The sequence below is a fragment of the Amborella trichopoda genome, chromosome 12, assembly GCF_054954075.1.
Source record: "Amborella trichopoda isolate Santa Cruz 75 chromosome 12, AtrichopodaSantaCruz75HAP2 v2.0, whole genome shotgun sequence".
NCBI classification, from domain to species: Eukaryota; Viridiplantae; Streptophyta; class Magnoliopsida; order Amborellales; family Amborellaceae; genus Amborella; species Amborella trichopoda.
In genome coordinates this window covers 14,572,680-14,644,768 of record NC_142347.1, presented here as the reverse complement: position 1 = coordinate 14,644,768, position 72,089 = coordinate 14,572,680, and positions in this window count along the sequence as shown.

Genomic DNA, 72,089 nt, shown 5'->3' with positions numbered 1-72,089 from the left:
CATGAAAAGAACTCCTTATTGATTGGCAAAAGTAAAAATTTTAGTGACTAGAGGTCATCATGGTTACAGAATATGTATCTGGCAGACGATAAATATGAGTCTTGTCTGCTGAAGGGTATATATAAGGGGTCAATCATTTCCAAATAAGTTGAAACTTCAGGGAGAAGGTTATCATGCCTCACATACGAGGTCCCAATAGTTTTCGATCAACCCAAATATCATAATGGGACAGGTCGTCAAGGAATATCTTGGTGGCCGACAGCTTAGATGATGTCTAATTTATAAAATCCTTGAACCAAAGGCATATGGGGCCACATTGACTATATCTCCAAAGTGTTGTCGTTTACCCTTTTCTTGGAAAGGGGCAGTAATGGCGAGAATTCAGATGCCTATCGGGAAGGTGCTTTAGTCCTTTCCACGGGGAGCCGCTGACCCTTGCCAGTGCACGGTTGCATTTTTTTTTTTTAGGAGGTAGTTTTAGAGTCACATGCCCGTGACTGTAGTAAGGCTTTCTTAAAGTCCCGCCCTTGGGACCGACAGTAGCGTATGCCTTAGGACCTTGCGCCCGAGTAGGGAGAACCCTGAGGGGTTCTGGTGATGGTGGGCTGAGCTCCCTCGGCAAAAAGGACTTGCCTTGGGATGATGTCGTGTACGGTAGGTCATCATTTTTTATATGATTTGATGAGATTCCAGAAGGTCCAACCGTCAAACTCCGCTTTGGCACAGGTTGAATCTAAAGACATATGAACCGCATCCCAACACCTCTAATATCGTGTCATGAAGCTTATAGGGGCCATTGGAAACAGAAGTCCCAAAGTTTGGTCTCAAATAGAGATGGTTTTGATTGTCTTTATGATGGGTTGGTTGTCAAGATGTATAGAGTGATTGGCTATCAGGGCTTTCAATGTATATTATGGCCTTACATGATGAGCTCAGGCCTCAATACACCCTTCTATCATACTTAAGTGTATCCTACAAATTTATTCCAAAATCATGTTGATTTTTCATGCATCATAACCCATCATCTACCAAGCATATATAGGGTTGACGTCCGATCAAGCCTTATCTTCTAAGATTATTCTTTGATTTCTTCTGTAAATATCTCAAATGTGTTTGCCCTTGTATCATGGCTCAAAACTACACACCACATATGCAACAATATAGTAAAATAAAGAAATGTACCAATACAATTAAATTGGATTGAAATATAGTTCCCTAAGCATTGTGCCGAGATGCATCCTATTTTTCCCTCTATTTAAGATGCATAAAGATTCAATTGAGCTACATTTAAATGGCAAGCAACTCTCATATCCATTAGTTTTCATGAATTTTGAATATCCATTGAAATAAATAGTGGAGCCTAGTATCCTTGTAACAATTAGATGGTTAAGATGCATTTTGGTCCATCACATACAAAAATTTCATTGCATAGTGTCATACTCCATAAACATGCCAAGAAAGAAAAGAAATTAGTTATTTTCACCTCTAATTACTCTTTTTGTTATCATGATTAGAATACCACATTAAAACACAAGGGTTGAATTTCTTGCTCTAGTAAAGTACTTCAAAATGTGCTATTTAACAACTCTTTCAAACATTTAACTTAGTTCAATTCGAATTTGGAAGTTATAAAGTATTCTCAAAATCAAATTGCCCAACAAAATAGTGCGAGGTCTAATGTAGTCAAAACCACCTTGACATCGACCAAACTAGTAGAAGCGGATTTTAAAATATGTACAAAACAAAGGCGACAAATGATTCGAGGCTGGGAAAATCTTCCGAGCAATTTTCAAAACCTATTAGAAAGGAGGTACTATATATTAAAAACTTTCCCTGTTCGAATTGGTTTGGCTTATCCATGCCAAGTTTGGCACGATTACGGCACTGGACCTTAATGGCCGTACTTGGTTGGTCCAAGAAAAATGGAACCTTGCCCATACCGAACTGGCTCTCGAGTAGATAGTCTGGCCCAACCCTATTAATTATGCAAGGCAGTTGAAGGTTCATAAAAATTAAATTTAAAAAAAATAAAAAAAAAGGCCTGGCACAACTGAGCCATAGCCCCTAGCCTAGGCACAACACTGCCTAGCCACTAGGTGAGATTTCATTCCCAGCCTTGAAGGGTTCCTCTAGGTTGATATGCTTGACCCATTGTCACCCTTTCAACTATAGTATGGTAACCCCTTCATGCATTATTAATAAATTATGTTTGTACAGGTGCTTGTCAAGTATATAGTACCACAAACGAGCCTTCTATCTTTATTTGATGGTGGAGATTGGCTCATTATATTTTTTCTGTTCTAGTTGGTTAATAAAATAATGGTATTTTTTATTATGACATTTCTATAATACATATTGCGATATTACATAGTTTCTTTTAGACACTTTCTTCTTTTGTTTGGACATATTGGGTGTGGAATTAACATACCAACAATGCATACAAAACTTTTCCGAACAATAACTAGAATTCGTAATGAAATTATGATGTTATGCTTTGAAATAAGGCAGCCAAAATATGTTGATAAGATTTTACTACCTGGATTTTAAGGCATACGGGTACCATATTGAGTAATCTTGCATACGAGCCAACTAACCTACACCAATAAACAAGAATCATAATGAAACAATAACAAAACCAAACAAAAATAGAATAGCCAATAATTGCAAGATATGATTATTTGTCATTCTAAAATGTGATGAAATCCAATAAAATAACATAGGTACCAATTTACCTATTTACACATGCCAACATATATCTCCAAAAGAGGGAACACATAATTCTACCTGAAAATAACCTATATACTTTTTTCACCAAAAATGGAATGTATTGATCCTATTGAAAATAATAATAATAATAGATACAGGGGAAGTAGCAAAGACACATGACAAAAGAAAGACCGGGATCAAATAGATATTTAAAATGAAAACTTTAGAGATTTCTCTTGATTTGATAGTCATCACTTTCATGATTTGTAGAAAACAACATGCAATCTAGAAAAAGATTAGCAAAAAAACAACATGTAATCGTTGTGATGCATGGGGTCAAAAAAGCAAGGACAGTGATAGGAGAGACATAGATCAATTTAAGTTTAAGAGAAAAATATAAAGGCTAAAGAAAAAAAATGGTGATCGTCCAACTAAATTGAAGAGAAATAGATCTCAAATGAAACCAATTGTTTATATATAATAAAAATTCATGATAATTACACTTATGTATATGATGTTAACTTTGATAAACATAAATTCAATATCAAAAAATTTGAGCTGAATTCCTAGTTGGATTTTATACAATTAGGAAAACAATACTCAGAGTGTTCTAAATTGAATGATAATAAAAGACAAATATATGAATAAATATCAAAGTACAAGAAAATATAAAACATAAAAAAACAACAGTGTAATTGAAATACAAAAAAAAGACTGCAAGCTGAGGTTTCAAACTTTCTAAAATTATGTTTTTGAGAGGGAGTCACCTGCAACTTTATGCTTCTTAAGGAGTGTGCTCACGGAAAGAAGAAGGCAAATCGTAAAATTTTTCATACTCAGAAACAAAAACATGGGATACTTTAGTTCGAAGCTTGTATATAAGAAAGAAGACGATGTAGGAGCAGATATACTTGAGAATGCAATTTATAGAAAAATAAGAAAGAGACGGTTACAATGTCTATGTTAAGAGCATGCAATATTTAAATATGTAATATTTAGGTAAAATTAATTGTTAGGGAAGGGCACGTGTTTGACAAGCACATTTAAAATATATTAGATAGATTTTGAAAAAAAAACAAAAAAAATGAAGAAAAAATGTGTTAAAGTAATTGAAGGTGATTCCAAAACAAATTAGGACTTAGCTCAAGTTACTTATCAAGCCACTTAAGTAATTAATAAATAAATTTATATGTGTTCCTGCTTAGCTCATAAATATTCTTCCTAGATTGTACATATCTAACGAAACACCAACCAATAATGCGTTTATAGGTGATGATCTCTTAAGGACCATACCCATAAAAATAAGATGGTCAATCATGAAGTTCTTTACAATTTGGATGAGGATGGAAACAAATTATGGGTGTATTTTATTTGGAAGCTTGGTTGTAAGGAAGTTGGAGGTGATGTCAGTAGAGAGTCTTGCACAATATAATTATAGAAACCATCATAAAATGATGATTGCCATTTGTTTCCAGAAAGAAGCATTATTTAGGCAAAATTAATTTGTTGGGAAAAAATAACCAAATACGTATTATTCATATATAAGTAATATTTAGAGGGAATATATTTTATAAGAGTATCTATCAATACATCATTAGAAGAATGAAGTAAAAACTAATCCCAACCATGAAATGCCAACTTTGTTATGGAGTTTGAAAATAAATTTCAATGAACTTCGAGTCTAACCAATCACATACTCTAAGCCTACTGATTTCAATCCTAATCTCATTATAAAAAAGATAAATGGTTTTATTGTCTATATATCCATAACTAAATGATTTTGGCATGATTGGGCAATTGAAAAACAACAATGTATATTTGTTAACTTAAGTGTTAGTGCAAAAACTTGAATTAGGGTTCAACACAAGTTAATCCACACTAATTTATTCATAAATATGTTTTTTTATTGCATTAATTCCTAACTTTATCGTTACGTATAATTGTATGTGTTTAGGGAATAACTACCAAATATTTCACTATTAGAGATATTTTGTAGGATGTGTGCCCCTATGATGAAGAAGATATTTAACTTTCTATAATTTAGGTGAGGACATAACCAATCATAGGTGTACTGTATTGGAAACATGATTCTTTAGAGAACCTAGCATCATGCAAATTTTCAAAACATAAGAAAGAGATGTTTAATATGTTTAGATTTTTAGAAAACAATAATTAGGCAAAACTAATTACTCTAGAGCAAATAATATGGTGTTAGCTATCATCATCATCATTAGAGCCTTTTCTCAACTATTTGCTCGATTAAGAGCTATACCCTATATGAGGCCAAGTGTCCGTATCTTTTATCATTACATCCAATTATATCCTTTTGGGCTTACCCCTTGTAGTTTCTAAGTTTTCTACTTGAACCAATTTGTACCTCCCAATATTCAAATAATGTTAACAAGTTATGTAGATTATTATCTAATATATTAAGCAAGAATATGACCCACTTTGTTTTTACATCATGTGTCCATTTCCCTGGTCTCTCTCTCTCTCTCTCTCTCTCTCTCTCTCTCTCTCTCTCTCTCTCTCTCTCTCTCTCTCTCTCTCTATATATATATATATATATATATATATATATATATATATATATATATATATATATATATATACGTAAAAAAAGTTTTTCAACAGTTGTCTCTCTTTTCAAATAGTTTAAAAATCAGAGGTTCCCACCTCTTTAAATCTCTCCAACAATCTCTCTTTAAATTTAATCTTTTTGGTTTCCTTTTTCCTCTTTCATTTCTTTCTCCCCCCTCACTCTTCCCATGTGAATACATTGATAAGGAAAAATGAATTTTTTGAATAACATAAAGAGTGTTTCAACACTTTTGAAAAAAGTTTTTCAACAATTGTCTCTCTTTTCAAATAGTTTAAAAATCAGAGTTTCCCACCTCTTTAAATCTCTCCAACAATCTCTCTTTAAATTTAATCTTTTTGGTTTCCTTTTTCCTCTTTCATTTCTTTCTCCCCCCTCACTCTTCCCATGTGAATACATTGATAAGGAAAAATGAATTTTTTGAATAACATAAAGAGAAAAATAAATTAAAAGAGAGAAATTATCTAAAGAGGAATACATGACATAATGATAGTAAGAGAGGCGAGAGATAGAGGGAGAGACAGAGAGAGAGAGAATATTGTGGGTCTGTGTTGCCATTTAAGGCCTTACAAGTGCTTGTAATTGAACTTTTGATATAAATGAACATAGATTCAATGGGAGTGTGGTCCTGTATATACCAAACTGAACAAATGATGTTTACTGATACCAGACTGAGCTTTACGAGCAAGGCCAGTCTGGTTCCAAAAAACCAATGTTACCAAGACATAGAGCATAAACCGATAAGGGTTATAATGGGTCATTCCTTTATTATGTCGGAGTACGCTTGAAAGAGTGAGCTGAGTGATTGTGTGGCCTTTGTGTGTGATAAAGTCCTTCAGAGATGGAGCCAAAGCCTCATCCGCATACCATCACACGGAATGCACATAAGATAAGCATTTTCGAGAAAGCGAACCACCTTTCCTAAAGTCATATTTGATTAATTAAAAATATTAAAAATAAGTTTGTATAGAAGCTCTTGGCTTGAGGGAAATGAACAATGAATTTTGGAAAGCGTGTGCTTTGAGGAAGCTTTGAACCAAATTTTTTTGGCAAGTGTGAGAAGGCTTGTGCATAAAATAAGAAAACACAATATTATCATATGTTATTTTTTATTTAAATTAATTTGTAGGAAAATGGTTTAGGCAATGGGAGATAATGGTTTTAGCACCTTTCATATAATCTTGATGTCTTATCTATGGAATGGAGGGCTCATATCTCTCACCCAACAAGTCACCCAAGATCAATGGTACATATTCAATCTCACATGAAGAGGAAAGCCATAGAAAACCCTAAGAATCCCATAAAACCCTTCATGCACTATAAGTAGGGGTCTACCCTACCCAATATTCTCTACATCAAAAGTTTTTTTCTCTCTCTCTCATACCCAAGAGAGGGGCACGCCCCACTCTTAGAAACTCTCTTTCTCTCTCTCTCTCTATTTGAAACTATCTCTCTCCCTATGGTAAACCATGGGGCACGCCCCTCTCATTGCTCCTTGAGATCTCTCATCTTTCATCTTATTGTGATATGGCCTAAAGGGTTTAGGGTGTAGTAAAAGAGATTTATCTCTCTCAACTAGGTTATGGAGATTGAAGGTTGACCATTAATCCAACATTATCGGAAGGAGGTGACTCGATATGGGGTGTAATCCGACACTTTCTTTGTGTTTCTTTTCATATTTACTTATTGTGTCTTTCATTATTCCCGAGTATAAGTTGTGTCTTTTCATTATTATTAAAGAAAGGTTTTGATTAGCTTCAAGTTCTTGATATCCTAGTTGTGTACTTTTTTTTATTTTATTTGAAGTTGATTTATTGTAAAAGGACTATTTGTGAGTAATCTAAGCCGTGAAGAAAAAGAAAAAGAAATATATATATATACCCTTTAGCTAGATAAAACGAGGCCTTCTTTCAGAGATATAGTGAGAGGAAGAGAGAAAATTACGGAAAGAAAAATGTGAGAGAGATTTTAGGAAAGAAATAGGGAAGTAAATTACAAAGAGAGATAAGTTATAGAGCAACATGTGTGAGAAATAAAGAATTAAGGGAAAAAAAAGAGATATTTAAATTAATTTTTCATAAATTAGATAGCAAAATAAATAGAAAATAAATTAGAAGAGAGATAAATTATTTAGAGAGTAACATATGAGATAAAGATAGAGAGAGAGAGATAATATGGAAGATGAATCCATGAGAGGCGAGAGGAAGAACAAAATTTAAGAAAAGAAAAATGCGAAAAAAATTATAAGAAAGAAATATGGTGGTAAATTAGAAAGAGGCAGATAAGCTACAGAGGAACATGTGTGAGAGAGATGGGCTGAAGGAAAAATAAAGAGAGAGATTTTAAGAGAAAGGAAGACATGAGATAAGAGAATTAAGGAAATAATCTTTAAAATATTTGTTAGATAGCTAAAAAAAATTGTAACTAAACTAGAAAGAAATAATATTTACTAATTGCATCCTTTGAAATAGTGTGTGCCCTTAAAATATAACTGCCTCTTTCTAAAAGGTATGACCTTAAAAAAACACCCTTACTAGGGATAAAAAGGTGAGTTTACATTAAGAAGGGTTTTGATCCTTAATACCAGCCACTTAAAAACTTAAGAGAAATGATACTATGTGCTCTCGTATTATCTTGAAACAGGTAAAATTTTGTTAACCTTTTAAAATTTCGCTGCCTCTCTTGATTCATTCACAAGATCTCAGTCTTTGATTTTTTAATTTTCATGTTTTTGGTACTCTCACACCAACCTGATCTCTCTCTCTCTCCTCCATAGTTATCGCTCTCTCTCCGCCAATAACGGAAGCCCACCAACGAACTCACATACAAAGAATTGAAAGAAATTTATCTTCTCAATTGATAGCTCTCTATTGGTAAGTCTTCAACGTTCTACATTACTCTCTCTTCCCTACCCCCACGCCCCCCCCGAAACCCATCAACATACTTATACAAAAAGATTTGAAAGACCCATCCCCGCCCCCCTAAAAACCATAACATACTTATACAAAAAGGTTTGAAAGAAGTATTTCAATCCATAAAAGAAAGCATTAAAATCACTATAATATAAAGCATAACGCACTTATAGTAAAAACATTTACAAAATAATTTAGGTATATAGTGGCTGCACTCCTTTGAAAATTGAACTGATACTCAACCAAAAAAAAATGAAACTGATATTTCACTATTAAGGGCCCTTTTGTTCTTTTGAGTCATAGGGCATGCTTTCACTTCAAATGAAATGGACTTGCATTTCTACTTTTGGAAGATAATAGTAATTGTGAATCGTATATGTTTATCATGCGGAATCTTAGTCCATGAAAAACAACAATTAATCAATTGATTATACAATAAATGGATTCATAATAAGTCTCCCATGTGATTGTTGAAAGAAGGACACGTCTGATCTAGCCAGAGTATATAATAATTTATTTTCTTCTTCTACAATTCTTTTCTTTTCTTCACCACCTAGATCACTCATAAATAGTTCTTTTATAATAATTGCAAATAAAATTAAATAATAAAACAGGATCACAAGAACTTGAAGTCATTCAAAACCACACTTTTTATTAAAAAGAAAAGATATAACCTATGCTTGGGAATGAAGAAAACAATAAAACAAATAAGCAAGAAACAAAAGAGGGTGCCAGAGACTACCTCATCCGGACTTTTTACAGTCTACATCGAGTTACTACCTTCCGATGGCACGGGATCTAATGGTCAACCTTTAATCTCAACCGAAAAAGCAAGTTTGGACAAGCCACACCAATCGAACATGAACCCCTTAATCACAAATCTCAAACCCTTAGGTGAACCCCATTAATAACCTAATTTGAGAGATATGTTTCTCTTCCACTACAACCCTAAAGACTTAACCCTAAAATGAGATTAGAGAAGATGCCATGAGAGAGGACCTATGAGATGAGAGAGAGTGGGATGTGTCTTTCAAGAGAGAAAGAGAAACTTTCTTAAGAGAGAGAGATTTTCTTAATATATGGTGTGCCCCCCTGGATGATCAAGCGAGAGAGATAAAAATTCTAAGTTATAGAGAATTGGGTAGGGTTCAACCCCTTTTTATAATGTTTGAACAAGATTAGGGTTTCTTAGGGTTTTTCTTGGCTTGCCACTCATGTAAAATTGAATTTGCACCATTGATCTTGGGTGACTTATGAGATAAGAGATATGAGCTCTCCATTTTATAAATTCGCATCAACATCCTATGGAAGGTGCAAGAACCAATATCCTCCACTTTCTAAATTATTTTCCCATCAATTAATTCAAATAAGAAATTAATACATGATTATATTATCTTTTCTTATTTTATGCTTAAGTTGCCTCATACATACCAAAATATTATTCAAATTTTCCTCAAAGCTTAAGCTTTCTAAAATCAATACTTTCTTATTTCTCAAGCTTCAAAGCTTGACTACATAAAAATAGAAGGTTCCCTAGGTGGGGTGTGCAACTCATTATGGCACAAAATGCGCCCCACCCAATTTGCAATGGTAGGCCCAAAAGATCTATTGGGCCTCCCATGCAATTATATTATTTTTAATATTTTGAAAATATACAACATCATTAATTAAATATTTAAATCATTATAAAATCAATATCTTTGTTTATAAATCCAAATTTGATAAATAAAATATCCAAAAATTTAAAAAAATTCAAATAACAATTCTAAAAATCATATATTATTAAAATAAATAAAATTACATACTTTGATGGGAAAAAGATCCATATGGTCTAGGAATCAATATGCACCGAGGCACCCCATGTCTAACTACAAACTATGAAAGCACACATGCTTTCTCAAACTGACTCAGTGTTGCCCATGACCCACAGTCCATGTAGGGGATTATTAGGAGGTCACCAAAGTCTAACTAATGAGTAAGGGGTTGTAGTCCAAATATATGGATTTCAGGCCCCCCTGGAGACGAAACCAAGGTCATCCTGACCTGATGCAATCCAATGCTCGATTGTACATAGGGGGTACCTCTCGTACATGCACATTTTTCACCCTAAAAGATGCTTTGTCTTCCTGAAAGTGGTTATTGATGCGCATGTCGTGTGATGGTGCAAATGATGTGGCTTTGGACACATCTCTGTCAGCTTCCATCATATACAAGGGTCATACAATCCCACGGCTCACTCTTCCGGGCATATTCCGACCTCATCAAGGGCTTACGCATCTAACTCTCACTGGTTTGTTTCTTTATGTCCAAGTAACATGGGTCCCTAACCAAACTGACCTAGCACGTTAAGCACAATCCAATATCAACAAACAACATTTGCTTAGTACGGTCACATAGGACCACACTCCTACTGAGCTCATGTTCCATTATATATTCATTTTACAAGCACTCATAAGGCCTTTGATGGCCACACACACCCAACAAATGTATCTAATGGTATTAGATCGATTCCTAGATTGAGGAAGAACAAACAAAAAGTATATCCGAGCAAAAACACGACCAGAGTGTTATTCATTATTCACTAATGTAAAAATTATATGCATGCCTTTTTTTTTTTCTAACCAAAATCACAGCCCAGTCCAAATTTGTAGGAATTCGTTAAGAGTCATCACCGAGTCTCGCACACGCAGGTGGGTCCGGGCCGGTACGAGCAGCGAAAGTTGTGCAAAAATATCCAATGAGTTTGATCCTAGGGCCAACTTGAAAATAGTGGAAGTATTTGGGTATTTGTTTTGGAGTTTAGTATGGTTTAGAGTAGGTATTAGAGATCGGCAATTTGGTTTAGAGTCTTCTTTTCATGAGAGCTAATAGGAAAGTAGATTTTTTTTATATAGTTACATTATATGGGAAGTAATGAGTTAGGATTTTGACTTGGTTAAAGTGAGTTGGATTTCTATTAAGGATTGGGTTAAATCTTTAAGTTATATATGTAAAGGGAAAGAAATACAATTACTATTGGGTTCTTTTGCAAGCATCATAAAAGGAAATTGCCATTGGTCATTTACAGATATTTAAGGGGCATTAGTAGAGGGCATCACATTGGGTTTAGTGTAAGTCTGTAGGGTGTTGTAGAGTGGTAGAGAGAGAGAGACATTGTTCATATGTCAAAGCCTTTGCTTCTTCCGTTGTGGCTACTCTACCTTAATTTACCATTGAAGTACATTCATGGGAATTTTTCAGCCTAGTTAATGTTGGGGAAAATTTTTGAAGTTTCTATTTTTAGATAAATTCTTGGAAAAATACAAAAAATTAAAATATTAAAAATTAGAAATTTATGGAAAATCATAAAAAAAAAATGGAAACAATGTATAATTGACATTGGGTGAAGATGTGTTCCATTTAAAAGAAAAACAAAAAGCAAATTATATGGGGCTTTAAATAAAACTTGGGCTGAGAAAGGCCAAAATATTGGGTCTAATACAATTCATCAAATAATTATGTGACCCTACAACCTGTGCATAAGAACAATCATGTATGATTTCCTTCTCTTTAATAATCGTAGGACACATTACTTTTATTAATTTATAGAGTTTGTCAATTGGGGTAGCTATGGGTTTAGAATTCTCCATTCTAAATTTCTTAAGTACTTTAAGTTTATATTTCTCTTAATAAAGAAATAACAATCTTTTATTTCTATTTCTAGAAACTTTAATTCGTAGAATATAATCAACATGTCCCATATCTTTCATCTAAAATTTAGAGGACAACCAAATCGTACCAGAGCTCAAGTCAAACTCGTTAAAGACCCCTAGCCTTCAGCATCTGGTCAAATAGGTCTGCAATGAGAGGTAGTAGGTAAGATACTTTAATGTGTGATAGTCCATATATGTTCCAAGAGACCAACCTTGTTTCTTTTTAAAGAAGTTTGGGGCACCAAAGGGGGACTTGGATGACTGGATCATTCTAGCATCTAGCAGATCATCCAACTGCTTGTGAAACTCGGCCTCAAGCCCTACTGATGTTCCACCTCTCTCCACCTAGGAAGGAACCTAGCGAGTTGACGAGGCATCACATTTGTGTACTCCTTCAAGAGCCTCTCAATAGTTGCGGGCACCATCAAGCCTTCCTTGGCTTCTTTGAGTTGGATGGTGGTTAGATATGTAGCTTGTCTCTATCGCAGCCCTGCCTTTAATTGCAGTGTTGATAACAATTACCTTCTCTCCTTGTGCTCTATGCAAGGAAACTGTCATGGAGGAATGACACCACATCTAGATGTGGCACCATTGAAGCTCTTGCTGACATCAGGAAGTCTTGCCCGACAATGACCTCGAAGTCATCCAGAGGTACCAATTTGAGTGCAATATGTCCACTTCATGCTCCCAACTTACCAAGATGTCACGGGCTCTTCCCAAAATTTTCTCTGGTCTTGTCAAACTTTTGATTGGTCCTAAGCGAAAAAAGTTGTGACATGTTTAAAAAATCATATGTGATGCCAAAATCTCTTGCACCTTCGACCATTTGTTTTTCATGAGTGTCAATCAACTCAACCTCCAAAGTAAGCTGTAATGTGTGATTAATGCTTGGATTGTAGGTTGATTCTTGATCTTCTACCTCTTCATGTTTTTCTTCCTCCAATTACAGTCTAAAAAGTAGATCTTGTAGACGCTTTATAGACATGGATCTTGTCTGCAAATTTTCTCTTAACGTTCTGGATCAGAAGCCCAAGTTTGTCGAGGAATTCGATGCGTCAAATCCACGTGGTTGCAAGAGCCCTCTTCTCGATGAATGGTGTCCTCCAACTGTTGCAACCTCTAATTCAACCGTTGCAAACCCTGATTAGTTTCACTTATGGCTCGAAGGATACCTTCCAAAGTTGTGTTCATACTCTTCAAGGTTTTGTTCATGGCCTCTAGAATTTGGTGACACACATACTCCATGATTTGCAGCAATATATCACCGAGTGTAAGAGCAGGTTTTGACAACACAGTGACAGATGGATTTTACTTACATTGATACTAGCTGATATAGGAAAGATGAGGGAGGAAATAATTAAAACAAAAATAATAATAAAGGGTAAGAAAATATACCCTCTCTCAGAGTCTACAAGATAATCCACCCCAAAAGATCTTTTTACAAGACCTAAATTTTTTCTCTTTTGTTTACAATGAAGGGATATCTCCCCTTTAAATACACTTAGAAGAATGAAAAAATACATACATAAAAAAGCCCACAAGAAAATAGACTCTCTCTCACTCTAAAACTCATGTACATCTCTACCCCTACATTTTCTCTCACGGCTTCTATATCTCTTCTTTAGGTCTCTATTTTTTCTCATGTGAATCTCTATTCTTTTCCAAATCCTTCCTAAAAGATTATTTCCTAATCTATTCCACAAGAGCCTCCTAAGAGAACAACTCATACCGAACTTAAGATATTTATTTTTTAAAAACTAACCAACTCAATTGCTACCCTTTTCCCAAAACAACTCACACATCAAACTCCTTCCTCCTCCTAACTTAACTTTATCCTAGAGAAATTGCTATTCATGAGAAAAATAACACTAAAATTTGGAAGTTTCCTAATCTCTTTCTACATCATTCTCCCTGGGCCTAGGTCCCCAAGAAGTCATAGGCTGCCTCGCTTAGGCCTGGGTGGGCCTTCTTGGGGTAGAATTTTTCCATAGAAATTCTTACATTATAACTAATTCATGAAGCCCTTTAATTAAATCACCGACTTCCTGAAGGAGTGAGTGTAGCCAACGGAATTAGCGATAGGAACGACCCATGGTTGATTACCGACTGGATCGAGAGAGCGTAGCGAATGGTGGGCAAGCGAAGCCTTTAGGCTGGGACCCCAAGAATTTGTACGCAAGATGAGCTTACAAGGGTGCCACTCAACCGAGCCGTCAGTTTGAGAATAAGGTGGGATCCACAGATGTAGATGTAGTGGCCAGTGAATCGATCAAGAAGTGGATTTTGGAGAGATTCTTCATCGATCTAGTGGCAGCTCATATGTCCAACGCACTAGCTCATATAACTCCAAATTGTTTGAATTTGATAGCAGAGCTTTCCTTTAAAGACATCTCACTAGCCCATCTCGGATGAAACCACAACATCTCACCTTGGATTCTATGATTTTTTATTTGCTCCTGACTAAGCAAGGCACTTTGATATAGTGGCTCTTAAGAACAACAGCCCTTCTAATGCATCTCACAAGGTCACAAGTGAAGTTTCAAGCAAGCTTATCGTAGATACAGAGATGATGTGGTGATGCTTGTTAATAAATTTAGTAGGCCCCACTACATGTTCCCTAATAACAATAGATACTGGATGAAGAGCACCTGGTTTCTCGTAGAATGACTCCATCATAGAGTTCACCACCCCACTCATCAGGTCCGACCTCGGGTTTTATGGCCTAAGAACCCTCCTCTACTCATGTCGTGGATCGCTTACTTTTCGCTCTCGCTCAGGAGGGCTAGGCACCAAGTGCCCAAGAACCTCTATAACGATGGCGGTAAATAAACTCCGATCGAAATCGATTGATTTTGTGATTTTGTTTTTCAAGAAAATGTTGGAAAGTTTGTAGAACCATCCAAAACATTACATATCTTATTGCAACCATTTTTAGGGTCTAAGTTATTGGAAGACTTTTGGGAGATTTTGAGCTTGATAGACAACTGAAACATTAAAGATCAGATATCCGGAACATTGTAAAATTAAATATCTCTTTCTTTGCAAATGAATTGTAGCATTTTGTATGAAGTATGAAGTCTATACCCGTATGAAGTACGAATTATATACCATGGTGCATGGGCACCAAGTCACAAATACACCGTGAACATTTTTTTTTTTTAACAATTTCAAGCCTTCAAAGAATCAATATTTTCAGTGATTTGAATGTTTTTCAATATTCATGCACAACTGTACATATATCTTCATACAAAAATTAGTTAGAATCCATATAAATGCAATAATATACATATTGGGCGAGCTTTGTACAAGGTGCTAACCTTATACTGTACAAATAAGGTTCATTCTAAATTTTGTCGAAAGACATAGCTTCGGTGTCAGAAACCTTGCAATGACATCAAAATCCATATTCAAGCCTGATTATAAAATTTGAAATTTCATAAAGCATGCATATCGAGTAGATTTATAAACACTTGAAAATCTTGAAAATGGATGGTCCAAATAACTTGCCATACGATGCCATACTTTTAGGACTTGAAATATTTTTTTTATTTATATCCATACATCTCGAGGTCGAGATGATCAATAAGGATTTCTAACTTTTTAACATTATTTTCTACTGGGTTTTTGAGGTGCACTTCACCTCTATAATATAAGATTGAAACCTTATATAAACTTTTTCCATAGATATTTGACACATATATATGCGTATACATGTGTTTGGCGTGGACTGTACATATATGCATACATTTGCATATCAACATAATCAATTTGTGCTCCTTGTTAGAGATGTTGCATCAAGTGTTAAACGACTGTACCATTCTTGCGTAATCATTGTGTGTACCAGTATTCAAAAATACGGATTCGGGGAGCCTTCCCCAAAATTGAACCCTCCACACCCCCCCCCCCCCCCCTCCCCACACACACACACGCACACACCAAAACAAAAAAAACAAGGGACTTCTTAGGGCATGGTTTTAAGTCTTAGGAAGTTTTTAGGGTATGTTTAGAGCCCCAAACTCCTTGTGAAATAAAAAAAAACATAATAACAATCACATAACAGATTTATGGATACAAGTCTCAAGAAGATTGAAACTTATAAGACATTAAAATGCTCAAAATTCCAAATGTCATTGTAGGAAACTAGAAGTCTAAACTAGACAAAATAATCTTTTATCTATAAGCATGTAAATATATCATAAAAGAAAAAAAAAAAAGAAAAACACATGATTCACAACATAATATATTGAAGCAAAATCAAATCAAGACCCTCTTTCAAATATAATAAAACGTTAAATATAGCAAAATCATATGGATGCCATTGCATACCTCGTCTATTGGAACGCCAAAAATCCTTAAAATCAACTACTAGAAGCTCCAAATCCTCCAACAAACTAGTGCCTATGTTTTGGGAAATCGAAAAAAAATCAAAAAGTAATTGATCTTTCGATAAATCTCAAAAGAGTGGGTTTTGGGGAGTTTTTGTCACCCTAAAAGCCCCGATTGGTTTTGGGGGTTCAAAATATCCCCAAAACCCTTTTACCAAAAATGACTCCTTTTAGCCCTCAACGACACCCATTTTCCGCATTTTTTTGACTTGACACGAGGCGGTGCCTAGGCGGGCACCCAAAGTATAGCGCCTAGGCGGGCGTCCAAACACAAGACACATAATGACCCCATCTAGCAAGCGCATAGTCGTTTTTAAAAAAAATTCACCTAGGCAGTCGGACGGCTAATTATCGAACAATGGTGTGTACATGCTAGGATGATTACATATGTGGGATTTAAGGTTTATCAATATATGTGTGTGTGTGTGTGGTTGTGTGTATGTGTCTATCCATAGATACACACATATGCTAAGATGATTACGTATGTGGGTTCTAAGGTTCTTTTTTGTTTTTGGATGGCTCTAAGTTGGGTCTTTGAGTGGAGCATTTGAGGACTCCATTGAGATTGTACCCTTTCTTCTATTTATTTTGATTATTTCTCATGAAACACCTACACCGTGCACTATTTCTTGAAACCTATTTTGATTATTTTTTTTTAAATTATGCTTTGGTCATTTGCAAAGAGTTCAACTGATGGAATATGAAATGACCAAGATCTGCTGCCTCAGACTTCAGAACTGGCACAGTCCATTACTCATGAGTTGGAAATAAAATATGATCAAGTGAATAGAAGCTGTACTGAAATTTAATATTTTGTGCTTGAGGGTTCTTACCATATTTCTTTCACGGATAGTGCTTTTTACTATTATTTGTGGTTCCTATGTTTTCTAGTTTTCTAGTTAAGTGTGATTTGGTTTCACTGTTGATTGTCAAGTGCTATGAATGATTCAGGTCCAAATGTTAAATTTTACAATTGATGGAAATGGCTCTCTCATAAGATGGGCTATCTTTTCGAATAGTCCAAAAGATAACATTCAGAGGTAATATCTTTCATTTTGACATCTGATCATTTTAAGGAAATTAAAGGAACAATTGTAATTTGTGAAAGGTTTAGATCCTGCTGAAATCTATTTAAATAATGAATGACAATTTTCTAGATTTGTATATGGAACATGCTAATATTAGCCCACTAGCTCATATGAACATATGAGTTCATATGAGCCCAACGGCTTAGATTGAATCTGAGCCGATAAGAGGGTCACGACCTCATTTCGGATTTAAACACGAAATGAGGTCGTGACCGTCAGATCGGCTCAGATTCAATATGAGTCATTGGGCTCATATGTTCATATGAGCTAGTCTACTAATCTCAGCATTTTTCTTTATATATTCTATATAGTTTATTAAGTAAATAATTTATTGAATATAATAAATATATAAATCTATTTAAAGCATGGCTATGAGAAATCTAGTTAAATAATGAAGAATATGACAATAATGAAGACTCAGCTCGGTTCTATGATCTTCACCCATTGTAGAATAATATAATTCTTTTCAGGTAATGTATTTCGCATGCATGGCTCTGAGTTGTGTCTTATTCGTCGCAATAGAATTGGAGCAATAGATAAAAGAATTAGTGTAATCTGTGACTGTATCCAGAGTTACACACAATTTGGCTTTCTAGTAATTCTCATAAATGAAGAATAATATTTTTTTTAGTATGTTTCAAGATGTGGATGGATACTTTCATTATCTTATGAAAGCAAGATCATGTTTTTGAATGGTGTTGAAATCATATTGAATTGATTCATTATCTACCAGCCCATTCTTTAATATTTTTCTACCCTTTATTAATACTTCAAGACAAGAGGAGGGAGCTTCTATCTTTAGTTGATTGCAGCAAAGTAAAGACAAATTCTATTCCTTCACACTGAGGCGAGTCCTGAAGATTAATATTGGGTGTCAAATTTCCGATTTGGTAATGTAGTTCGATGCTGCTTAAGGCACACAATTTCTTTCACAATTGTTACATATATGCTATGTTTAGTATCTTTGTCATTCTATTCGAAATCACTTTGTGAACGGAAATTAAATTCTTTCCTCACTTTGCATGCAGATGGTGTTGGAATTAACTCACAACAAAATCCAGATTGACCTCAAATCTCCTTTCTACTTCTCAGTTCATTATAATTTTTCTTAATCATGTGGAAATGACTACTGGACTGAGCTTTTATTTTTTAAGATTCACACAAATCTGATCTATGGAGTTTTTTTAGATAGAAACTCTGTACCAATTACCCCCCCTTTTAATCGGTGAAATAACGATATGCACTACTTTCGAGATATTGGATTACATTGTAATCTTAAGTTGATGTTTGCTGTGACTTTTCAATTAATATTCAATATTGTGAACAATCTAAATACTGGCTGGTGTTTTTAGGTAATGTATTTCTCAAGCATGGCTCTATGTTGCGCCTTGTTCCTTGTGATAGAGTTGGAACAATTGATAAAAGAATTTAGTGTAATATGTGACTGTATCCAGAGAGCTACACACAATTTGGCTAACTATTAATTCTCATAAATGAATAATAATATTTTGTTTAGCATGTTTCAAGATGTGGATTGATACTTTTGTTATCTTATGGAAGCAATATCGTGTTTTTGAATGGTGTTGAAATCATATTGAATTGATTCATTATGTTTTTGAAGGAGTTATATCAATCTACCAGCCCATGCTTCAATATTTTTCTTTCCTTTATTAATACTTCAATACGGGAAGGAGGCAGCTTCTATCTTTATTTGATTGCAGCTAAGTAAAGACAAATTCGACTCCTTTAAAATATTCAAAAGTTCATGTAATGATTCAAATGATTAGCTAAAGCAGAATGGCCTAACGTTCTTATGATTCACGAGTTTATGATATTATTCAAATAATTAGCTATAACCAAATAGCCTAACGTATAAATAATTGACAACATGTTTTTTTCTTTATTTCATTGATTGTTGTTTTGGAATTTCTATGGAATTTAGCTTATTCATGTACGTATTTGCCATTAAATTATTATTATGAATTCACACTTCTGGTTACTATTTCGTTTGAAAGTAATATGGTTTGCTTATTATTGGCAGGAGTTTCAAGTTCAATTTAGTAACAACATTAATCTTTCATATTTTCTACATAAATAAATACCTCCAAATCAATTCCTGCTATGCAAATTTCATTGCAAAGCTAGTGGATTTGATGTGTCACACTTAATGTAGTGAAACTTTTTTTGTCTTTTTGAGAAAGGTACTGGGTTGTGGTTATCCTTTTACTTAGTGCTACTTGAAAGCATCATTTTTGATATGTTGTGGCCTTAAAGGAATGTTGTGGCCTTAAAGGAGTTATGGCTAACTACTCTTAAGGATTGTCCCACAAACTTTGCTTATGATTCAAAACATGTCTTTGAGTGTTTATTCAGCTAAAGCCTACAACTCGTTTCCTTAAACAATATGTTGCATGCTTATTGATTGTTTTATGACTCATGGAGTCCACTTGCTAATGTGACCAAATTGCGACCTGAATGAATCTGATTATTCAAAGTTTTGTATGAGTGACATAACCAGATGGAATCCCCATGGGGTGTAAGGATATGATCTAACATTTCTGAAAATCCAGGTTAAGAATGGGGGTACCCTTGCCAACTTAAAGATGCACATAAATCATTGCTTATCTAGTGTATAAACATGTGTTTGACACATTGATGTCTAATTATATTCACATTGCATTGAATAGTATTTATTCAGTTTATATTTTATGATCATGATAGGATTTATGACTCAAAAAAGTGTATCAGTATTGGTGTCCAAACCCTTTTGGTCATTATAGTTTCCTCAAAAAATACTTTGTTTTCGGAGTAGTTAACACTTGTGCTGAAAAGGTTGTCTATTTTGGTCATTTTAAACAATTCAAATCCACTAAATTGTTTATTCAAATTTCATATTGATAGTTTCCTCAAAACAAATTATACTGAAAATTTTGTAGGAATATCTACATGCAACCATCCATCTACTCACTGCTTTCCTGGCGCATTTTAACTATAACTATTACTTACAAATGATTGCTCTGAGATCTTTTGATTTTATGCAATGCTGAATCTATCATTTGATGTGTTCAGGGTTTATGATAGATTTAGTTGATTTATGATGTGATTTATGCTTATTCCAGGGCTTTTTAATTCATTGAGTCATCTTTGTTTTGCAAAAGCAGGGTAATGTTATGTTGTTGCCAAAAGCTTGGTAACATTATCTATATTGCTCATCTATGGGCATGGAATTGATTGGTTTGCCAAAAGCTTAGTAATGTTATGGTTGTACTTCCCTAAATGCATCTCTATCTATCTCTCTCTCTCTCTCTCTCTCTCTCTCTCTCTCTCTCTCTCTCTCTCTCCAAATCTTAATTGAAGCATACAACCCTAGAGGGATAGTTCACGACCTGTCATAGAGCACAACCAGGAAGCTTAGAAGACTCTGCTCGGTACAATGATCTTCATTAATATGTATCTTGTTGTGTTTAGAAGCATTGCCTTCCATTGTGGTTTAAGATTCTAGTTCCTACACATGTGGCTCATTTCTGTCTAATTGAGTAATTCATCGCCACATCACAAAATATTTTGCAATGTTTACGAACTTTGAGAGCAAAGAAGTGGGGTTTTCAAAATGGGTGGATGAGTGTCTATCATAAACAGGTTCAGGCTGGCCATTGCATTTATTTGAATAATGGATCAATTGTTATGCAGTAATGCCTTTATTGTACATGTACAATAGTTGTATTGAAATTATTTCATTGATGTTTTGTTTGTTATGTACTAATGCTTTTCCGTAGTCCATACACATTGTTATACTCTGTTAATAGTGAATGTCGACTATTAACAATATATAAACCTCACTCTTGACTGTCCATGTACTCTGTTAAGGGTGTCTATAGAGTATTTAACATTGTATACACACATTGTGTAATGATGGGAATGGATTGTATGTGGGTTATCCATTCCATACATACAGTTAATGATATGTATGAATTGTTAATATTGTATGCACACTAATAATAATAAGTATATGGATCATTAACTGCCCGTACACATTATTAATGGTTTGTATGGACACTTAACGGTTCATATGTGATGTATGGACCGTTAACAGTCCATATGTAGTTTATGGGCTGTAAACAATGTGTTTGGACTAGCAACAGTCCATAAACACTTTTGGAATGTATATGGACGATTAACGCATTGTTAACAGTGTGTGTGGACTGTTAAGAGACCATGTACACTTTTAACTGTGATTATGAAATATGGACAGTTCTCAGTGTTCCTTCACTGTTAACCATGTTTATATATTGTTAACAGTGTTCAAAAATGGGATTTTATTTTAATATCATTGAATTGTATTTTTTCACAATTTGGCTTAGTTTTGAGCATGCCACCCTTGTTTTGTGGTTGCTCTGTATAAGTAAGCTTAAGTCATTTTTTAAGGCTTGATCATTTGTGAATGAAATTGAAGCATTAAGCTTGTGTCATTTAGTTTTACTTCTTAATCTCTAGCTCTAATGGCGACGAGAGAGAAAACTTTGGTAGAGAGAGAAACTACCCCTAACCCATACTCCCTAACCTACACCCTAGCCTACACCATAGTCCAAACTCCCTAACCTACACCATAGTCCACACTCCCTAGCCTAAACCCTAGACTATGCCCAAGCCCTACACCATGGTCCTACCCATGGCTGGACTCTCTCTCTCTCATGTGCAAGCGAAGGGGCTAAGGTGGTGCACCTAGGCTAGGTCACACCCCAAGCCCACTCTATCTCCTCTTTCCCCTCTCTTTCCTTCATTTTTCTCTCTCTACCCCATCTTCCCTGTGCAGCTACCTGGAGCCGCAGCTACCTACAGCCCCATCTCTCTCCTATCTCTCTTCCCTTTGCTTGAATGAACCCCGGAGCTGTAGGTATCTATGGCCCCATCTTTACTCCCTCTCTCTCTCTTTTTCCTTTGCTACTCACAAAACTGCAGCAAATCTATAGCCCCATCCCTCTCTACGCTTCTCTTTCACCTCGCCACACACAGAGCCTCCATAACATGTGCCCCCATCTCTTCTCCTCCACTTTACGCCACACTACGCACAGAGCTGCAACTCCCTGCGGCCCCGACATCTTGTGGCCCGGTCCTTTTATAGCTCCATTCTTCTCCCTCTCTTGTCTTCCCTAATAAGGTACGAATTCATACACTAAAGTGGACATCCGTCTCAATCTTCTTGCCCACCCTCATACCTCCCTTGTTTTTGTGCTCACCTTCGTGTCCGCCCCTTCATGCGGATGGTTCAGCCCTTCATTCTTCTCTCATTCCCTACTGTGTACTGACAGTATCCTTTATCCACCATGCGCTTGACTTGGTACTTCTCAGAGTCGTTTTTAGAGTCTTGACACTAAGATAGCCACTCTAATTTCCACTCTGTATAGTGGAGTTGAGTTGCTAGAGATATAGATTCTCTCGCCCTCGCTCACTCTGGTGGAATCATCCCGAGTCAGCATTCGAGAGAGTTTTGACTCTTTAGCTGCTCTGACTACTGAGTCTTGTAGCACTCAAGGGGATAAAAGAATTTTGGTCATCCCTTCTTCTTCCTTCCTTCTTGGCCAACCAGCCCTCATTCACATCAACCATCAAAGGGGAGTACCATATGAATTCATATTGCAAGTTTTGAGATAAAAGAACAAGATGATATGTTAGGGTTTGAGGAGAGTTCGTGTCCAAACCGCACTGGTAGATAGCAGGAGGGCTATGTAATTGTTTTAAGAGGGTGACTTCCCGGCCATATCGTTGAACCCCCAAACGATGAGGTAGGCGCATAAACACATCCTTATCAATAAAATCTCTCTCATTATTCGCTCATATCCGCATCAAGAAGAGTACACTCACATGCCTAAATGCTATGGCGTGTGGACCCTTTACGGTTGTTTGAGAGAGGATTTTCTCCTCTTCGATACCGTCGTCGTGCATGAAAGGGAAAACCAGGCCCTGACCAATTGGGGATACACCACCCTATTCTTGGTTCGGACTGTTCTCAAACATCTCATTTCTTTCTTTTTCTAAACTTCCAATGGAGTTCATTCACTCCTCCTTTGTCCGAATTGGGGACTTCATAATCCTCAAATTTGCAACCTCATCTTCGAGAAGCAAGACGGTTCAATCCGCTTCTCCCATACATTCTTCGAGTGGCCTGGCTGGCCCTAATTCCCTAGTTCAGGCTAGGGAAATTTTGGGAAAGGGTACTCAAACACCTTGTCCCCTCTCCCCTCTCTTCCGATATCAAAGGAAAGTATCTTGATGTCAGATGCAGTGGTGGTGCTAAAACCATCTATTGTCATATGCACCCTGTTATTAGTAGACACTACCAATCCTAAGCTTAAAGGTGGTTCTGATGCCACTTCTACTCTTCACTTGGTGGGTTCTGCTAAGACCACCACTTTTGTGGATAACTGCAAGGCTACCCCACCCTCACTCTACATCTGCACTACTAATATTAGTAAGTCGCCACACACACTTCATCTTAGTAATTCCTATGCTAGTTCATCTTGTTCAAGTAGCTCCAAAGTCACTCTACACACACTCACACACATCACGACTGATGGCTCAACCATCACCGTGAAAAACAAGACAAGCAAAAGCTTACCCCCATCTCTTCACCTGCTTCAAGTCTTTTGGGACTCGAACCCATCACAAGTGGTCCCCAAACCACTAATGCATTGCATAATAATCTCTTTGCTCGGGGCGGCCCAAAAGCTGCAACTAGACGAGCACATGACCTTCAAGACAATCGAAGGTCTACTAAAGAACTGCACATGCATGCTAATGGCCCTAAGGCCACTCCAATTGTAAAGGCGGGTATTTCAAATACCAAGCCTTTCACTTCATTGAGGGTGGGATCACAGACCACCCCAAGCACTTTTGTGGACCATGCACACACACGCAGGTCCAATGATGTTGTTGGCGGCAATGGAAAAGGGCCATTGAATGCGCCCTTAGCTACCCCGAAGCCCCTAACTACATGATACGCGAAGAATTTTCCTTTGGGCACCATCCTATCCACTCCTTCTTCTTGATACGCACGAGCTAGCCCCCGAGGCTGGACTAGGGGCAAGATGGTGCCCCCAAAGATGACCAAACAGCATGCCCCTTCCCATGGCAAAACCAAACTTCCAATTGACTTTGAGCTCCCTTTTCCCAAGATATCATACGTTACCTGAGTTGATCAACTTTGCCCTCATCTTTGTGGGGCGAACTAGTCGAGAAGGATGCCAATGCCAGTTCCAATTATGGGAGGAAATTTACTAGAACCTGAGTATCAAGCAAATGAGGAGGATGAAAGTGCCACTTAGAAAGCGGAAAGTATAGTCTTCAATGTCAGAAGATCTACTAAACTATAATTCGTTCTATCCATTGCAAAAAATGGAAGAGCCTGAGACAAGTTGCATTGTTCACTGTTGTGTCATACAGATGGAAGGAAATGAACCTAGTTCATCTGATCTGCGGCCCCAAGGCCATCATGAGCAATCAGAGGATATATGGCCCCAAGGCCGTCTCAGGCCCATTCGAATTGAGCGATGACCCCAAGGCCTTCAAGCGCCAAGTCCAGCAGCAATGCGACCCCACGACTGTCAAGGGCTAGTACTCACTCGATCTACAAGGCATTCCCAAGCTTAATCAGGGCAAGCTGAGCCCTTATTACTTGGACTGCCAGATCGTGGTGCAAAGAGAACCAATATCAACCCTACTGTCGAACTACTCAGTTCTAACAAACAAGCTAATGTAATGGTAGTTAGTGAAGAGCCTGGAAATCCGATGGCTTGCTTCAAGGACATTTTGAGCAACATCTTGGATAGGCTCAAAGGACTTGAAAATGCTCGCCCTGTTAGAGCATCCTAGCATCAACAGGCAAATTCTCTCCTTGAACCCCAACATGAAGAAGAAGAAAGGAGACCCCCACCTCCTCCTACAGCCCATGCTCCAAGACCTCTAAACCCCCGTGTCTTCTTTGATGACCAACCCAACATAACTTCTCATGCTATGTCATCAGCATTTACTCAAGAAGACATTCAAAAAAGGATCAATAAAAGTATCTAAGGCTTACAAGCTTCAAAGTCACAAGAAAGCATTCATTATAAGAAGCATTAACCACCTTTTATTGATCAAATTCCCCTCCCCATTGGATACTAAAAGGGAAGGTTGCCTATTTTCGATGGCACTGGCTCGGCCTAGAAGCATGTGGCCCATTTCATGTAAGCATATGTCAAGAATAGGCTTCAGATTCTAGATTGCTTTTTCTGCAGTTTGTAGAAACCTTGGACGGGCCTGCTTTTAAGTGGTACATACATTTTTCTCCAAACTCAATTCATTCCTTGGAAGTGATGGAGCATTTGTTTTACAAACGCTTCTATGAGGTAGAACGAGATATTCAAGCTATAGAACTTCTCACAATGACCCAGGAGACGAATGAATCAGTAAACGAGTATATCCAGAGATGGAGGGAGCTTGCAATGTTCCAAACTAGCTCTTTCAATAGGATATGTAGTTCCTTCTTGAAGACTTGATCTTCTTAGATGAAACAATCAAACCATTAGTCTTTACCTCATTATAGAATATAATAAAAGATTCCCAATGTTGACCAAAGGAATTTGAGAATATCAAACATCATCAATATGAACTATAATAAAATCCTTATATTTGGAATAGATATCATTCATAATATTTTGAAATTCAGAAGGAGAAGTTTTTTAATCCAAATGGCAAAATATTCCATTCATAATGTCCAAAAGAGATTATCAAGACAATCTTACATCTATATGATTCGTTAATGTGTATTTGCAAAAATCCATATTTTATATCAAAACTTAAGGAATATTTTTGCATTATGCATTCTAGTGATAAGATCCTGACGATTAGGAATAAGATGTTGTATCCAATTTAATACTTTATTTAATTGCTTGTAAATTAGTAGTCTTGGTACTTCCTAGTTTAATTGTATTTACAACATAAAATATTGCAAGAATCCATGAGGTCACATTTTTCCTATTCCACAAAGAACTTGGAAGGTCAAAACATATTTCTTTTACTAAAATTTCTTTGACTTCTTCTTTTTCATGTTAGGGCGATTTTTTAAATATTTCATTCTAATAGACAATGACAAAAAAAGAAAAATTAAGCCTTAGGAGGATTTTTTAGGTTTCCAAAGTTATTTATATGGTTTTATTATCACTAGATGTACAATTTTAAAAAAGAAAAAATGATTTTCAGTTAGTAAAGGTTTACATCTTGAAATTCACTAAATGAACGGTATATGATTTATTGTTGGAGGGAATCTCATTTTGACCATATATATATATGGTATAAAGTTAAAATTTACTTTTTATGGATTGATTTTAGGATGAAGGGATTGTGTGTACAAAGTTTGACATCAGACAACTACGATAAATATGATTTTTTAGAAGCATAGTTTCATTATATTATAATAAGATACTGAAATCAGTCCCTAATGTAAAACCCAATCTAGGAGTATTCCCAAGTTGCATTCTCGATGGGCAAGAAACAAATAATGCCTCAAGATTAAATAGAAACCATCCAATGTTTTAATGGTGAGATTTATGTATTACAAAAGTCAAAATTCAATTTGTCCTTTTTGACATAATTGTCGGTTCACAAAATTTTGGGTCATAAACAATTTCCCATGTTTCTAATGAAGGAATAAATCGACAGTGTACTCCCATGGAATCATAGTATAAGTTATAAATATATAAATATATATCAATTTAAAAGGATAGTAAAGGAGCGAAAAGAAGGACAAGCCTTCTGGGAAGAGTTTTTGGGAATGCCAGGAAACAACAACACTAGTAATTCACTATTCATCACTAGCAACAGATATCCAACAATGTGCAGCATTTCGCTAGGATGTTTTGTTCTTCAATCACTTATGGTGCCTCGAAGATGCTATTCCCTGGTTCCTTTTTTCTAGAAGCAACCCTTCGGGGGTATCCTAGGGTTGTTTCTCGGTCGTTTTCACATGATTTCAAACTCGACATGACCCACCATGCGTGCTTAATGGTTCATTACCAAATCCAGGAAGATCTTTGATGAAATGCCCTCTAGTTTATGATTTGAATTAATTAATCATAATTGATAAAGATAGTGGGCCCTATTGAATTATAAATCACACGAGTTCTGCCTCACATCATACTTTCATGATCTATCGGCATGTAAAACCAAAGAGAGAAACTCACGAAAACACAAAGAAACATAAAGATGGCCAAAAAAGTGATTTAAGAAAAATAAAGTAGAAATTAAAAGAAAGAAAAATAAATAACGTACTTGGCAAGCCTGCCCCCTAACTTGGCTACCGTAGTTGGTGGCCCAAATTAGAGTTTGCGGTTGAGATATTTTTCTCCTCAACACTCGAATTTCACTCAATCCAAAGAATTTATGGGTCTTAAAATGGATTTGATCTTAATGTACACTTGACCTATGGCTTATGGTTTGAATTTCTAAGGTTTTGTGGCACATAGGGTTTCATATAAGAATTTGGGGACTTCTAGGATTCATTTGTTTAGAATCACATTGTATAAAGGTATTTCTAAGGCAATCAGACAAGTTCACAATGCATAACCAGCACTATGAAGGCTTTCAAGTTCAAGTTGATAAAACCCTAGGAAAACTCCAAGATTAAATCTTTTTGAAGATCGACAAATTCTACGATTCAAATGAATGTCAATGGTGGAGGAGAAATTTGCCCGGGGGCTAGATATCCAAGTAAGTTGTTTCTTTTTCTTTCTTTCATTTTGTAGTTTCTTATCCTTAACACTCCTTTTAAACCTATATTCTTATTTCTTTGTATCTCAAAACTCTTTTTAAACCTCCATGAGTCTCGGTTTTTCAATTTTATGTAATCTTAAGACAACACTACTGATGGATCAAAAAAGGGAAGCCATGAGGCTCAATTTTTGTGATCCATACTTCGGCTGGACCCAATATAATTTCTAATTTTATTTGATTTAGTTTAAGGCATAAATCAGATATAATTTTATCGAAGATCTTCCCAGATTTCGTTGTAAACGCTTCCTGAAAAAAACAGGTACCCTAGGTTTTTACAATATTACTGAAGACAACAAAAAGATCAATGAGAGGTTAAAAGCATTATGGTAACTTTTTCTTTATAGGCATTCATATAAAATAGGATGTTGTGCAATGAAATTTCTATGTGAATGTTGGGGCATAACGCATCTTAATTGTCGCTTTGTTAAGAAGAACACGCTTCTAAAAGGTCTTTGGGGATTCAAATATCCTTCGGGAATATGTAAACTCCTTGATTCGATGACTGCTTGCTAGTCATTGAAAATGTAGCTAATTTGATGTAATTTTCATGTCAAAAATTCTAAGATGGTGGGAGAACCAATTTTTATCTCTGAAAATATAAATTCTTAAACTCCAAAAATGGTTCAAATCAAGCAACTTATAAACACATGAAAATCTTGAAAATGGATGGTGCAAATAATATGTTGTAGATGCACTATTTTTAGGATTGAAAATCTCTTTTTTGTTCTCCATATCCATACATCTTGATGCTGAAATGATCAATTCGATATCTTTTCAACATCAAACATCCTTTTTTGGACTATTTTAGAGGTTTATCTTAATTCTAGATTTTAAATTGTACACCTTATATAAACTTTTTATTTTTAATTATATGGGTTCATTCCTTTGTTTTGGTATATTTCTACATACAATACTCAATGAGCAACTAGAAATGCATTATGCAAAAAAGATGTTAGTTTCAATGTTGTTACGGGCATTTCTATTTTTATAGTTTAGTGGAACGATCACCTTAGTTCGACGTTTCAAAACATTCTGGACACCTATGGTTATTTCCTTCTACCCATAATTTGTCAACCATTCATGCTAAGACCTGTTAATGAACTTAGCTTTTCCAAGCCCTTGTTTCTTTCTCCCTTTCTCTCTCAATTTTACTCAAAGAGAAGCATTGTGCTTTTTAGCCTAGAAAATGGTTTGAATTGCTCATTTCTTTGGTCTAAACTGCATTAGCAAGGAAAAAATGGGCTGGACAAACTTCAAATCAAGAAGATAGAGAACAAAACAAACAGGCAAGTAACCTACTCAAAGAGAGAAAATGGCTCCCCACGGAGACCTATGAGCTCTGTGTTATTTGTGACATGGATAAAGCTCTCATCAAGTCTTGGGTAAAAGTGATCAACATACTTTCCCAAATAAAAAAAGAGATCAACATATTCCAAAGCCAACAATTCTCAAATTCTAACCAGCTAAAGTAAACAATTTCAAAATTCCAATCCAACTCAAGGAAAATCATAACAAAGACAAATAGAAATTACTTGCCTTGGACTAAGTTGGGATTTTGGAAAATGCTATCAACACTAGCGATTGGTTAGGGGGAAGGCTTTAGCCACATGCCTTTTTCTTTCTAAGCCTTTCTCTCACTAGGTTTCTCAACTCTTCAATTTCTTTTCAAATGGAGAGGTAAGGGATACTTATAGAGCTCCCTTGAAACATGGTTAGACAATCAAAGAGAGATGATATATAGGTGAAAAATGAACTTTCCTTCTCGTCATTACCCAACTGGCTAAGTACGTTATGATCATTTTGGTAAAATGTCTCCAACTACACATGGAATGTCCATCGCTAGTTTCACCATTTTTCCACTTGTTTGTGGCCATTTTGGCTTAGTAAAATTGTAACCACAACTATTGCAATTTACAACAAATTTAACTTAAAACTTGAAACTTGCAAGAATTAAGAGGATCATGAGCATTTTTGTAAATTTGGATCAAAACTTCATAAACATCCATGAACCCATCCAATTCTTCATATTTTGTTGGCATTTTATTGGATTTTTCATGCTCTAGCTTCATGGAGTTGAGAACATCACTCAAGGAGCATTTTGCATCAAATTTGGATCAAAATCGTCAATGATTGGGGGAGTTATGATCATTTTATCGGCCCTTTAACCAAAGTTCAGCAACCTTCTTCTTTTGGGCATTGTGAAAATTTGATTCCGAACTCATGTTATAGACCCACCAACAAATTATATTGAAGTTAAAGGTTTGAGAATGGATCATCTCTTTAAAATTTCAACATAAAAGTCCCTTTAGATTGTGAGAAGTACGAACAAAAATTGGATCTAGTTTGTGTGGTCTACGACTCAGGAACATCGTTTTGATCATTTATCATTTTATTAAATCTGGTATTGATCCATGAACAAAATCCCTTTGATTTGTACATTGATGAAATGCACTTGAGTCAGAAAGAAAAGAGGTCAACTTGACAAGTTTCTGATTTTTCCTTTTCCTTCACTAGACCATGGCCACAATATGGTCCCATGCTTAAAACACTTTTGCTTGAAGCTGATTCTCCTTGTGTAGGTTACTCTGTTTGTTTTGCTCTCTATTTTCTTAATTTGAAATGTTACTCGCCCCATTTTCTCCTTGCTAACACAGACTAGACTGGTGAAATGAGCAATTCAGACCATTTTATAGGCTTAAAAGCACAGAGCTTCTCTTTGAGTAAAATGAGAGAGAAATTGAGAGTGTGACAAGGAATAGAAAATGCTGAGTTCATTAAGAGGTCCTGTAGGCATGGTTGACCAATATAGAAAATAAAATCGAGGGTATAAGGAGATTTGCATAGGTATGCATCCACATTTTAGTGAGAGAAATGGGGAGGTGCAAGTCAACTCTACTGCATATTTGTCTTTGTTTGCATTGCAAGTCTTTCCAAGTGTTTTGAAACTCCAACTGGATGGGCTACTTCCAATCAACTCTAGTAACAAAAATACCTCTAACAACACTTAAAATGACACCTACTTTTCATAGCGCATTTTTAGTTGTTCATCGAGTGTCATATTGGTCATCCAAAAAGGTGTCAAGAAATATTTACAATATCCTGACTTCAAATTGGAACCACAAACTAACACATTCAGGAGCCCATTTTACCTTAAATTTCATGTATTGGAAATGAAAGAGTTTTTTTACATAAAACTCTCTATACAGGACTGAACACTCTTGATTAAGGCCATGAAGCATTAACAAATCCTTAAGAAATAAAATACACAGAAACTACAAAAAACTTCAATACCAAGAAGTTTGCCATGCTTGTATGCTTGGATGTAAACAAGGATACTACCTGAGCTCTACTCCCTTTTCTGATCTCGGCTTCAAGTGAGTATAGAATCAACATTCTCTCTGTAAATGTCTTCACACAAGATTCTATCAAGGGCTTGTCTTCTTTACTAGGTGTGTTAGAAAAATAATAGGGTAAAGACGTTCATCAATATCTCTTTTCCACTCTCTCTTTCTCTTTATAATGTAGAAAAAATATTTGACCTGTGAAAATCAAAATGAACAATCCCTTTTCCACTATATCAAAGGAATTTAAATAGACTTTCAGGGAGTAGCAACCATTATGTTACCCAAATACTTGACTGAAACCAACTCTTTCTCATAAAATGGTTTGATGGGATAAGTATCCATCAAAATATTTTCAGATGGTTTCAATGCGAGCTTTACTCTAGTTTAGGCCCCAAACATCATGATATTCAAATTTAAACATGAAACCAACTGATTTGTTGTGATATTGTTGGAGAAAATCAAGGGAGAGTGATTATTTGGACACGTCATCCGCCAAGCTTACCTACTATTCTAGCATGTCTAAATATAATTGATGCCATTCTCTAATGACAAACCGATTGGACTTAAAACTTTCCATGTGATAGGGAATTCAAAGACGAAGTCCAAGCATCATCTTAAATGGATCACTAACGAGAGAGACATGGATAAACAAATTCGACCCATTTTTACAACAGATTGTGACAATATATCTAGTAATTGCATAAGAAACCATGCTTTCCCATTGGATTCCACACTGTGATAGTTTGATAATCTTGTCCAAGGGTGCTTGATGCACATCTTCATAAACTTGGGGACCAAAATACTCTATATATTATGAGATACTTTGGACAAGCAATCAAGCCTTTGTACAAATTTACGACTTCTAATGCAAGGCTAAACGTCTCCTATGGACGCCCCATAAGGCGTCCTCTTGTTGTTGAGAGGCCTTCATGTCAAAAAATCTAAAGGTCCATGTCTCATGCAAAAGTGTCCTTATCTATTGGGTGAAGTATCAATTTTAGTGACTAGAGGTCATCATGGCTACATAATATGTATCTGGCAGACGACAAATAGGAGTCTTGTCTGTTGAAGGGTAAATATAAGGGGTCAATCATCTCCAAATAACTTGAAACTTCTACGATTATTCTTTGATTTCAGCTGTGAATATCTCAAACCCTTGTATCATGGCTCAAAAATACACATGATATCGTAAAATAAAGAAATGTGCCCATACAATTAAATGGGATTGAAATATAACTCCCCAAGCATTGTGCTAAGATGCATCCTATTTTTCCCTTTATTTAAGGTTCATAAATATTCAATTGAGCTACATTTAAATGGGTAGTAAGCAACTCTCAAATCTTTACATGAATTTTGAATATCCATTGAACTAGTTGAGCCTAGTTTCATTATAACAATTAGATGGTTAAGATGCATTTGGTCCATCACAAACAAAAATTTCATTGCATGGTGTCATACTCCGTAAACATGCCAAGAAAAAAAAGAAATTCGTTCTTTTGACCTCTAATTACTCTTTTTGTTATAATGATTAGAATACCACATAAAAAACTCAAGGGTTGAGTTTCTTGCTCGAGTAAAGTACTTCATGTTGTGCAATTTAAAAATTCCTTTGTTGTACTATTTAAAAATTCTTTCAAACATATAACTTAGTTCAACTCGAATTTAGAAGTAAAAAAATATTCTCAAAATCAAATTGGCCAACAAAACAGTGAGAAACAAAGGCGATAAATGATTGGAGGCTGGGAAAATCAGCCAAGCAATTTTCAAAACCTTTTAGAAAGGAGGTACTATATAATAAAAAATTTCCTTGTTGGAAATAGTTTGGCTTAGCCATGCCAAGTTTGGCTCGACTACGGCACTGGACCTTAGTGACCGGACTTGGTTGGTCCAAGAAAATGGACCCTTTCCCTTACCCAACCGGTTCTCGAGCAGATGGTATGGCCCAACTGTCTTAATTATGCAAGACAAATGAAGGTTCTTAAAAATTAAATTTGAGAAAAAAAAAAAAGAAACCCTTCTCAAATGTAATTCAAAACAGGTGAATAGATGGGGAAACATCCCTATAAGCCCTAAAATTCATATCTTAAACCCTCTTTTCCCTCTAAACCCTATGAACCCTAAGCTGTCAAAACCTAGATTTCAAGCAGCCATTGGGCCTCTATAAACCATGAAATTCAAAGCCGAAGCCACTGTTCAAGTTCAAGTTAAGAAAACCAACGGAAAACTCCAAGATCAAATCCTTTTGAAGACCAACAAACTCTTTGATTCAAATGAAATACAATGGTGGAGAAGAAATTTGCCTGGGGGCTGGCTTTCCAAGTAAGTTGTTTTTTTTTGTTTCTTTCATTTTCTAGTTTATTATCCTTAACATTCCTTTGAAACCTATATTCTTATTTCTTTGTGTCTTAAAACTCTTTTAAACCTCCATGAGTCTCGGTTTTTCAATTTTATGTAATCTTAAGACAACACTACTGATGGATCATAAAAGGGAAGCCATGTGGCTCAATTTTTGTGATCCATACTTCGGCTGGACCCAATATAATTACTAATTTTATTTGATTTAGTTTAAAGCATAAATCAGATATCATTTTATTCAAGATCTTTTCCAATTTTGTTGTAAACTTTTCCTAAAACAAACAGGTGCCCTATGTTTTTACAATATTACTGAAGATAACAAAAAGATCAATGAGAGGTTAAGAGCACTATGGTAACTTTTGCTTTCTAGGCATGCTTATAAAATAGGATGTTGTGCCATGAAATTTCTATGTGAATGTTGGGGAAAAATGTATCATAATTGCCGCTTTGTTAAGTAGAAACACACTTCTAAAAGTTCTTTGGGGATTCAAATATCTTGTGGGAATATGTAAACTCCTTGATTCGATGATTGCTTGCTCCTCATCGAAAATGTAGCACACTTGATGTAATTTTTGTGTCGGAAATTTTAAGATGGTGGGAGAACCTATTTTTATCACTAAAATTATAAATTTTTGTTTTTAATTATATGGGTTCATTCCAATGTTTTGCTATATTTCTTCATACGATACTCAATGAACAACTAAAAATGCATTATACAAAGAAGATGTCATTTTCAATGTTGTTAGGGGCATTTCTATTTTACAATTTAGTGGAAGATGCACCTCTGTTTGACGTTTCAAAACACACTGAAATACTTGTGACAGAGATAAAGACAAAACATGCAATAGAATCAACTTGCAAGACCCCATTTCTCTTGCTAAAATGTGCTTGCATACCTATAGATATTACCTTCTACCCATGATTTCACTCTCTATATTTGTCAACCATTCCTGCAAGACTTGTTATTGAACTAAGCTTTTCCAAGCCCTTGTTTCTCTCTCCCTTTCTCTCTCATTTTTATTCAAAGAGAACCATTGTGCTTTTTACTTAGAAAATGGTTTGAATTGCTCATTTCTTTCGTCTAAATTGCATTAGAGAGGAGAAAATAGGCTGAGCAAACTTCAAATCAAGAAGATAGAGAACAAAACAAATAGGCAAGTAACCTACTCAAAGAGAGAAAATAGCACCTCATGGAGGCCTAAACTCTGATTATTCGTGACATGGATAAAGCTCTCATCAAGTCTTGGGTAAAAAGTGATCAACATACTTACCCAAACAAAAATATAGAGAATAAAATGAAATGGGGGAGGTGCACGTCAATTATACTTCATATTTTTCTTTGTTTGCATCACAAGTCTTTCCAAGTGTTTTGGAACTCCAACTGGATGGACTACTTCCACTCAAGTCTTGTAACAGAATACCTCTAACAACACTTAAAATGACATATATTTTTCATAATGCTTTTTTAGTTGTTCATCAAGTGTCATTTTGTTCACCCAAAAATGTGTCAAGAAATATTTACAACATTGTGACTCCAAATTGGAACCACAGAACTAACAAATTTAGGAGCCCATTTCACCTTAAATTTCATGTATTGGAAATAAAAGAGTTTTTTACATAAAGCTGGAGTTTGTTAGGAGTTCCAACAACTCTCAATTCTAGTTACAATTTACATTAGACCTCTATACGGGACTAAACACTCTTGATTCAGACCATGAAGCATTTACATATCCTTAGGAAGGAAAATATACAGAAACTACAGGAAAGATCTGTACCAAGAAGTTCGCCATGTTTGCTTGCTTGGATGTATACACGGATACTACCTGAGCTCTACTCCCTTTTTTTATCTAGGCTTCAAGTTAGTATAGAATCAACATTCTCTTTATAAATGTCTTCACATGAGATTCAAGAGGTTCATCAATCTCTCTTTTCCACTCTCTCTTTCTCGTAATCATCCAGAAAAAATATTCGACTTGTGAAAATCAAAATGATCAATCCATTTTCCACTATATCAAAGGAGTTTAAATAGACTTTCAGGGAGTACCAACCATTGTGTTACCCAAATCTTTGATTGAAACCAACTCCTTCTCATAAAATGCTTCGATGGGATAAGTATTCACCAAAATATTTTCAGATGGTTTCAATGACGAGCTTTACTCTGGTTTAGGCCCCAAACAGCAAGATATTCAAATTTAAACTTCAAAAGAACTGATTTGTTGTGACATTATTGGAGAAAATCAAGGGAGAGTGATTATTTGGACACGTCATCCGCCAAGCTTGCCTACCATTCTAGTATGTCTAAATCTAATTAATGCCATCCTCTGATAATGAACCCATAGGACTTAAAAATTTTCATGTGATAGTGGATTCAAAGAAAAAGTCCAAGCATCATCTTAAATGGATCAATAATGAGAGAGACATGGATCAACAAATTCGACCCATGTATGCTGCATATTTTTACAATATATCTAGCTATTACAGAAGCAACCATGCTTCGTCATGGGATTCCACATAGTGATAGTTTGAGAATCCTGTCACAGAGCCTTCATGCACATCTTCATAAAATTGGGGACCAAAATACTCTATATCTTACGAGATATTTTGGGCAGGCAGTCAGGCCTTTGTACAATTTTATGACTTCTATTGTAAGGCTAGCCGTCACCCATGGAAGGCCCATAAGGTGTCGTCCTCTTGTTCTTGAGAGGGCTTCATATAAAAAATCTAATGGTCCAACGTCTCATGAAAAGAAGTCCTTGTTGATTGGGAAAAGTATCAATTTTAGTGACTAGAGGTCATCATGGCTACAGAATATGTATCTGGCATATGACAAATATGAGTATTGTCTACTGAAAGGTACATATAAAGGGTCAATCATCTCCAAATAACTTGAAACTTCAGCTCGAAGCACAACATTCGGCAACGCAAGCTGTTTGAAGGCATTTTTCAGCACCTTGGTCCTTGATGCGGAATAAAGAGGAAGCATGTCATTAAAGCCTACAAAATAAGTGGAAACTCTAATAATCTCAAAATTGCCCCAAAATTGATCAAGATCTTCATCATCACTCCAATACGACACATACCAAGTTCCATCATGATCAGACATGTCTAAGGCAGTGAATACAAAGAAACAATTTCAAAAACATGGCCTTTAACACCTGAAATTAACCTTGTAACTAAAACTATACTTTTTGTACGTCAAATTGTTGTGCGATAACCACCATTAGATCCGACATAGTCGAAAACCCATATGGGTCAAGTTTCGGCTTAATCGGCCACTCAAAGACAAATTTATGGGTAAATTACAAAAAAAGGATAGGCCACACACAATTCCCTTGTAACCACCATGCACTAAAATACAATTAAAGGTGGCTGTTTTTACAGTCACGGGCAGTGACTTTCGGGGCCTATATGTCCCTCGTTCCAAGTCGAATCATGCTCAAATTTGGTGAGTATGTTCGTCTCGTCAAGACGAGCGATTCGATATGCGGTACGCCCCATGAAAATACTTGAACAGGGAGAAAAACTAGAGAGAACTTACTAATCCGTGAAGGAAGTTGCAGAAAATTCAGCAGCAGCACTCCCCACTTCGGCTACCAAATCACGACGCTCTCATACCCGATTGGCACAAAACAAATTGCATTATCTGCATAAGGTCCGTGGCCATCTCTGGTTCGAACTCCACATACAATGAACGGTTGGATTTCCCACACAGAGGCATCGAAGCCGCTGTAAATTTCAGCTGCCGGATTTCAAGATTTCGGTCAAAAACTCAAGACGATAAAATCTTCATCTGAACACGAAATCAAGCTACGTTTGTCGCAACAAGATCGTGACGATAGGCTCGATGTTATTCAGCAAAGAAATCACAAAGAAATATCAAGGAACGAACACACAATCGATCCAAAGTTCTGAAGATTCATCCAAAATTCAAGTTTCGTGGTCATGGCTTAAAAACATGATTCATGGCTCAAAGTTGGTATTAAATTGATCGCATGCCGAGCCCTACAAGAAAACAATCATCTCTCAATCCAAGTTCCATCATGTTACCACGCATACCAAGTTCCATCATGATCGGACATGTCTAAGGCAGTGAATACAAAGAAACAATTTCAAAAACTTGGCCTTTTGCACCTGAAATTAACCTTGTAACTAAAACTATACTTATTGTATGTCAAATTATTGTGGTATAACCACCATTAGATCCGACATATTCGAAAACCCATATGGGTCAAGTTTTGGCTTAATCAGGCACTCAAGGACAAAGTTATGGATAAAATACAAAAAAAGGATAGGGCACACACTATTGCCGTGTGGCCACCATGCACTAAAATGTAATTAAAGGTGGCTGTTTTTACAGTCACGGGCAGTGACTTTCGGGGCCTATATGTCCCTCTTTCCAAGTCGAATCATGCTCAAATTTGGTGCGTATGTTCGTCTCGTCAAGACGAGCGATTCGATATGTGGTACGCCCCGTGACAATGCATGAGCAGAGAGAAAAACTAGAGAGAACTTGCTAATCCGTGAAGGAAGTTGCAGAAAATTCAGCAGCAGCACTCCCCACTTCGGCTACCAAATCACGACGCTCTCATAGCCGATTGGCCCAAAACAAATTGCATTATCTGCATAAGGTCCGTGACCATCTTTGGTTCGAACTCTGCATACAATGAACGGTTGGATTTCACACACAGAGGCTGAAGCCGCCGTAAATTTCAGCCGCCGGATTTCAAGATTTCGGTCAAAAATTCAAGACGATAAAATCTTCATCTGAACATAAAATCGAGCTACGTTTGTTGCAACATGATTGTGACGATAGGCTCGGTGTTATTCAGCAAATAAATCACAAAGAAATATCAAGGAACGAACACACAATCGATCCAAAGTTTTCAAGATTCATCCAAAATTCAAGTTTCGTGGTCATGGCTTAAAAACATGATTCATGGCTAAAAGTTGGTATTAAATTGATCGCATGCCCAGCCCTACAAGAAAATAATCATCTCTCAATCCAAGTTCCATCATGATACGACACATACCAAGTTCCATCATGATCAGATATGTCTAAGGCAGTGAATACAAAGAAACAATTTCAAAAACTTGGCCTTTTGCACCTGAAATTAACCTTGTAACTAAAACTATACTTATTGTATGTCAAATTATTGTGGGATAACCACCATTAGATCTGACATATTCGAAAACCCATATGGGTCAAGTTTTGGCTTAATCAGGCACTCAAGGACAAAGTTATGGGTAAAATACAAAAAAAGGATAGGGCACACACTATTCCCGTGTGGCCACCATGCACTAAAATGCAATTAAAGGTGGCTGTTTTACAGTCACGGGCAGTGACTTTCGGGGCCTATATGTCCCACTTTCCAAGTCGAATCATGCTCAAATTTGGTGAGTAAGTTCGTCTCGTCAAGACGAGCGATTCGATATGTGGTACGCCTCGTGACATGCTTGAGCAGGGAGAAAAACTGGAGAGAACTTGCTAATCCGTGAAGGAAGTTGCAAAAAATTAAGCAGCCGCACTCCCCACTTCGGCTACAAATCATGACGCTCTCATACCCGATTGGCACAAAACAAATTGCATTATCTGCATAAGGTCCATGGCCATCTCTGGTTCGAACTCTGCATACAATGAACGGTTGGATTTCACACACAGAGACATCGAAGCCACAGTAAATTTCAGCCGTCGGATTTCAAGATTTCGGCCAAAAAATCAAGTCGATAAAATCTTCATCTAAACACAAAATCGAGATACGTTTGTTGCAACATGATCGTGACGACATGCTCGATGTGATTTAGCAAAGAAATCATAAAGAAATATCAACGAATAAACGCACAATCGATCCAAAGTTTTCAAGATTCATCCAAAATTCAAGTTTCGTGGTCATGGCTTAAAAACATGATTCATGGCTCAAAGTTGGTATTAAATTGATCGCATGCCGAGCACTACAAGAAAATAATCATCTCTCATTCCAAGTTCCATCATGTTACGACACATACCAAGTTCCATCATGATCAGACATGTCTAAGGCAGTGAATACAAAAAAACAATTTTAAAAACTTGGCCTTTAACACCTGAAATTAACCTTGTAAGTAAAACTATACTTTTTGTACGCAAATTGTGGTGGGATAACCACCATTAGATCCGACATAATCGAAAACCCATATCGGTCAAGTTTCGGCTTAATCAAGCACTCTAGGACAAATTTATGGGTAAATTACAAAAAAAAGATAGGCCACACACTATTCCCTTGTGGCCACCATGCACTAAAATACATTTAAAGGTGGCTGTTTTTACAGTCACAGGCAGTGACTTTCAGAGCCTATATGTCCCTCGTTCTAAGTCGAATCATGCTCAAAATTGGTGAGTAGGTTCGTCTCGTCAAGACGAGTGATTCGATATGTGGTACGCCACGTGACAATGCTTGAGCAAGGAGAAAAACTAGAGAGAACTTGCTAATCCGTGAAGGAAGTTACAGAAAATTCAGCAGCAGCACTCCCCACTTCGGCAACCAAATCACAACGCTCTCATATCCGATTGGCACAAAACAAATTGCATTATCTGCATAAGGTCCGTGGCCATCTCTGGTTCGAACGTCGCATACAATGAACGGTTGGATTTCACACACAGAAACATCGAGGCCGCTGTAAATTTCAGCCGCCGGATTTGAAGATTTCGGCCAAAAACTCAAGACGATAAAATCTTCATCTGAACATGAAATCGAGCTACGTTTGTTGCAACATGATTGTGACGATAGGCTCGATGTTATTCAGCAAGGAAATCACAAAGAAATATCAAGGAACGAACACACAATCGATCCAAAGTTTCCAAGATTCCTCCAAAATTCAAGTTTCGTGGTCATAGCTTAAAAACATGACTCATGGCTCAAAGTTGGTATTAAATTGATCGCATACCGAGCCCTACAAGAAAATAATCATCGCTCAATCCAAGTTCCATCATGATACGACACATACCAAGTTCTATCATGATCAGATATGTCTAAGGTAGTGAATACAAAGAAACAATTTCAAAAACTTGGCCTTTTGCACCTGAAATTAACCTTGTAACTAAAACTATACTCATTGTATGTCAAATTATTATGGGATAACCACCATTAGATCCGACATAGTCGAAAATCCTTATGGGTCAAGGTTTGGCTTAATCAGGCACTCAAGGACAAAGTTATGGGTAAAATACAAAAAAACGATAGGCCGCACATTACTCTCGTGTGGCCACCATGCACTAAAATACAATTAAAGGTGGTTGTTTTTACAGTCACGGGCAGTGACTTTCGAGGCCTATATGTCCCTCTTTCCAAGTCGAATCATGCTGAAATTTGGTGAGTATGTTCGTCTCGTCAAGACGAGCGATTCGATATGTGGTACGCCGCGTGACATTCTTGAGCAGGGAGAAAAACTAGAGAGAACTTGCTAATCCGTGAAGGAAGTTGCAGAAAATTCAGCAGCAGCACTCCCTACTTCGGCTACAAATCACGACGCTCTCACACCCGATTGGCCCAAAACAAATTGCATTATCTGCATAAGGTCCGTGGCCATCTCTGGTTCGAACTCTGCATACAATGAACGGTTGGATTTCTCACACAGAGACATCGAAGCCGCTGTAAATTTCGGCCAAAAACTCAAGTCGATAAAATCTTCATCTAAACACAAAATCGAGCTACGTTTGTTGCAACATGATCGTGACGACATGCTCGATGTGATTTAGCAAAGAAATCATAAAGAAATATCAAGGAACGAACGCACAATAGATCCAAAGTTTTTAAGATTCATCCAAAATTCAAGTTTCGTGGTCATGGCTTAAAAACATGATTCATGGCTCAAAGTTGGTTTTAAATTGATCACATGCCGAGCACTACAAGAAAATAATCATCTCTCAATCCAGGTTACATCATGTTACGACACATACCAAGTTCCATCATGATCAGACATGTCTAAGGCTGTGAATACAAAGAAACAATTTTAAAAACTTGGCCTTTAACACCTGAAATTAACCTTGTAACTAAAGCTATAGTTTTTGTACGTCAAATTGTTGTGGGATAACCACCATTAGATCCGACATAGTCGAAAACCCATATCGGTCAAGTTTCGGCTTAATCGGGCACTCTAGGACAAAGTTATGGGTAAATTACAAAAAAAGGTCAGGCCGCACACTATTCTTTTGTGGCCACCATGCATTAAAATACAATTAAAGGTGGCTGTTTTTACAGTCACAGGCAGTGACTTTCAGAGCCTATATGTCCCTCGTTCCAAGTCGAATCATGCTCAAATTTGGTGAGTATGTTCGTCTCGTCAAGATGAGCGATTCGATATGTGGTACGCCTCGTGACAATGCTTGAGCAGGGAGAAAAACTAGAGAGAACTTGCTAATCCGTGAAGGAAGTTACAGAAAATTCAGCAGCAGCACTCCCGACTTCGGCTACCAAATCACGACGCTCTCATACCCCTTTGGCACAAAAAAAATTGCATTATCTGCATAAGGTCCGTGGCCATCTCTGGTTCGAACTCCACGTACAATGAACGGTTGGATTTCACACACAGAGACATCGAAGCCGCTGTAAATTTCAGCCGCCGGATTTGAAGATTTCGGCCAAAAACTCAAGACGATAAAATCTTCATCTAAACTTGAAATCGGGCTACATTTGTTGCAACATGATTGTGACGATAGGCTCGATGTTATTCAGCAAAGAAATCACAAAGAAATATCAAGGAACGAACACACAATCGATCCAAAGTTTCCAAGATTCATCCAAAGATCAAGTTTCGTGGTCATAGCTTAAAAACATGATTCATGGCTCAAAGTTGGTATTAAATTGATCGCATGCCGAGCCCTACAAGAAAGTAATCATCTCTCAATCCAACTTCCGTCATGATACGACACATACCAAGTTCCATCATGATCAGATATGTCTAAGGCAGTGAATACAAAGAAACAATTTCAAAAACTTGGCCTTTTGCACCTGAAATTAACCTTGTAACTAAAACTATACTTATTGTATGTCAAATTCTTGTGGGATAACCACCATTAGATCCGACATAGTCGAAAACCCATATGGGTCAAGTTTTGGCTTAATCAGGCACTCAAGGACAAAGTTATGGGTATAATACAAAAAAAGGATAGGCCACACACTATTCTCGTGTGGCCACCATGCACTAAAATACAATTAAAGGTGGCTGTTTTTACAGTCACGGGCAGTGACGTTCGGGGCCTATATGTCCTTCTTTCCAAGTAGAATCATAATCAAATTTGGTGAGTATGTTCGTCTCGTCAAGAAGATCGATTCGATATGTGGTACGCCCCGTGACAATGCTTGAGCAGAGAGAAAAACTAGAGAGAACTTGCTAATCCGTGAAGGAAGTTGCAGAAAATTCAGCAGCAGCACTCCCCACTTCGGCTACAAATGACGATTACCCGATTGGCACAAAACAAATTGCATTATCTGCATAAGGTTCGTGGCCATCTCTGGTTCGAACTCTGCATACAATGAATGGTTGGATTTCACACACAGAGACATCGAACCCGCTGTAAATTTCAGCCGCCGGATTTCAAGATTTCGGCCAAAAACTCAAGTCGATAAAATCTTCATCTAAACACAAAATCGAGCTACGTTTGTTGCAACATGATCGTGACGACATGCTCGATGTGATTTAGCAAAGAAATCATAAAGAAATATCAAGGAACGAACGCACAATTGATCCAAAGTTTTCAAGATTGATCCAAAATTCAAGTTTCGTGGTCATGGCTTAAAAACATGATTCATGGCTCAAAGTTGGTATTAAATTGATCGCATGCCGAGCCCTACAAGAAAATAATCATCTCTCAATCAAACAGGCATCAAAACAACCCTGGATCAGTCATTGAAGATCACATAAGTTCTTGGGCAGCAATAAGGGCTGTTGTGAAATTTCGAACAATGTTGGGTAGGGGCAAACAGTCTTTTTGCACCCATTTTTAGAATTTATTTTAATTCAATTAAATTGTAATTATCTTCAATTCTAGGTAGTTTTGGGGCGTACACTCATGTTTTAGCTCAATTCCATATAAACATGCAAAGCCAAACTGTAAATACAAATGGAAGAGCTTCGGTTCATTCTTCAATCAATCAATAAAGACTTCAGTTTTGCTTAATCGCGTGGGTGCATCTTGGAGAGAGAGATGAGAGAGAAGAAAAGAGTTGATACCTTTCGATAATGTAACTCTCTCTCCTCCCTTCTTTTCTCATCTTTATCTCTTTCTCTCTCTTCTTCTCATATTTATCTCTTTCTCTCTCTTCTTCTCATCTTTATCTCTTTAGCTCTCTTCTTCTCATCTTTATCTCTTTATCTCTTTATCTCTCTTTCTCTCACTTCTCATCTTTATCTCTTTATCTCTCTCTTCTTCTCATCTGTATCTCTTTTCTGCGCTTTGCCTAACACAGCCAATGATGACTAACGTCGTATGTATTCTCCATCTCTTCTCTCTTTTATGCCTGATACAGTCGGTGAAGCGTAGCGTCTATTGCATCTTCTCTCTCTTCTATGCCTGATACAATCGGTGAAGTCTAGCACCAACTGCATCTTCGCTCTCTTCTATGCTTGAAACAGTTGGCGAAGCCTAACACCGACTGCATCTTCTCCCTCTTCTATGTCTGATACAGTCGATGAAGCCTAGCGCTGTCCGCATCTTCTCTTCTCTATCTAACACAGTCGGCGAAGCTTAGCACTGAGTGCATCTTCTCTTTCTTCTCTGTCTGATACAGTTTGTCAAGCCTAGCGCCGACTGTATCTTCTCTTTCTTCTCTGTCTGATACAGTTTGTGAAGCCTAGAGCCGACTGTATCTTCTTTTTCTTCTCTATCTGATATAGTTTGTGAAGCCTAATGTCGATTGTATCTTCTCTTTCTTCTCTGTTTGACATAGTTTGTGAAGCCTAACATCAACTGCTTTCTCTCTCTTCTTCGTCTGATACAGCCGACAATGCTTAGCACCGACTGTGTCTTCTTCTTTTCTTTGTCTAATACAGCCGGCACACCTAGCGCTATCTGTGTTTTTCTTTCCTCTCATATTCTTCTCCTCCTTTTTTTCACTTCCCCCTCCCTCTTTCAGTTCTCCTCTCTCATCTTACTTCTTATTCTTTTTTTATGATCTTTCATTCTGTTATCCTTTCATTTGATCAAGAGGGGTTAAGATTTGCCTTTTATGGTGGTCTTGTCGTCTTGCCGTAATGTTGTTGTGCGAGAATTACTGTGCCCTCTTTATTGCCATGACAGACTAACTATTATGTCTAGCTAGTTAGTATCGGTATTGACGTCTAATAGTAATCCTGATGAGCTGGTCCGAGTTGCTGAGCCTGTTTTACTACCACACCAGGTCAATTACTCACCAGTTTAGTCACCGTGCCGATCTCCTAGTCTGGTCAAATTCTTCTCTCCCCCATCTTCCTTCTCTCATTTTGTCTTCTTCTTTTGAATGTGCGCTTGCGTACGTTCACCAAAGAGGAAAAGGTGAGGTCTTTGACCCACCTGTCTTATAATATTTGTCATATACGTGTGATTGTAGAAAACAAGAGAATACAAGCCAAGGGAGGCGAATCTGAACTAGTTTTATTACTGAGGAGCTTTCTTCGTTATCTAAGAGGGCACCCATGTGAGCCAGCTCCAGTGAGTCAGGAACCCACCTTAAATTCCTCTCTCATCAGTTGCTAATACCTACCCTTGTTCTCGAACAAGGTTTCTGAGAGAGAGATCTCAAAAAGTCCCAAGGCTCCCTGAAACTTGAGACACATGTCGCTTAATCATCTAGATCTAGAGGGAGAGATCGAGGCACCTAACCAATGACAGGCCAGGGTACAAGTATAACTCCACTGGGGGTAGTGGAAAAACACTCACGGTGGTGACTAGGGAAATAAAGGGCCATAAGCAATCGAAGGCTCACAGGAACTGAAGGGTCGCAGGGAGTTAAAGGGACACGAGTAACCGAAGAGGCACGGGGAACTAAAAGGTCGCGAGCAGCTGGATAGTCGCCAGCAACTGAAGCGTTGCCATTGAACACGCATGGCAATAGTCGTTCATGGTGGTGACTCCCGCGTTCCAATAGTCACAGGCGGCTATAGTCACGCACGGCGTTCATCGTGCATGGCTGACACCACGACGCGCATGGCGTTAATCGTGTTTGGTGTTAGCTGCTCACCCGACGATCCTTTCATGAACGGCAGCAAGCTGCACTCATCATTGTTCTTATGTGGCGCTAAGTTATGTCTGGTAATGATCACACACGGCAATGACTTGGGCCAGTGAAGGGTGGTGACTCATGGCAAGGCCTGGCTCATGAAATATGTTGAAAGCTAGGTCCTCCAACACAACTGTGAGCTCCATGTTGTTTTGTTGAAGGGCCTTCACTGTAAACAGGATATGCTCTCCATCATAGGCTAGCTCCTTGCCAGAGAAGTCATCTTTCTATGTTTGATATACTCTATCCAAAGCGCTTCCACCTTCTCCCCGATGTGAGAGTAACTTTTGGCCTGTAACCATCCTCCTTTCCTCAGATGCAAGAGTAGCGCTGGGGGATAACTGCTCTCTTTTCCTTTGAAGCAAGAGCAACACTCGAACTGTTATCTTTTCCTCTGAAGCAAAAGTGACTTTTGATAAAAAGAGTTAAGCTTTGTTGAATTGTCTTACTTATTTTCTTTTTATCATGTTTTCCTTTCTTTTATCCTTAAGTCTTTTTTCTTGTTGCACGTTGAGTCTTTTGAGCACATATCAGAGGTAGTACCTCTTTAGGTATCGCCCATTGATGGGGGACATCGCCTCCTCTCCATCAGAATGTGTCAGTATGTAAGTCCCATTTGACCTGACCTTCATGACTATAAAAGGGACTTCCCACTTCCGTTCAAACTTTCCTTTGTGCCGCCCATGCACAATGGTCGAACTTTTGATGGCTAAGACCAAATCCCCATGAGCGAATGAGAGGACCTTGACTGACTTGTCAAAGGCCCTCTTCATTCTCCCCTGGTTGAGTTCGAGGTTCTGTTGAGCTTTCAACCTATTTTCATCAAGTGCATCCAACTCTTGATAACGAAGCTTGACTCTCTCATCTTCGGTCAGTGCTTGATGTATGGCAACACGCAGAGAGGGGAGTTGAATATCTAGGGGCAAGACTGCTTCAACTCCATTGATCAGGGAATAAGGAGTGGAATCGGTGGCATTTCGTGTGGTGGTGCGATAGGCCCACAGTGCTTCAGGAAATTTCAGATGCCAGTTCTTCTTCGTCTTTGCCATTGACTTCATTAAAACGCTGCAATTATTGGAAGCCTCAACTAAGTTGTTCACCTGAGGGTGGTACATCATTGAGTACTTCCACTCAAAACCGAACTGGTTAACCAAGCGATCAATGTGATGACTTCTGAATTGAGGGTCGTTGTCAGATATAATCCGGTCAGGCACCCCAAATCGGTATATGATGTGATTACGCATGAAGTTGGCCACCGTAGCCCCATGAACTTGCTTGAGGGGGACCGCTTCAACCCACTTGGACAAATATTCTGTTGTTGATAGAATAAAGACATTACCCATTGCAGAAGGAGGGTCGATAGGTCCTACAATGCCCATACCCCATTGTGAAAATGGTCATGATGCCACTATAGGGTGTAGGGGCTCTGGAGGCTGATGAATAAGGCCTAAGTGTATTTGGCACACTTGGCACCTCTTGATGTAGTTTAAGGAATCAGCAGCCATCGAAAGCTGATAATATGCCAATCTGCGTATCCATTCATAAAGCTTAGGGTTGGACTGATGCAATCCACAGATGCGTGAGTGTACTTCTTCCAACACCTTATTTGCCTCCTGTGCGTCTACACATCTGAGAAGAATACCGTCAAAAGGCTGTCTGAAGAGAGCATCTCCTTCAAGGAGGGTGTACTTAGTAGACATTCGACGCACATTATTGTGCTCGACACGATCTTCAGGCAGTCTATCATGCTTTATAAAGTTAATGATGGGCTCTCTCCAATCTTCCATCTGCTCGATTTTCGCACATATTGGGTCAAAAAACTCTGGTTCCTGTTTTTGAAAGTCATCTCCTTGAATCGGTGCAATTTTCTGCTCGACCTTAATAACTTCTTTGGCTGATAGAAGTGCCCCGAATGGATAAGGTGGGCACTCGGGGAAGAGAATTCTCTCATCATCCACGTCCACTTTGGTTCTCAATTCAATGTGTCTCCACTCTGCTACCCAAATGGGCATGGACCCTGATGAGGACAATTGAATGCTAGCTATTGAATGCTAGCTCCGAGCTTTGCGAGTGCATCAGCCTACGAGTTTAACCTCCTAAGGATATGATTTAAGGACACATCATCAAAGTGAGCCATATATGATTTTGCGGTATCATGACAGGGCTTAAGAGTGTCCTTTGTCACGTTGTAGATTCCCTTGAGCTGCCTAATCAGCAACTCGGAGTCGTCAAAGATAGCAAGTTGCTCCGGTCCAAGGAGATCTCCAATCCAATTATAAGGGCTTGATACTCTGCCTTGTCATGAGAATTGGCTTCTATGAGAGAGAAGGATAGAGGAATTACACCTCCTCATGGAGTTAGGAACACCACTCCAGTGTCTCCTTGATCAAATTGGAAAGCTCCATTGAAGTGCATCTCCCATGTATAAACAAGTTCCGCACAAAATACCTCTTCATCCGAGAGATCATTTGACAAGGGAGATTCTATCGGGACTGAATGTGCCACTAGAAAATCAGCCAAGGGATGTCCCTTGATAGCCTTTTGTGGTTCATAAGTGATATTGAATTCCATCAGTAATAATGCCCACGTAGCAAGGCTTCCTGATAGGCATGATCGTGTCATAAGAACTTGACGGAGTCCACTCTTGATATGAGCCTCACTTCATAACCGATCAAGTAGTGGCGAAGCTTTTGCACTGTGAAGATTAATGCCAGGAACATTTTCTCAATGGGCGGATAGCTCTTTTCAGCCCCGGCATCCTGCAGCTGAGGTAATACAATGCAGTCTCTTTCCTCATCATCATTTTGTGCCAGCCGTGCCTCGAGCAACTCATCAAGGGTGGTCACATATAGGATGAGAGGTCGCCCAACATTGATGTGGAGAGCACCGGAGGATTCAGTAAATACTGCTTGATGTCATCAAGCGCCACCTAACATGCTTCATCCCAGATGAATGGGGTATCCTTCTTTAACAAGTGCGTAAAAGGCTTACAACGACCTGAGAGGTTCGAGATGAATCTGCGAATATAAGCTAGCTGCTCTTGAAGGGACCGCAGCTCTCGCAGTGTAGTTGGTGGTGGCATTTCCTGGATTGCCTTGATCTTGATTGGCTCAATTTTCAGCCCTCAATGTCTAACAATGAACCTCAAGAACTTTCCTGAACGCATGTCAAAAGCGCATTTTAGCGAGTTCATCTTGAGCTGATGAAGTGTAAACGTTCGAACACCTTTTCAAGGTCTCGCATATGAGCATCTTTCCTTTCAGACTTCACCGCCAAGTCATCCACATAACATTCCACCTCCTTGTGCATCATGTCCTTGAAGATGGTCGTCATTGCTCTCTGATACGTAGCACCGACATTCTTGATTTCTGCTTGACAAGCTTGGTGGATGGATCGATGCAGAGACGGTGGACTACGACTTGACAATCTAAACCAGGCATCTCATAGTAATGTCAGGCAAAGATGTCCCGGTTTGCTCGTAAGAAGGCAGTAAGATTCTCTTTCTCCTCTGGGAACATATTTGTCGAGATGAAAGTGGGCCTGGGGTCGGCTTCATCCCCTAGATTTATCTCCTCGAATTAATCGGTTGTGGCTTGATCGCCTTCTTCCCGTTCTTCTGGGGCCTCTTACAATTCCTCATCATTCGCTTTGGAGGGCTTCTCGTTAACCCCCAGTGGAGACACCCATACTCCTGACATTTCTTCTTCTAGCCAGGCTTTCATCCTCATCTTATTTGCCGATGAAATGATCAACTTTGAGCATGGCCGATGTATCTGGTCGAGGAATTCACTCTGAGGTACCTGGGATGGTTAAGACTCGGTGATTATGCAGATAGCCAGTGCCCCATGAGGACCTTCTCGATGTTCCCCTGTATCCACCATTGGTTTAGGTAGTATGGTAGGTTGAGGGCCAGGTTTAGATGAAGAGGTTTGTTTTGGGATGCTGGCCGACTTTGCTGTGCAACCAACGTGGCTTGGGAGGTTTGGGTGAATTGGGCAAGAAGAGTGTGTTTTAGCTAAGTGGAGGTCTGAGGTTGAGGCTTAGGAGGGGATTGAGTGTATGGGACCAGAGGTGTCTCAGGGAACTTGAGGATGGGTGGATTGTCTAGGGCATTTAAGAGAGAAAGGAGTGGTGGACTAGGAAACTTCAAGACCTTTGGCCTTTGAGGTGGAGGTTGCAGGGTCTTCCCCGACCTCAGGTTCATCTGCCCGTACTGGTTGACGCTTCCGAGATCTTCACCATGTGACAGACTTCCTGAGAATAGAGGCTCTGTCCTCTTGATTATTTCAACCTCTGCTTAGAGTCAAGCTCAGGAGGCCACTGGGGTTTCTTCGGCTTTGACTTCCTATGCCCCCAGTAGAAGAGGATGGATGAGACTTGGCTCGCTCCACCAGGGCATCAGCGACTGTCAAGAATCCAGCCTCTTGGGTTAGCGTCTTTCTCAGCCACCACCAGTGCGACTTGGTTATATTAGTTCCCTTGAGTTCTTTATCAAGGGCCTCGAAGTCTGGACACTCTCGAATTGTACATGCAATAGATATAAAAGAGGAAGAATAAGAAGAAGAAGAGGAAGAAGAAGAAGTGGGGTTAGTGGGTGAGGGACCTTTAAGGTCATCCCCCTCATCAGACCGATTTGGGCAGCTTTTTATGTCATCACCGGAGTTTGACATATGCATGGGATCTTTTGGGTCTTTCCCCTGTTTAGACCATTGGGGACTTCTTTTAACGTCATGACCCTTATTGGACGTGCCTCGAGTGAAGGATAGCTCGAGAATGTCCTCTCTGGGAGTGGTGTTAAGCAAACTAGGGATGAAGTCCTGTAAGGTTGGCAATGGAGGAAGAGGCTAGAGAAATTCTTGCTCGATCGGTGGTTGAGGAATCTTGTTCTTTCGACAAGTAGCCCTTGGCACCCATTTCCTCCTGGTTCCCTTTGAAGGTGCTTGATCCATCTTATTAGGTTTGTGAGCAACCCTAGCTTGATGAATTTCCTCTCTCTTTAAGAACTTGAGTCTGCTCCGCCCGTGATAGACTTTCCATGGCCGGGAAATCTTCAGCGGGATCGGAGACATCATCAAGAGAATCATGCACTGAAACACTCTCCTGGATGGGGATCCTGACTTGAGGGTGTTCTTCTATAACTGCGTGAGCAATGTGACCTCTCCGCATTTTCTTCACAACCACGGCTCGAACCCATAGCATTCGCTCAGCTTGTGGCCCCATATTTGATGGTACGAGCACTAGTGATTCTCAGTTCCCTGAGCAAGGCGCCTGAGCTGCCTCACCGGTTTTAGTGTGACGAGTCCTTGTTGGAGCATCATACTAAACAAAGCATGAAGGAGATCTGATGGCAGCTCATCGAAAGAGCACAGGCCTTCGTCTACCTCCTGTACTGTCACCTCATGGAGGCCTCAGCTGCCCCGAATGCGTTCTTAAGTTCCTCAAGTTTTATCTGACCCTTCTGGATCAGGGCCTCGATGAAGTCTTTGAGTGTTCAGCATTCCTCTGTGGAGTGGTTTATCATTCGATGATAAGCACAGTAGTTTGCATGCGTATCGAGACTAGCTTAATCAGCAAACTTGATCTCGGGTAGCTCAATCATATTCTACTCCAGCAATAGTCGGAGTAGTGTGGGAAACCATTCCTTTTGGAAAGGATAAACCTTGTTCTTATGCTTGGCCCAATAGTCATTTCGATTAAGGTTTGCAAGTGGGGGTACCCGGTTGTATGACTGCTGTTGCTTGCCTCCCTAAGGCATTGTCTACGCCTTTGTTGTACTTATTCCTTTGTGGAGGTCCAAAGATTGAGGGGCAGCCTTCTTCGGATCCCTAATGGTGACGGCCGCACTGATTACCCCTTTCTGTTGATTTCCCCGGGCCTTGGTCAGAGAATTACCATTGCCCCGGTTGTTTCCCGAGCTCGAAGACTATTGACGTGACTCGCCATGGTGGCATGACAGGCTCTCTATGCGAACTGACTTAGAGATAAACTCTGACATGGAGGTCGAATTGGAGGCCTCAACATATAGGGCAATCGTGGGTCGCATGCTTTATATACAGGTATAGACTGCTTCTTTCTCTGACATAGGATTGGCATGGTAAGCAGCCAAATCCCTCCATCTGGATATGAATTGGTCGATAAGCTCGTCTGGCTCTTGGGTTAGAGTGAGAAGCTCAATGGTTTGAACATCTCTCTAAACCTCATAGAAGCTCTGGTAGAACAGTTGTTCCATCTCTTCCCAAGTGTGTACTGAATTTGGGAGAAGCCGAGCGTACGCTGAAAGGTCAGGCCATCAAGAGTTTCAACAAACTGACGGAGGAGGAGTCTCCCATCAGCCATTGTCTCTCAACATGCCACTTGGAAATGCTCGATATGCTGGTGCAGGGATGTTGTTCCATTAAATAGGGGAAGCTTCCCCTTTTGGTAATCTAGGGGAAACAGAACCTGATCAATATAGGAAGGGTACAACTTTTGGAAAAATGTTGTTCCCCGCATTCCCGGAATCTAAATGTTCTACAAGCTGTGGGTTACCATGGCGTCGATATCTACCTGTAAAACCATTCAAGGGACAGAACTGTCTTACGAGGCCGGGGGGGGAGTTTGCTTTAGAGTTGCATCATTCGAATGATGAGAGTAGGCCTCTTGGTGGGACAAATTAGCTGAAGGTCGTATTCTTTCCATATGGTCAATCTTTTCCAGTATTGCTTGCACTATGTGCTCAAACTTATTCATGCACTCTTCTTGAGTTTCATTGGGTTCATTAATGACCATCACGATGATCGTTTATTCTACTGGGTCAGTCTCTGGCGTGGTCAAGGGCTTCCGAGCGTGGCAGACTGGGCAGGGTAAGTCGGTCAATAGGGGCAGAGCACATGAGAACGAGTTCGTGATGGTCTTAGAACCGTGGCTGCTGGGTAGTCAGGTTGTCCTCTACGACGCTGACCATTGTGCAAGACTCTCGCATTTCTTCTTCTGGCTCTGTCAACTGAAGAGGGTAGAAGGGGTTCTTGTGAAGAGAGTCATTGGAGCTGGCTCTCCCGACTGTTTAAGTGGCTTCCATGGTCAGGATTTATAGGCCCCTGTTGTGCTTGGCTTTGACTCTTTGATGGACCTCACGCCAGAACTGCAATCGGGACTGTGGCTGGCCGGCTCTTCTTGCACAAGAAAGAGCTATCTCCATCAGATGAAGCAATGGGTGTGGTGCAGGAATTGGGGTCAACCTAGGCCGGGGAGGACAAAGGACTTGATCTCCCATCAGGTGTTTGCCTCAAGCACTCTTATGGGCTCCAGAGATATGATCGAGCTGATAAGGCTGGCTCAAGATGGCACTCTTGGGGAAGGTCTTTGAGTACCAGAGCTTGAGGCGCTCGTCCAAAAGAGAAGGGGCAAGCAGGAGAGGGATCTGCTCATGATGGTGTCTGAGTCGAGAGCGAGCAGTAGTCCGGGAAGGCAGCCAATGTGGACTCTTTGAAGAAGGATCTGGAAAGACTTGGGAGTCAAACCGAGCTCTAACAGTCAATTTGGCCTTAGGAGACCGAGAACCGCGAGCACGTGTCTATAAGGGAATAGGAGGAAGCCTATCTCTTATAGAGTGTGCTAATGTGTGCTGAGAAGGAAGACGAGGGGGTCATCTCCCATGTACTATGGTTGGCACAGTAATGGCATTGCCCTAAGTGGTGGGATGCTCATGAAGAATGTGTACAGGACCTGTCAGGAGGAGGCTCAATTCTGGACACCGAGTTGAGGCAATACGAGGGTAGCCCCCAGGTGTGGCTCGAGTGGACGACCCACGAACCTTAGTGTGTGCGTCAGAGGTGGAGGCCCCAGGGTCTTCTCCTCAATGTGTCGAGCTCCTAATCATAGAGACCCGAGGTGGTGGAGGAATATGGGGGGTAGACTTGTTGTGATCCACAAAAGCAACGACAACTTGTTTGCCTTTTGCATAAAAGAATTGGGTAACCTTTTGGCATACCTCAGCAGTATGACTGGCAAGAGACTTGCCAGTAACAGTGTGCATGCTGTGAGTGGTAGCAAACGTGCACCAATGCAGAGTGCTTTGGTGGGGGTTCCACCAGAGCTAGGAGATGGGGAGTTAGGGACCTTTAAGTCCCTTCTCACACCTATCCAAGTTAAGACTTAGTAGCTAAACATTGGGCCTTCACTCAATAGGAAGGTTGGGAACGAAGCTGGAGGAGCTTGTTCTCGAGGGGAACTCGCTAATGCGGGGATGAGAAAATTCACAATCTTGATGAATGAGTTAAGGAACCCAGAACCCATGTGAGTGCAATGAAAAAAAACAAAGGAGAGACTAGCTAAACAAGAGCCATCTGACAAAGGGGTAGTGTTTCCCTAATGGAGTCGCCAAGGTGGTTAGATGCCTCGATCTTGCCCCTGGATCTAGATGATCTGATGGCATACGTCTCGGGTTTCAAAGAAGACCCGGGACTTGAGATCGCTTTCTCGGGAATCTTGTTAAGAAACAAGGGTAGGTACACCAACTGAGAGAGGAATTTGATGTGAGGCGGGACACACCTCACCTGGGTCCATAACTCACACGGGCTAACTAGCACAGGTGCCCTCTTAGATCACAGCAGAAAGTCCCCCAGTCCTACTAGTTCGAAATCACCTCCCTTGACCTGTACTCTCAAGTTTCTGCAATCACACGGACATTATTAATTTATAAGACAAGTGGGCCAAAGGACCCCACCTTGTCTTTGGGCAAATGCACACAGGCGTGCACATTCAAAAGAATAAAGGGAAGAATAATGAGATGAAGATTGGGGTGATGAAACGAGACGAAACAAATAGAATAGAGGAAAGAGAAGAGAAGAAAGAGAAGTTTGACTGGAAGGCTAGACTGACACAATGGCTACATCAGTATAGTGATTGATTTTACGTGATAGCAAGATGGGCACGATAACTCAGACCTGTATGACTACTTAACTACTCGATAACAAAGCCAACACCAACCAACTTGGCACGATGGCTAGTCCGACGTGGCAGCAAGATGGGTACAGTACCTCAGACCAGCACGACGGCAAAACTATTTGATGATAAGACTACCAAGACAGTGCTAGACTTAGCCTGTCCCTTCGTCAAACGAGAGAGGAAGAAGAAAGAATAGAGAGAAGAAAGATTGGGAGAAAATTGAAGAGCGGAAGGAGTAAGAGAAGAATAGTGAGAGAGAAAAAGGAAGAAGAGCAAAAAGAGAAAGAGAGAGAGGAGAAGAGAGATAGAAGAAGAGAGAATGAGAAGAGAAGAGAGCGAGGAGAGATAAGAGAGAAGAAAGAAAAGAAAGACGAGGAATAGTGGAGAGATAAGAGAGAAGAAAGAAAATAAAGAAAATGACTAGTGGAGAGATAAGAGAGAAGACAAAAGAGAGAGAAAAACAAGAGAGATTAAAAGAGAAGATAGAAGAGAGAGAAGAAGAAGTGAAGAGAAGAGAGAAATAAAGAAGAGAAGAGAAAGGAGGAGAAGAAGAAGAGAATAAAAGAGAAGAGAGAAGAGAATAAAAGAGAAGAGAAACAAGAAGAAGAAGAAGAGAAGAGAAGAGAAGAGAGAAGAAGAAGAAATGGAGAGAAGAGGAGAGAGAAAAGGGAGGAGAGACGAGAAGAGAAGAGGAATGAGTGTGAAGATAAGAGTGGAGAGAGGAGAAAAGAAGAGAAGAGTGGTTAAGTGCTTCGATCTCACCCTCCGGATCTTGGAGGATTGGGCGGTGTTTATCTCGCGTTTCAAGGGAGACCCAAGACTTTTATGATATCACTCTCTCGGGAACCTCATTCGAAAAAGGGGGCAAATGTTACCAACTGGTGAGAGAGTGGTTTTAAAGGTGGGTTCAGAACTTACTCAGGTTGACTCGCGTGGGTGGCCTCTTAGATCACGAAGAAAGCCCCCCAGTAATAAAACTTGTTCGAAATCGCCTCCCTTAGCTCGTATTCTTCTTATTTTCTGCTTTTCTGCAATCACACACATATATGGCAAAGGTTATGGGACATGTGGGTTAGACCTTGCCCTTTTCCTCTCTGATGAACGTACACAAGCAGGCGCATTAAAAAAGAAGAAAGAAAGATGAGGAGAGAGAGAAATTCGATTAAGTGAGAGGATCAGAGCCGTGGTTAGGCTGGTGGATAATTGGCGTAACGTGGTAGCAAAACAGGCTCGGTGACGAAGACCGCTCACTAGATCACTACTTGACGTTATTACCAATGTCGACCAGCTAAGCAAGATGGTCGGTCTGTTGTGGTAGTACTGCGGGCCAAGTGATCCTGGCACAACAACATTACAGCTAGACGATAGGGCCACCATTAAAGGCTAACCTCAATTCCTTTTAGTCGAATGAAAGAGTAGCATAATAGGGGTTGAAGAGAAGAAGGGAATAGACATAAGGAGAGAGAAGAAGGAAGAGAGGAGAGAGAAGAAGGGGGAGAAGAGACGAGAGGATAAAAGAGAGGGAGGGAAAGAAGGCACAGTCGGGGTTAAGCATCGCCGACTGTGTTAGAAAAAGAGAGAGAAAGAGCAGTCAACGCTAGGTTTTACCGACTGTATTAGAATAGAAGGGACGAAGAGAGAGAAATCCAACCGACGCTGAGCTTCGCCAATTGACAGAAGAAGAGAAAGAAAACAAGTCGGCATTAGATCTTTCCAACTGATAGAAGAAGAGAGGGAGAACCAGTCGGTGCTGGGTCGCACCGATTGACAAAAGAAGAGAGAGAAGACCAGTTGGCGTTAGGTCTCACCGACTGATAGAAGAAGAGAGAGAAAATGAGTCGACACTAGGTCTCACTAACTGACAGAAGAAGAGAGAGAAAACCAGTCGGTGTTAGGTCTCACCGACTGAGAGAAGAAGAGAGAGAAAATCGTTTGACGCTAGGTCTTACCGATTAACAAAAGAAGGGAGAGAAAACCAGTTGGCATTAAGACCCACTGACTGACAGAAGAAGAGAGAGAAAATCAGTCGGTGCTAGGTCTCATCGACTGACAGAAGAAAAGAGAGAAGATCAACCGTCGCTAGGTTTTTCCAATTGCATTTAGAAGAAAAAATGGAGATTGAGATGAGAAGAGAAAATGATAGAGAAAGAGATAAAGACGAGAAAAGGGGATGAGAGAGAAAGAGATAAAGAGGAGAAGAGGAGAGAGAAAGAGAGAGATAAAGATGAGAGGAAGAGAGAGAAGAGAGAAAGAGAGAAGAGAGAGAAAGAGAGAGAAGAGAGAAAAAGAGAGAGAAAGAGAGAGAATAGAGAAAGATAGAAAGAGAGAGAAGAGAGGAGGAGAGAGAAAGAGAGGAGGAGAGAGAAAGTTTCCTACTTGAAGGGTACCGATACCTTTCTTCTCTTTCCTATCTCTCTCTCCAAGAAATACTCATAGGCTCAAGCAAGGAATCAAAATTTTATTCAATCTTCCAACAATGAACTGAAGGCCAAGCGTTTTTTTCACAATGAAGCAGTGCTTATTTATATAAAATTACGCCCAAACATGGCTGGATTGATCAAAATTAAATCTAATTGTTAAAAATTAAGATTGAATTGAATTAACATAAGTTCTAAAAATGGGTACAAAAGGACTGTTTTGCCCCTGCTTAACAATTTGTGGAATTTCAGAACAGTTCCTGCTGCTGCTCGAGAAATTGTGTGATCTTCCGTGGCTGACCCAGGGATGTTATGACTCCTGATTGATCGAAAGATTATTTTTTTCTTGTAGGGCTCAACATGGCGATCGTTTTGATACCAACTTCGAGACATGAATCATGTTTTTGAGCCATGATCATGAGACTTGAAATTTGTTTGAATCGTGGAAACTTTGGATCGATAGTGCAGTCATTCCTTAATTGTTTTCTATGATTTGTTTGTCGTAGTGCACTAAGCATGCCATCACGATCGTGTGGTAATGAAATTCGGGGCTAACATTAGACTGAACCCTGTACATGATTGATGGTCAGATTTCATGCAAGAAGCCGACGAAGTGACTAAAATTCCAACCGCTGGATTGCAAAAATTGGTTTCACTTTGATCCATTGCGCGAGCGTCGTGATTTGGTCTATCGAGCGAGGCGTGTCGCTACTAAATTTTCTGTATCTTCTTCACGGATGGGCAACTTCTCTCTAGGTTTTCTCCCTTCTCAGACATCATCTTTGGGGCCTGTCACATATCGAATTGTTCGTCTTAATGAAACGAATACGCTCACCAAATTTGGGAGCAATTTGACTTGGAACGATTAAGTTACGGGCGCTGAAAGTGACTTTCCATGATTGTCAAAACAGCCACCTTTAATGGTGTTTTGGTGAAGTGAGGCCACATGGGAATAGTGTGCGGCCTCTCTTGTTTCAATGTTTTGCTCATATCTTTGTTTTGAAGCGTCTGATTAAGCCAAAACTTGGCTCAAAGGGGTTTTCAACCGTAACAGATCCAATGAAGGTGGTCCCACAGTGATTTGAGACACCAAAAATGTAGCTCCAGTTGTAGGGTCTGTTTCAAGGTGCTAAAGGCCAATTTTTTGAAAATTGTTTCTTTGTGTTCACTGCCTTAGACATGTCTGATCATGATAAAACTTGACAAGTGGTCATTTAAAGTGCTGGTGACGATCTTGAATGATTTTGGGGCTATTCTGAGACTGTCAGGAATTTTCGCTGTTTTGTAGGCTTTATTGACCTGCTTCCTACTAAGGACCAAGATGATGAAAAATGCATTCAAACAGCTGGCCCCGTCGATTGTTGTGCTTCAAGAGAAGCGAGAAGAACAATCATTCGAAAAGTTTCTTTTGGCTTTTACTTTTTTCTACCTAGCCACAGGACCATGTGAACGTCGAGGAGATTCACGTAATGGTGTAACTAGGCTGCTCAGACGTAGGGATGCATTGTTTGTGGGTCCGTTCATAGAGACTTTAGGGGGAGAAGAGAATTTTTTGAGAGACCTTATCGAAGTCCTCACCCTCGTGCGAACTGTTTGTGATTCTAAATCTGAGGATTTTGTATAGACCTTGTCAGTTAGAATCGGGCCCATCTGACAATTGAGTGCCATGGTGAAGGTCATTGTTCCCATTTGGTCTGGGTATTTTTGTTTGCTTTGGTAGGCGATGTTTGCTACTACACCAGGTTTTGCTTTTGATGTTCAGAGTACCACTTTGGGTCTCGTGGGTTCTAACCGGGGGCAGTTTTGTTAGCAGATCCCGAAGGTCTGGGCCTATCGGCTAGGCGAGCTGAAGTCTCTGGCAGTTTCTCCCCTTGCTTTGTCAATTTCTTGCCTTTGTAGTGTTTGTTTCTAGAGTGTGTTTGTGACCTCGTGAGAATAATGTTCTTCCTCATGAGACTTGTCTTATCGTCTTAGCTAGTCTTTTGCTTTTCAAGTCCTTTTGCAACTGGACTCAGACACTCAGAATCATTTCCGTGAAGCTCATATTTTTGGATTCTGGTTTTTATGTCATTAGGGATTTCTTCTTTTGAGTGAGGGCTGAAGCCGCCTGTTGAGATGAGTGCTGCATCAACCTGTTTATTGATCCAAGCGTCCTATGTGGATTTTCACTTGACCTTAGGAAGCGGCGCAGTAGAAACGGTTTTCACTAACTTCTTTTTATGGGGTTCTTTTACCCATGACCTTTCGGTCATGTCCACCCTTATTTTCCACTCTTGCTCTCGATGCCCTTTCGGGTTTTCACCATGCCTGGTTTTGTTTTATTCATGGAACTCTTTTACTTATGGTTTTGTGACCATGTCCGTCCGTCATTTTTACTCATAGCATTCCCTTATTCAGGTATACACCATGCCCATTATTTCCTTCTTCTTGTTTTTTGTGAGGGCGTGTTTAAGGTCATGCCTCCTGGACCTGTGCGAAATAGTTTAACATCATGAGGCCTGGACGTGCACTATGGTTTAAGGTCGTACAACTGGATCGTGATGGTGATGGATGACAGTCCACGAAGGCCATGGAGTGAGTATGGTGGTGGTTTGACTCACTTTTGGGGAGATGGCACAATGCTACCTATGAAAGATGGATGATGTATGAAATGTGAGTGGTCGATGGTGACCCACTAACTTACAACAAGTATGGATGGTAGGATGGTTCACCGTTTTGTGAGCATGGGTGAGACTCACTGAGGAATGAGGTATGGTGATGAAATGAATGAACTCACTAAGGAGGTAATGAAGGTGGTGCACGCACAATAACAGGTAAGTTAGGAACGTGAGAGTGCATGTAAAGGCGTGTGCGCATATGTGGAGGTGTGTTTATGGTCATGCCTCCGTGACTTGGGCAAAGCAGTTTATCATCACGCCAACAGAATGTGCACTATGGTTTAAGGTCATACAGCTGGACCATGGTTGCTGAGCCTTTTAATGTCATACGGCTATGACGGGTGCTATGGTTTAAGGTCACATAACTAGACCGTGGTTATGCAGTTTAAAGTCATACAACTAGGACCATGCAGTTTAAGGTCATGCAACTAGACCTCCGCTACAGTTTAAAGTCGCATAATTTTGACCATGGTATTGAGCCTTTTAATGTCGTGCGGCTAAGATGTAGACTATGGTCTAAGGTCATACTGCTGGACAGTGGTTGTGCAGTTTAAAGTTGTACAACTAGGACCACATAGTTTAAGGTCGTGCAACTTGACCTCCTTTACAGTTTAAGGTCATATAGTTTGGAATGTGGTGCTGTGCAGTTTAGGGTCATGCATCCAGACCACCACTACAGTTTAAGGTCATACGGTTTGGACCATGGACTTTAGGATCACGCATCTAGACCACCGCTACAGTTTAAGGTCATACAGTTTGGACCATGGAATCTAGGGTTGTGCATATAAACCAACGTATGGGTCGCCATGTAGGTGGAGTTGCACGGGGAATAGGTCTGTGGATGGAAATCTGACTCCCTGGGGATAAAATGATTAAGGCCATTCACAAATTGAGGCCTTTGATGAAAATGGTGACCTAATGGAAGCTGGTCGACAGAGGTGGACCTTACTAGGGTTTAAAGGAGGTACGCGTACTCTTTGGAGAATTGGCTTATGAAGATAACCTAACTCCCTGAGGATAAGATAGCTTCGTGTGAAGCTGACTCACTAGGAATTGAAAAGGTAAGAGTGACCCTAACTCCACTGGGGATAATGGACTGCAGTATGGGTGTGACTCCTACTGGGGGATGAGGGACAGCTTTTGACTCCATTTGGGAGGTCACGGTTCTGGTGCAACGGCCCGGGTGTAAGTTCGATGGGGATGACACATCATGGCTTGGGTGCAATAGGCACGCACTGCTTGAAATACGGTCGGCGCCATGTGTAGCGCTATTCAACCGACGTTGAGTTCTCACAACACAACCGGCGATGAATTGTAAAAGGTTTAGCTGGCGTTATGAATGACCTGTGATTTTATCTGAAGTCAACTGGGGCTGAGTTAACCGGTGCTGGGGTCATTTTGGAGTCACACCCGGCGTTAAGTCAACCGACGCTAGGGATATTTTTGGAAACGCACCCGTGCTAGGTCAATCGGTGTTATAGTCATTTGAAAAGACAATTGTCGCTACATCAACTGGAGTAGGGGCTGTTTAGAAATTCACACTCGACACTAAGTCAATTGATGCTGGGGATGAGAGTTACGTCAGGCCTCGGGTCGAGGTCGGACCCTGCTCGTCCCTGCTTGGCTTCCCTTGGATGCAACTGGAATTTTGAGTTTGTGATGGGCATTTGAGGGCGGTGTATTCTATATAAGGGGGTAAAATCCTGTTTTCCCTTACTTTTCACCGAGCGTAAAAAACAACTTAAGCATAAGTTCTCTTTAACCGTGAGGAGAGAGAGCTTGGTTTGAAGTTTCTAGCGAGCAGTGGGACTTCAGCAACAGTTTCTTCGAGGAAAGTTCCATTGGTAGACAGTAGGATTCCGGCGGTTGAGCAAACTTTGCCAAGAGTTCAGTGAGGTTGCAGAGAGGGTAGCAAGGAAAGGAGAGCTTTCCAGGGATTTTTTCAGGAAGTAGAGGAGGTTTTGGCTATCATTTTCCTTCCTAAAAGAGGCAAGAAAATACATTAGTGAGTATTTCTGCATGTCTTGAGGGTTCTTCGAGGATTTTTTAAGTGTTTCCCAGCGATTGTGAAGGTTTTTCGGTGCTGTTCGTGGCGTTGTAGAAGTTCTCGAGAGCTTTCAAGGGGTTTCTCGGGGTTATCACCACTTTTCGACACTGGTGTCGCAGAGGTTTCCCGGTGAGGTTCTAGTAAATTCCAGATAAAAAAGATAGGAGGGAAGGTTTTCCCAGTGAATTTTCGGTCGTGTGGGAGTAATTTCAACGAAAGACGAACGGTCGTAGGAGGTGGACCATTGCGAGGAAGGTGTACGGTCACTGAAGACGTGGTGACAATTGGCTTTCTTCCTTGGGAATCGTGTGACCATTAAAGAGGTGCAAAAACTCGAGTTTTGAAAAATGAGGAGTCTCGGGAAGCGAACAATTGTGACAGGGCCAGCGCTACCAGAAGTGCAACTGGCACTGATGACTTGTAGTGCTGACTCCATCGGTGCTGACCCTTAAGTAAGGCAATCTGCACTAATGAAAAGTGACACTGACGCTGAGGCAACCGGCGCTAATGAGTTGGAGTGCTGACCCCATCTACGCTGACCCTCAAGCAAAGCAGCCGGCACTAGGGGTTAGGCACGTAATCGACGCTAACCTCTCGAGGACCTAGTCAGCGCTTGTTAGTATGTGTGGCTTATCACGATGAGAAGAATGATGCTCACACATTGCGGTAAGTCACGTGCAGGGTTTACGGTGCTCGGCAATGAGCTATGGTTGACGATGTTCATGGGCCGACAAAAAGTGGTGAAGGAAGAGAAGGCGTGGCTTGTGACACCTGTTGGAAGCCAAATCCTCCAGGTCAACAGTGAGGTCCATGTGGTTTTGTGGAAGGCCATCCACTGTGATCAGGGTGTGCTTCTCATCATAGGCTAGCTCCTTGTCAGGGCAGCCCACATTGTATGTTTGATATACACGTTGAATGATTCTTACATCGTATGTTTGATTTACCCATCACATGAGGCATCTGGTGTGTATGTTTGACATACACATCGGATGGACTGAGGCTAACTTCTTAGAGTGGCTCTACTTTGTCTTCTGGCCTTTAACCATCCTCTTACTTATCATACGAATTAAAGCTAGCAAGTGGCTTCTTTTTCATGAGAAGGGCCTTCCTTTCGTGGGTTTGCCACTTCTTCATAAGACAGGCATTTCTTTTGCCTTGTAATCATCCTCTTATCTTCAAATGCAAGAGACTTGTAACCTCTCTAGTAATGGGTTTCCTATAACTCGTTTTGACTGCAATAAAAAGGGTTAGAATTTGTTTGGATTATTTTACATGTTTTTGCGTTGAGTCCCTTTCTTTTGAATACACGTCATGAATAATACTTCTTTAGGTATCGCCCATTGATAGGGGGCATCGCCTCCTCTCCATCAGGATGTGCCAGTATGTAAGCTCCATTGACCGAGACCTTCTTGATTATAAAGGGACCTTCCCACTTAGGCTCAAACTTCCCTTTACGCCGATCATGCACAACAATGGGCCTCTTGACAGCTAAGACTAGATCACCATGGGTGAATGAGAAGATCCTGACAGACTTATCAAAAGCCCTTTTCATTCTCCCCTGGTTGACTTCAAGGTTTTGCTGAGCTTCTAGCCTTTTTCCATTGAGTGCATCCAATTCTTGATACCGGAGTTTGACCCTCTCATCTTCGGTTATTCCTTGATGAATAGCAACTCACAATGAAGGGATTTGTATTTCAAGAGGTAAAACTGCTTCACCCTCATAGACTAGAGAATAAGGAGTGGAATCAGTAACGTTTCGTATAGTAGTACGATAAGCTCACAGTGCTTCAGGGAGCTTCTCATGCCAGTTCTTCCTTGTTTTTGATACTGACTTTCTTAGAACATTGCATATAGTCTAATTGAAAGCCTCAACTAATCCATTTGCTCGAGGGTGGTACATAGTCGAGTACCTCCATTCGAAACCTAACTGGGTAACTAAGCGATCAATGTGATGACTCCGAAATTGGGGGCCGTTGTCAAATATAATACGGTCGGGCACTCCGAAGCGATATATGATGTGATGTTGAACAAAGTAGGCCACGACTGTCCCAGGAACTTGCCTAAGGGGGATCCCTTTAGCCCACTTAGAAATAATATGTTGCAGCTAGAATTAAAACATGGCCCATTGCGGAAGGGGGGTCAATAGGCCCTACGATGTCCATACCCCACTGTGAGAAGTGCCATGACACAACCGCAGGGTGTAAGGGCTCAAGTGGCTGGTGAACCAGACTTGAGTGTATTTGGCATACCTGACACATTTTAACGTAGCTTAAGGAATCAATGATCATAGAAGGCCAATAGTATCCCAACCTCTGTATTCGTTCATAGAGCTTAGGACCGGATTGGTGTAGTCCATAGATGCCTGAGTGGACTTCTTCTAACAGTTTATTTGCTGGTTGGATGTCGACACATCTAAGAAGAATTTTGTCAATGACCGTCTAAAGAGAGCATCTCCTTCAAGGAGAGTATACTTGGTGGACATTCGACGTATGATGTTGCATTTGGGACAATCTTTCGGGAGCCTGCCATGTTTTAGGAAACTGGTGATGGGCTCTCTCCAATCTTCTACCTATTCAAGTTCTGCATATATTGGGTCAAAGAATTCTGGTTCTTGATTTCGAGCCTTAGCTCCTTGACTCTGTGTTATTTCTTGTTCAATCTTGATCACTTCTTTGGCTGATAGAAGTGCTCCAAATGGATAAGGAGGACACTCAGGGAAAACATTTATCTCATCATCTACATCGACCTCTGTTCTTAGCTCGTTATGTATCCATTCGCCTACTCAGACAAGCTGGAGACCTGATGAGGACAACTGAATTGTAGCGCCGAGTTTGGCAAGTGCATCAGCCTGCGAGTTTAGCCTCCTGGGGATGTGACTCAAGGATACATCTTCGAATTGGGTCATATACAATTTTGCAGTATCGTGATAAGGCTTGAGGGTGTCTTTTCTTACATCATAAATCCCTTTGAGCTGTCGAATAACCAGCTCAAAGTCACCATAGATCTTGAGCTGCTCCAAGTCGAGATCGAAGGCTATCTCCAGTCCGATTATAAGGGCCTGATATTCTACTTCATTATGAGAACCGGCATGCGTGAGAGTCAAGAATACTACTCCGGGGCCTCCTTGTTCTTATTGGAAAGCTCCGTCGAAGTATAATTCCCACACAAGAGCAAGGCTGGCACAGAATACTTCTTCATTAGGGAGGTCGGTTGATAGAGGAGATTCTGTCGGTACGAGGTGTACTGCTAGAAAATCAGCCAAGGCCTGTCCCTTGATGGCCTTTTGTGGGGCATATGCGACATCAAACTCCATCAGCAATAATGCCTACTTAGCAAAGCATCATGACAAGCATGGGCGTGTCATGAGAAACTTTACGAGGTCAGCTTTTGATATAAGTTTCACTTCATGATCGAGCAAGTAATGGAGAAGTTTTTGTACTACAACGATCAGTGCCAGACACATCTTCTCAATAGGGGGATAGTTCTTCTCAGCCCCTTGCATCCTTCGACTGAGGTAATATAACGTAGTCTCTTTTCCCTCTTCATTGTTTTGTGTCAACAATGCTCTGAGTGACTCAGCTAAAGTAGTCACATACAAAATGAGGGGTTTTCCCAATATTAGTGTGGAGAGTATTGGAGGATTGAGCAAGTAATGCTTGATATCGTCAAGGGCTACCTGGGGCGTTGTTTTCGTTGTTCTCATCCCTTTGGAGAGGTCCAAAGTTTGGGAGGGAGCCTTCTTGCGATCAGTGACTGTGACAGCTTCACTGATTACTCCTTTTTGTTGGTTTCCCTGGGTGTTAGTTCGAGGGTTACCATTGCCTCAGTTATTGGCAAAGCTGGTAGGTTGTTGTCGTGACCCGCCATGGTGGCGTGACAGACTTTCTATGCGGACTGATTTACAGATTAGCTCTGACATAGAAGTCGGATTAGAGGCCCCGATGTGTAGAGAAATCTCAGGTCGCATGTTCCACACATCAGTTTGGACTGCTTCCTTCTTAGGCATCAAATTGTGATGGTGAGCAGCCAAATTTCTCCATCTTGATATGAACTGGTCTACGAGCTCATTGGGGTCTTCATTCAGGGTGAGAAGCTCAATGGTTTGGACCTCTCTTACAACCTCATAGAAGCGTTGATAGAATGTTTTCTCCATTTCCTCCCATGTATGTACTGAGTTTGGAGGGAGTCAAGCGTACCACTGAAAAGCTAGGCTATCAAGGGTTTCAACAAACTGATGGAGAAGAAGTCTCCCGTCGGCCGCTGTTTCTCAACATGCTGCCTAAAAGTGGGCAGTATGCTGGTTCGGGAGCGGTTCCGTTGAATAGAGGAAACTTCCCTTTCTTATAATCTATAGGAAATGGGACTTGGTCAATGTATGAAGGGTACGGCCTTTGATATGGCGTCGCACCCTGTATCCTCAAGATTTGTCTATTCTTTAGGCTATGGGTCACCATAGCGTCAATGTCCGCCTGAGAGACTGGATGAGGGGTAGAATTGTCCTGTGAGGCAGAGGGAAGGGGCTGCCTTGGAGGTGCACGATCTGACTGATGGGAATTGACCTCATGATTAGCTGATTGTCATGCGGCGTCTATGAGATTGATCTTTTCCATCATCGCGCGCACCATATCTTCGAATTTGTTCATGTGCTCTTCTTGTGCATCACCCGGCTCGCTTATTACCATTACGCTGGTTGTTTCTCTATGGAGGTCAGCGTTAATTGCAGCTGAGGGCTTGCAAACTTGACGGGTCATGCACGGTAGATCGGTCAATAGTGGGCCAGCGTGCCCCAACTGAACTCGACTCCTATATGCCGATCGCGTGGGGACCGACAATCGATGATCTTGGGACCGTGGCTGCTGAGTGGCTGGGTCATCTTCTACGATACTAACCACAGTGCATGGCTCATGGCCTTATTCCTCAAGCTTTGTCATCTGAAGAGGGTAGAAGGGATTCAGGCGAAGAAGGTCGTCATAACTGATTGTCTTGATTGCGTTTGTCACTTCCTTAGTCAGAATTTACAGACCTCTATCACGCTTAGCTTTGAGGCTTTGATGGACCTCGCTCCAAAACTGTGATCGAGACTGCGGTTGATCGGCTTTTCTTACACAAGAAAGAGCTGTCTCCATCAGATGCGATAAAGGATGAGGGCCAGCGATTGGAATCATCTTAGCTTGGGGAGGATGAAAGACTCGATCTTCCATCTGTTCTTTTCCCCGAGCTCTCTTGTGGGATCTAGAGATACGACCAAAATAACGGGGTTGGTTCAAGATGGTACTCTTGGAGAAGGTCAGCGAATACCAACACTGAAGATGCTTGCTCGAAGAAGTAGGTGCAGGAAAGAGTAGGATTGATTCATGAGGATGTCTGAGTAGAGGGCGAGGGGTAGTCTGTGATGGCGATGCGTGTGCACCTCGTAAAGAAGGGTCACAGGTGACTTGGGGGTCAGCCCGGGCTCGAGCAAGTGGTCTAGCCTTAGGAGGTCGAGAACTACGAGCAGGTGTCTATAAGAAAACAGGTGGTGGCCTTCCCCTCACAGGGTGCCCTCGTGTGTGCAAAGTAGGAGGACGATGAGGTCGTCTTCTGTGTACTCGGGTTGGCGTAGCAATGGTGTTGCCCCAAGTGGTGGGATGTATATGAGTAGTGTGCACCGGACCTGGCCTTGGAAGGTTCGATTCTAGACACGGACTCGAGGAAACAAAAGGGTTACCCGAGGTGTGACTCAAGTGGCTAACCCATGAGCCTTGTGGTGTGTGTAAGAGGTGGAGGTCACATGGCCTCCATCTCTATGTGTCGAGCCCCTAGGGATAGAGACTCATGGTGGTGCAGGAATGTGAGGGATAGCGTTGTGGCGACCCACAGAAGCAATGGCAACTTGCTTGCCTTTTGGAGAAAGGGGCTGGGCAGCCTTCCTGCATACCTCGGGAATACGACCGGCAGGTGACTTGCCAGTAGCTGAGTGCATGTTGTGTGTGGCAACAGAAGTGCTACCGATGCAAGGTGCCTTAGTGGAGTTCCCACCAGAGCGAGGAGATGCAAAGTGAGGGACTCTTAAGTCCCACCTCACACTGGTCCAGGTTAAGACCTGGGATCTAGATAAGGGGTCTTTGGTCAAATGGATGGTGGGAAGGAAGTTGTAGGAACTTGTTCCATAAGGACACTCGTGAATGCAGGATAAGAAAACCCCGATCCGGATGAATGGGTTACAGAACCCGTTAGTCATAAGTGAAGTGTTAAAAGATAAAAGCAAATAATAAAAGAAGAAACTAGTCAAACAAGAATGATCAGAGTAAGGGGTAGTAAGTCCCCAGTGGAATCACCAAGCTGGTTAGGTGCCTCAATCTCGCCCTCCGAATCTGGATGATCGGGCGACACGTGTCTCGGGTTTCAGGAAGACCCGAAACTTTTGAGATCGCTCTCTTGGGAACCTCATTCGAAAACAAGGGCAGATATTACCAACTGATGAGAGAAGAATTTAAGGTGGGTTCGAGACTTACTCAGACTTGCGCTCGTGGTCACCCTCTTAGATCATGAAGAAAGCCCCCCAATAATAAAACTGGTTCGAAATCGCCTCCCTTGTCTTGTATTCTCTTGTTTTCTGCAATCACACACATATCGCAAATATTATATGGCAGATGGGTCAACGACCTCACCTTGCCTCTTTGGTGAACGTACACAAGCATGCACATTCAAAAGAGGAAGAGAAGAATGAGAGAAGAAAGATGGGGGAAAGAAGAATTTGACCAGGAGGGGAAATCAACACGGTGACTAAGCTGATGAGTAATTGGCCTGATGTGGTAGTAAAATGGGCTTGGTAACTCAGACCGGCTCAACAGGATAACCACTAAACATCAATATCAATACTAACTAGTCTGTCATGGCGATAAAGTGAGTGCAGTAATTCTGACACAACAACATTACGGTTAGATGACTGGACTACCATAAGAGGCTAATCTCAACCATTCTTAATCAAATGAAAGGATAACAGAAAGAATGAAAATCAGAAAGAGAGAGTAAGAAGTACAAAGTAAGAGAACAAGAAAGAGAAAAGAAAGAAAGAGAAGAAGAGAAAGAAAGAAGGAGAAGAATGTGAGATAAGAGAGAAGGAAGGAGAAAAGAGGGTGAAGACACAGTCAGCGCTAGGCATCACCGGCTGTGTTGGAAGAGGAAGGGAAGGAAAGACACAGTTGGCGCTAGGCATTGATGTTGGGTTGGAAAGAGAAAAGAGAGACGGACACAATCAGCACTAGGCTTCGTTGGATGTGTTTAAGAAGTGAGGAGAGAGAAGACACAGTCAGTGTTGGGTATCGTCGGCTGGTTTGGAAAGAGAAGAGATAAAAAGGACACAGTCGGTGCTAGGGTTCGTCAGCTGTGTTTAGGAAATGACGAGAGAGAAGACACAATCGACGCTAGGCATCTCCAGCTGGACTGGAAAGAAGAGAGAAAAAGGACCCAATCGACTCTAGGCTTCGTCGACTGTGTTTAAGAAAAGATGAGAGAGAAGACACAGTCGACACTGAGCATAATCGGTTGTGCTAGTCAAAGAAGAGAGAGAAGATGCAATCGGTGCTAGGCTTCGCAGACTGTATTAGATAAAGAAGAGAGAGAATATGCAACCAATACTAGGCTTCACCAATTATATTAGACAAAGAAGAGAAAGAAGATGCAGTCAGTGCTAAGCTTCACCAACTGTATTAGATAGAAAAGAGAGAGAAGATGCAATCGATGCTAGGCTTCGCTAACTGTATTAGAGGAAGAAAAAAAAGAAGACACAGTCGGTGTTAGCATCGTCGGCTGTGTTTAAAAGGAGAGAGGGGAGAGAGATAAAGATGAGAAGAAGAGAGAGAAAGAGAGATAAAGATGAGAAAGAGGAGAGAGATAGAGAGATAGAGATGAGAAATAGGAGAGAGAAAGAGAGATAGAGATGAGAAAGAGGAGAGAGATAGGAAGATAAATATGAGAAAGGGGAGACAGATAAAGATGAGAAGAAGAGAGAGAAAGAGAGAGAGATGAGAAAGAGGACAAAAAAAGGGAGATAAAGATGAGAAAAAGAAGAGAAAGAGAGATAGAGATGAGCAAGAGGAGAGAGAGAAAGGGAGAGAGATATGAGAAGAAGAGAGAGAAATAAGAAAAGAGGGAGGAGAGAGAAAGAGAGGAGGAGAGAGAAAATTACCTTACTTAAGGGTAGAGGGCCTTTTCTTCTCTCTCCTCTCTCTCTCTCCAAGATGCCCCCACGAGCTTAAGCAAAAATGAAGTTCTTATTGATTGATTGAAGAATGAATTCAAGGTTTTTTACAATTTGGCTTTGCATGCTTATATATAATTGGGCCCAAACATGGGTGGACGCCAAAAAACTACCTAAAATTGAAGATAATTACAATTTTATTGAATTAAAAGACATTCTAAAAATTGGTGCAAAAGGAGTGTTTTGTCCTTGCCTAACAATGTGTGGAATTTCAAAATAGTCCCTACTGCTGCTCGAGAACTTGTGTGATCTTCCATGATTGGTCTGGGGTTGTTCTATTGGCCGTTTGATCGAAAGATGATTATTTTCTTGTAGGGCTTGGCATGGTGATCGATTTGATACCAATTTCGAGCCATGGATCGTGTTTTCAAGCCATGATCATGAGACTTGAATTTTGGATGAATCTTGAAACCTTTAAATCGATAGTGTGCTCGTTCCTTGATGTTTTTCTCCATTTTCTTTGCTGAATCACACTGAGCATGTCGTCACGATCATGTTGCAACAAACGCAGCTCGATTTCGTTTTCGAATGAAGATTTTATCATCTTGAGTTTTTTGCCGAAATCTTGAAATCTGACGGTCAAAATTTACAGGATCTACGACACCTTCATGTGTGAAATCCAACCATTGATTGTAATAGGGGTTTGGGCCAGTGATAGCCATTATCCTTACGTACATAATACAATTGGTTTCATGCCGATTAGGTATGCGAGCATCGCGATTTGGTTGTCGGAGTGGGGCATGTTGCTGCTAAATTTTTTACAACTTTCTTTACAAATCAGTAACTTCCCTCTAGTTTTTTTCCCTGCTTGGGAATCGTCACAAGACATACCACATATCGAAATGCTCGTCTTGACGAGACAAACACGCTCACCAAATTTGAGCACGATCCGACTCAGATAGAGTGAGATATGGGCCCCGAAAGTTATTGCTCATGACTGTAAAAACAACCACCTTTAATGGCGTTTTTGTGTAGGGCGGCCACATGGGAATAGTGTGCGGGCGCCTTTTCGGTATTTTTCCCATAATTTTGTCCTAGAGTGCCCGATTAAATCGAAACTTGACCCATAGGGATTTTCGATCGTGTCGGATCCAATGGTTATAATCCCACAACAATTTAACACACCAAAAATATAGTTCTAGTTACGGGGTCCATTTCAGGGTCCTAGAGGTGAATTTTTTCGAAATTGTTTCTGTGTTCATTACCTTAAACATGTCTGATCATGATGAAACTTGACAAATAGCCTTTTGGAGTACTAATAAAGATCTTGTCCAATTATGGAGCCATTCTGAGACTATCAAAATTTCCACTGTTTTCTAGGCTTTATTGACCTGCTTTCTCTTTATCCTACATCAGGGACCAAGGTGTTGAAAAATGTGTTCGAACAATGTGCTATGGAGTCTCATATTTCTTCTTTTTTCCTTCCTCTTCTTCGATCACAAGGGGATTTAGAGAGGTAGATGAGCATCGCGCATCAGCGGCATCCACCGTGGCTAGGACGAAAGGGCACCGCTCAAATGATCTCTCTTCTTGACACTCCCCCTCAGGCTTTCCTGTGAATTCGACGCATCTCCATTCCAACATCCATATTGGCTTGGGATCTTTTAGTGCCATTTGGATCGTTTCCCCTAGTTCTTGTGCATTGAGCCTTCGGGTTACATGTTCAAGGATTACTCCCCTTAGTGTG